The sequence below is a fragment of the Dermacentor variabilis genome, chromosome 6, assembly GCF_050947875.1.
Source record: "Dermacentor variabilis isolate Ectoservices chromosome 6, ASM5094787v1, whole genome shotgun sequence".
In the NCBI taxonomy this organism is placed as follows: domain Eukaryota; kingdom Metazoa; phylum Arthropoda; class Arachnida; order Ixodida; family Ixodidae; genus Dermacentor; species Dermacentor variabilis.
The window spans coordinates 162,398,728-162,470,816 of NC_134573.1; the positions used below are offsets into that span (position 1 = coordinate 162,398,728).

General features: G+C 45.6%; 1 protein-coding gene and 1 non-coding gene across 2 annotated transcripts; one reads left to right on the plus strand and one right to left on the minus strand.

The window, feature by feature from the left end:
- Nucleotides 1-4,738: 4,738 nt before the first annotated feature.
- LOC142585634 (lens fiber major intrinsic protein-like) lies at nucleotides 4,739-52,416 on the minus strand. Its single transcript, XM_075696553.1, has 8 exons — nucleotides 51,910-52,416; nucleotides 30,305-30,518; nucleotides 29,186-29,266; nucleotides 15,922-16,042; nucleotides 11,311-11,625; nucleotides 9,355-9,441; nucleotides 8,312-8,441; nucleotides 4,739-6,715 (listed from the first exon to the last, which is right to left on the minus strand). The coding sequence occupies exons 1-6, from the start codon at nucleotides 52,347-52,349 to the stop codon at nucleotides 9,356-9,358; spliced, it is 1,257 nt and encodes a 418-aa protein (XP_075552668.1). The 5' UTR covers nucleotides 52,350-52,416; the 3' UTR covers nucleotides 4,739-6,715; nucleotides 8,312-8,441; nucleotide 9,355.
- On the plus strand, nucleotides 31,057-31,240 carry LOC142586494 (U2 spliceosomal RNA). The gene has a single exon (XR_012829245.1). It is a non-coding gene; the product is annotated as a U2 spliceosomal RNA (small nuclear RNA).
- Nucleotides 52,417-72,089: the final 19,673 nt, after the last annotated feature.

A 72,089-nucleotide genomic window follows, 5' to 3' on the forward strand; every position in this document is an offset into this window, starting at 1 on the left:
GTATAAAGCACGTCATTACAGATCTGAAGAAGATCGTCTTGCGTAGAGGTACGTGCGCGGTAACCTGTGAGCCTATGCGGCAAGTACCTAATTTTGTCCAAGATTGCTGTGAGGCGAACAAGTATGACGCGCTCCATGAGCTTTCTAGAGCAAGAAGTAAGAGAGATGGGTTACTAGGATGTAGGCGAAAGTCTTTTGCCAGGTTTAAGAATGGATACGATTTCAGCATGCTTCCTTTCCTGGGGCATGTATCCCTCAGTCGCACATTATTGATCTGCTCGAGGAGAAAAAGGAAGTAGGTCTCAGTTCGGCTGCGGAGCTGCCTGTTGGTAATGCCATCCGAGCCCGGGATAGTGTGCGCACAGAGTTCGGCGACAGCTCGACGAAGCTCTGAAAGGGTTATTGGGGCCGACAGATGTGAATCAGGATTATCCTGCCCGTTATATAGTCTGCGTACTCGGGGGTATCGGGTGGTGCGAGATAAGTCGGAGATCCGTATAGAGAGCGTCTAGTGTCGGATAGTTGTTGATCAGTTTTTGCAAACGACGGACGCTAGCTGTTCGAATGGACTGAGGGTCGAGGAGAGCCCTTAGATGTTGCCATGCGGACCATAAATGGAGGCTGTTGTACATCTGATCACACACTGTGTGCCACGGAGGAAGTCAAGGCGCACGTTTCTGTTCAAAAATATGTGCCCGAATCAGATTTTTTTTTGTCGGTGTGCCGAACAATCAGTTCAGTCTTCAAAAGGACCTGAAAATGGGCTAGTCGGCCATGGCTAGTCTATCTTAAGAAACCGCCGTTTTATGCATTGAAGCACGAAAGTAACTAGAACACCAATGCATTTCGACGGACACATTGAAAATTAATATCTCGGAACTGGTGCCGTCCAGAGAATTCATTCTAAGTGGACACGCCGTGCGAACTCAGCGACTATAATTCGTAGATTGAAATATGTGGCATGAAGTAGTTAATTTATTTATTTATTTATTTAAGATACTTTCAGGGCCCGAAGGCATTACAGAAAGGAGTGGGTGAACATAACAAAACATTTGTGCAATAGACAAAGACAGGTTCAACGTGGCGTTTCATGAATGCTGGTTTTGAAGGTGTCGGTATCCAGGATGGCTGCAACGGTGGCGGGAAGGTGGTTCCAATCTTTGCTTGTGCTAGGGATGAATGCATTACTACAAAGTTTAGTACGTGAAGACGGCACACCAACTTTGAAACTATGGTCAGAGCGAGATGATATGTATGACGGTTGGGTGATAAGCTGTTCTTTCAACAAAGGGTTGTGGTGGTAGATTTTATGGAATAGCGAAAGGCGGAAGCATCTACGATGGAAAGAAAGTTCTGGCAAGCTAAGTGTTGTCTTCATTGAGGTAACGCTAGCATGTCGGGAGTAGTTTGATAAGATGAAACGCGCTGCACGATTTTGAATGGCTTCTATGCTGTTTATGAGTGTAATGTTAGCCGGGTCCCAAATGGCGCATGCGTATTCTAGTTTGGAGCGAACTAATGTTTTGTAGAGAAAAAGATAGTTAAAAAGATAATTAGAATAATTACATAATTATTGAATATACCCTTTTGATTTCTCGTAGAAGTGAGGGCATCAATGGTTAAAATTGTGCTATCTACCATAGGCAATCTTTAACAAATCTTGTGCAGCTAAAAAAAGCGCTGTATAGCGTTATCAATCAATACATGATTAAACAATAGTGTTATCAAAAGGACTACCGTATCATAAGGCTGACAAGCAAACAAGTAATTTGCGAACAAAGTGAAGAAAAAGAAAAAAAGTTTGTAGCCGAGACAAGCAGTCAGTAGACACAATATACTGACGCTCGCGCGGGGTTATACCTCACTTGTATTGCGCGGCTGCTATATAGGGTTTTGCTTTTGTTTCGCAAGTGCTTCGACGAGCACTGTTTATAACGAACGATGGCTCCAACATCCCTATGTTCACTTTAGCTACAAAAAGGCACAAATGTAGCCTTATATTGAACGCCTTCTCTAGAAGGTATTTCTTTTCCCTCCCAAACTTAATTCTCCAAGTGAGAACAGCTTTACGGTGTCGTAAACTCCACCTCACGACGCTTTCCGTGTTTTGGAACAGAGAAGCAACGAACAGGAAACTGGACAGATGTCCCTCTCTCCCTTCTCCTCCCATGCCCTCTATTGCAATTCCAGGAGCGCTTGTCTTGAGAATCGATATCGAATTGCGTTTGTCAGTCTGGCGCAGTTACACATTATTTTTTCGATGATCAACGTTGAATCATATACAAAAATATGTTGTTTATAAGGCGCTTTTTGTGGGCTCGTGTGCTGGCTTGAGATTATCCAGGTTGCGTCGGTACGGAAACCCCGAGTGCCTTTTTGTTAGGCTCCGTGCGGTAGAGCGACGAACAGACTCCATTCCGTAAACTCACCAAATCAATTCTTCGAAGTGCTTTAGCCTTGAAGAAATAAAACGAAGGACACCGACCAACATAGAAGTGCTAAAAAATGAAAAAAATCTGAAAGACGTTTCGGCTTCGCTACGGAAGCCTTGTTCACAATGGGATGACGGAAGGTTCATGGAAGCTTATGTATGCTTTAGAACGTGACGTAAGCAGCGCGTGCATGACGGGGGGAGGGTTCCCTCATTTCGATTAAGCGTGTGACGTGTTTTTTGTATCTCCAGTGATTCCAGATACAGACGCGATTTTTGGTTTCTTTCTTGGCCGATAATTCTCGAGCGATCCCAGTCGATATTGTGGCCCGTTGCACCCGTGTGCTCGGCAAGGGCATTCGACACTGCACGCTTCTTTTCGACATCTTTCTGATGCTGCCTCAGTCTCTGTTTGAAGTTGCCCGATTCACCGATGTATGCGTAGTCGCAATCTGCGCAGGGTATCTTATAGACCACGCCGGGAAACGATTCTCTCGGAAGCCTGTCCTTACCGCCGACGAGCGCTTGCCTCAGCTTACATTCGGGCACGTGCCCGTATGTAAGCTGAGCCTCCTCTCTTCCTCATGAAAGATACGTGCTGTTGTCCGGCGAAGGTACATCTTCGACGTATTGTTAGCATGCAACCAGAGATTAAATATACGTGGTATACAGTTCATTCTTGCTTGAGTAGTACGAACAAAACAATTGCAATTTCGCTCATAATACGAAGTCATAGTCACATTCATTCACATTTACTGGTTCCACACTCACGCTCGATCTTACTCGCATCCACTCCTACTCAGAGGGGCTCACTCAGATACATACTCATGTCCGCACACGCTCGCCGACACTCATTTCCGTTCGTACTCACACCCACTCAGTCATCGTCACTGTCTTTCGTTCGTACTCGTGTTAAAGGGTCCTCACTCCTTTTCAGACACTCGTCAACTGAAGTTCACCGGCTCTCACTTCCGTTCATACTCACGACCACTTAAGAGTCATCGTCACTGACTTTCGCTAGCCTTCGTGTTAAAGGGCCTTCACTCCTCTTCAGATAGTCGTCAACTCAAGTTTACCTGCTCTCACTCCCGTACATACTCACGCCCATTTAGAGACATAGTCCCTGACTTTCACTCGTACTAGTCTTAAAGGGCACTCGCACCTGTTCAGGCACCCGTCAAGTTAAGTTCACCGGCACTAACTTCCCGTTCATATATGAACTCTGTTTCACTTTTCTACAAGGTGAAGCACGTCCTGTCATGATTTAGCGCGTTTAAACCAGAATACATACACCGCTTACTCAGCAAGTGCGACCATAGTTACCGAGGGGCACGTTCCTCACTGAAGTCTGCAGCGTATCTCTTGCCGTAATGCGCAAGCTGTCGCTTACGAAAATGTCAACCCAGGGTTGGTTTTGCCGAGGTTACTTTGGTTTTGCAGAAGAATAAGTTTATATACTAATAAAGATCAAATTACTTTCCTCTTACTGGGATTGGAGTTTATTATAAAGATTTTTTTTTCTTTCTCTCCCTTTGAAGAAGTCAAGCTCAGGCTAATTTTTAGGTGAGCGCTACAAAACAAACATGAAGTTAGGAGTTCGGTGATACGAAGGAAAAATGTTTGTTCGCGCTCAGCGCAAACTGCGTGAACTGTAGCGCATGATATTGTGTTGCTAGTTTATGCTGTGCCACGAAGAATTCATAATAAGCGCACGTCTAGGTGTTAGGCGAGGCTTATACTCGTTTGAAATAACGCTATCTTGGTAATCTAGACTAACAAGTCAGATGAACTATGGGGCTTAAATTCGCCTTCTACTTCGCGTGTTAGATATCCTGCACGAACGAAATCCGTTTATGCACTTGTGAACGTCTCTTTGTACAATGTGTAAAGTCAGGCCTCCGAAAAAAGAAACTTGCTCTGACGTTGAATCTATTGATCGAGATAAGAACAGAAAGGTCCTGATCCCTATCACTAACAAAACGTTAAAGTGGCTGTCAGTGATAAATACTATTTGTCTCTTACTTACCTAAAGTCTGTGGTATGGTAGTACCTGCGCTGAAACGCATGTTATCGAGGCTTTTCTTTTTTTTTTTTTCGAAGGCACCACTTAACGAAGGGCATATGTTATAAAGAGTGTGTCCGCTTCCACAAGTTCTCATTGGTGCGGAGATGCGCTGAATGCTTCGTTGTTTCGCTTTGTCCAGTGCGTTGGTCACACACAATGACGAATTCCGCTAATATAAGAATAAAGAAAGTGAAGTAAAGGCGAACAAGGTGCTTTCAGAAATAAAAATTGAAGCTGTTTGGAACTAGAGCCAATTTATTCATGAAGAGTCGATTAATACTCAGTCTCTGCCGCATTGTGGTTTTCTACTATTGTATGGAGTGTTACCACTGCGAATTAAAAAAATGAAGATGAAGAAAAAAACACGGTAGCGATTCCCCACACACCTCTCCATCCATCCAGTGTTAGGCTGAAAGATGTCACCAACTGTTGTGGAGACATGTAGCAGTAAGTTACCAAACAACTTGGGCGAGGTACGTCTTGTCTACAAAAAAAGTAAACTAAATATAGAAAAAAAACTAACAAATTAAAATAAAAGAACATAAAGAATAGCCTTCAGAAGGGTAAAGATTTTGGGTTTCCTCATTGAGATTACACCGCAAATAAACAGCCCGGCTGCATGATGAAATCGTTGAACACCAAGGTTGAACGCTGCAGGTGGTTATGAACGCCTAAAGCACAGGTGAGTCCGTAGGGCAAGTCTCTGTATTGCACTGAACTGAGGTTCCCGGTGATGAGTAGAGTGCTGCGGTTCTTTTCACTGCACATCACGCAGTCTCACAAAAAAAGTTTGCGTGCGTAGTCTGGGTTGCGGTTGGGCACGGCGAGGGTTGAGCTAAGGTCCACGGGGTAGCGCATCTGAAGGGGCCGCAGCTACGCTTCACGTTCGGCGTGGAATGGCATAGTACGTGTCACGAGAACGAGAAACTCGAATCCCGATGGGTGCGAGTCAAGGAACGCTCGCTAGAGAACTCTGTAAAGTAAAAAGCAGCCGCACCTGCTTCTTTTCAAGCACATCTGAATTGTCATTAACGTAAACGGACGTAAATGGATATGCGTATCAGTGATGGTCCTGAATTTGCACTCTGAGTTCGAATTAGGTTCCAAACGAAACCTAAATCTTGAATTTGTCAAAAAGAAATGTAAAGAAAACGTGTGCACATGTCCCGGCGGGTTTTTGCGCTTCTTATGTTGCAGGATCCCAGTTGCACAATGTGCGCATGTGTCATTCACGCTTGCATAATGTGGTAGATCTATATTCGGTGACAGCCTAAGAATGTAGTGGCGGATACGCCGCTGTCCAGCTTAGAGAAATTGTGCAGATTCGCCAATCAATTACGTTCGCTCATTTCAGTTACATCACAGCGGGTAGGTGATTTCTTTCGGCATTGGCATCTCTCTCGATAACTACGCTTTGACATCGTGACCCGGGTGCTCTTTGGAACTTGCGGATGTTGCCTGCGCACCAATAAAATCCATCCTTCAATCAACTATGCTGTGGAACGCGTAGGCACATAGGTCAGCTGCCCTGCGGTTTTGTGAGCAAAGCTTGAATACCAGATTTTTATACTGTCACCGAGTATAGAGACCACGCTTGTTCGGAGCTGATGTCGCACTGGTAGTCTGGCTGACAGCCCGCAAGAAGTTCGCAAACGGAGCGTTAGCGTCGCAAGTCACGTGAGCAACTCATATTTTCGCCTCCGTCTCCGGGCGCGGTGACGAGACATCGTGTTCTTGATACAATACGTCGGTGATACACTGTACACAGCACATTGATGTCAAAGGCGAGATGCGACATCGTGTTCTTGATACAATACGTCGGTGATACACTGTACACAGCACATTGATGTCAAAGGCGAGGCGTCGAGTCACTTTCCCTGCACATTGTGCGGTGCACTCACTAGTCTTCCAGCTGTGCACGTTGTCGCAAACCGCGCACTATTCGTCGAGGGGCCGAGGAATCGGAAACGATACGACGGGGGCGTACGCCTTTTGGTCGTCTTGCAGATGACCGCAGTGAGAAGCTTGGGCTTTGCGTTGATCGCGTGCGTTCACTGGATCCTGCGGGACGATGCTCGCTTCGGCTGGAGAGCCCACTTAAACAAGAACCGCTAAAATTTGTATTGGAGCCACGTAGTGTCCTGAGTGAAGAACGATTTATTTGACTAACGAAGGCTTCCGAGGCGGCTAAATATTCCGGTGAGGTCTTCACGCCACACCTGTAATGAAAGAATGCGTCAAGATTAATTATAACAGCCCTCACTGTGCGTGTGAAACAAATTCAAAATGAGCGAGAGAGAGAGAGAGAGAGAGAGAGAGAGAGACAGAGAGAGAGAGAGAGAGAAAGCAATAGATATCACACGTTTGTTTACATATCGTAGCATTTATAACAACACACTGCCTGGATTTTGTGTTTTCGCGGAATTTTCGTATCAGAACAGGTACTCAGGACTAACTTATATTATTGATCCTTAACAGCATCCGTGAAGTGCTAGTGGCGATGTCGCTAGTGGTAGGTCTGAGGAGAACAGGTCCTTAATAAAGTGCCTTCTTATCTTCTAGCGTGCGTTTCGTTCGTCCACAATTTGTTTACATTGAGGTCCCGTAGAGGTAAGTTGTAGTCAATAGGTTCAGTATGAAAAGGAGGCTAAATGTAATGAACTGCAGGAATATGGGGAGTTGGGCGAGCTGGTTAAACTCTCACGAAAAAAAAAAAAACTGCAAAGGAGCTGAAAACAGAGCCAGCAAAGCACACAGTACAGGCGTTGAACTTTTTTTGGATACCTCTACAGTATTACCACCCGCAGATCTTGCATTGCGGCTTCCGGAACCTGTCACCTATTCGTGTGGTACAAATGTTCGGTGCATTGTAGGTAAAAATGCGAGTAAATCGCGCGGACACGTAGCGTTGCGCCCTGACTTTAGTTCTTATGCGCATGGGTAAGCGGGCTAAAGCTTGAGCCGCGCCCGCTGTACAATTTGCATAAGCCCGTAACGCTAGCATTTACGCCTCAGTTTGAAAATTCTGCGAGCGGGCGTGTTTACTCGTACTTATGGCCCAATCATACTCCATCTCACCGACTGTACATGCAGTGTAGCAAAGCCTACAGAATTCGTGTCAGCCATTCGATGACAAGAGTTGGGCGCGTGTTTCTGAAGAAGGAGGAAGGCTCGCTCATTGTACACTATTAATTCTATTCCGTGACGCTTTCATTCAGTCGGCGTCGCGAGATCAAAGGCATGCACTGAAGGAGCCCTCACTTGGGTTTTTCTTTTCTAATTGGCTGAGCGCGAGCCACAGCTTTTGCCGCACTGCCTAGAATCGGTGGGATTGGAGCATAGTGAGAATCCTCAACGATAAGGAGTTTACTGAGAAGCACTTTAATGAAAATTAAGAAAAAAGGCACTAATGCAATGACTCATGCCTATTACAACGTTAATACTTCATAGGTCCCAATTAAGAGTGCCGTCGATTAAATTCCTACAGTGGATCAGCGGATTATTATTGGTTGTTCCAATATGTATATATATATATATACTAGACAGGAAAGGGAAACCGAGAAACAGGCTGGCAATTGCCACCGGAAGGGACACACAACGCCTGCCTATTTTTCAGAAAGGAGGAGACAGTAACAAATAAATGGAAGACAGGAAGAAGGGGAGGGAAAAGGAATGTTGTTAACATGTATGAAACGCTGTTAGTAGGCACTAGTCGGACCAAATTAGCCCTGTATTAACGATGCGCAAGCACGGATGCGCCCGGTTAAATAGACGAACAGACCAACGTGAGCACAAATGCGCAGAAGCAGCCTTACCCTGTGAAATAAAAAGGTTCGTTGTACATGAGAAAGTTCGCGGATCGTGCACTTCCCTACATCTTCGTCGGAGTTTTCTTTGGAGCAATCGGCACCTTATCCGCTCCAATACATCGCCCTGGCACTTTACCTAAAGAAACAAGACAAAACAGAAAAGAATACAGAGTTATCACCGTCTTCTTTTACTTTTGTGCACAAACCTATGTTGTACGGTCTAAGCTGTTGCACATCAAGAGACAACGATTTTTCTCAATGTTTGATATTTCTTAAGAGCGTTCATAACACGTTTTCCGTTAAAGCTGCTGTTCGAGCATACGTCGAACCGCGAGAATGTCATTTATCACTGGTATACCTTGCATATATACTTGTTTTTCATGGTTCATGGCACGGAAAAAAATGGAGAGGTGGTCGAAAGAAAAATTCGGGCTTGGGTTGAGTATTTTCTCCCGCGCACGACGTAAATTTTCGGGCTCTTATTTTGTGGCCGATTGTTTTAAAATTGGCCACATCACTGGTGTTTCTTTTTTTACGTCTGTTGACTGAAAACTGGAGGAGGAGGAGACAAAGGGGAGGAAAGACAGGGAGGTTAGCCAGTGTAAGTACCGGCTGGCTACCCTGTGCTGGGGAAAGGGAATAAAAGGAGAAAAACGATGTGCACAGTATCTTGCATAAAAAAAAGAAAGCAAACGAAAGCCTACATGGAATGCCCAACTAGGATGAAGAAACAACTACTTCGTTTTATCTATTTTCCCGATAATGCCAATTGTGCGCACGAGATAGACATAGCATATCAATAAAGGCCCACTAAACCGACCTTATCTAACCTGAGGTGCGATGAATGCCTGAACGATGACTCGTTCAATCCCTATAGGTTATGACGTCCTTGGCCCTGCTGGCTTGCGGAATTTTACCTCGTGCAAAAGTAGCCAGAGCTGTCAGCTTCTAAAAATTTCAGTGACTTGGATTGCAAAGCAACGTAGGATCTACACAGGGCGCGTTGAATACGGATTACGACATGCGAAGCACCGGTCAGTGATTCTCACATTATATATACAACTTGGAGTCCTGCAGGTCGAGGTCCTTGTCCGTACTCCAGGCGCGCCGAAAGTGACCGGAAGGCATCTCCAGGTCTGCAAAAAAAAAAAAAAAAAAAAAAAGCTGAAAATGTGGCAACTCTCTGGATACAGTTGAGTCGAGTTGAGTGGTTATAGGCTACTGGTGGGATTAGCCTTGCAGTTGCTGCCGGTAATTTCGGGATACAAAAACCAGCCGAGCATTCCAAATTAAGCGTCGACCTGTTATGGCGGCAGCAACGCGGTTAGCGAAACGTAACTCGTGGTTGTAGCTACATTTTTTTTTTACCAGGAGAAACGAAGCACACCAACTATAACCGCAAGTCCCATAAGCATCGTCATTTCTTCAACAACGCCCCGAGGTGGAGGTGTCACGGACATCGAAAAGTTTCTAAACACAAGCTGAGATCCTCCGGGAAGCTCTTCATCGCGATTCTGCGGTTCGCCAGGTGCGTATGGAGACTTCTACAACTTCGTTGCGTTATACCAGAAAGTCAAATTCTGGATAAATAAGTGGTCATTAATTGCTTATCTGTTCTCGAGTTACCGCTCTCCCAAGACTATATATAAACCTTAAGCGTGTCTTCCAAGCTCGGGTGCTCGGCCTTTTTTCTTTTTTTCTTTCTCTTTTTGCTAATGTTCCGTCACGTGCCTCCGCTATTACGCGACTGCCAGTTTTTCGCGCTCTTATCGCTTGTCTGTCACACAAACACTATTGCTGCCGCGCTGTCGCAAGCAACCGCGCACGGGCCGGAAATTGGCCCCGCGCTGTTCGCTGCCTCTGGCTCGCTTGCGTGGCTGTGTCTCGTGTGGCTGTGACGACGAATGCTACAGAAATTATTGAGAATTGTCTACGAATGCGTAAGCGTTGTTTGGCTCGGCTGCTGCTTCAATTTTTTTTGCCTACTTACTTGGCTAGCTTATGCATGGCTACCGATCGCTGCCAGTCATCTACTATTACACTATTACAACGATTACACGCGTTAACATGGCCAATTATGCAGTTAGTTCACAGACGCAAGGTACGACGAGACGGGCAGATGTTGCTGGGGTACTCGCCAAAGAATGCTTACGCGTTAAAAAACTAGACATTCTATAGTCCGCGTATAGTCTGCATTCTATAGCGTCGATGGCACAAGACTGCGTTAAGGACACTCTGTGGACATTGCAGAAAAAGCGTCTATGAACGGGATACAGACTTTGTGCGGCCAAAAGGGACAAGTATGTTCACGTATGCTTCAGAAATTATAGAAAAACGTCTATAGAGTCGTTATTGTTGTGACGGTAGGCTAATGGAGTGCACGCACTGCAAACCTGCGCTGCGGTGTCTTCCGCCGCCAGTGTGCTTGGACAGGCCGCCTCGTTGGAAGACAGGATAACCGTGAAAATGAAATTTACTGACAGCCGGAGGGCCCGATTATATAGCGGATTCTCGTAAAACCGGTACCTAAAAGTGTATGAAGACTTTATATAGCCTTCATATATAGCCATAGGGCAAGTCTGTAATACAGGCGTTCTCTGGACTTAGATACAAGGAATATGGAAATCTAAGATCCATTTGCACATACGCCGTATACTCTCCTGTGCATACACCTTTCCTCACCATTCTTCCCTGGGCAAGCATCAAATGTCAGCTTCGTCACTCCGACATCGTCTGCGTTGACGTCTTTAATTTCTGTCCGCCCAAATTTGCGTTTGTGTTTTGGTATAGATTGGGAACGTTGTAGTGCATAAGCTAAACATTACATGAAGTCAAGGGCTTGTGTGGTGCATAAACTTAAACATTGCGTGAGATTACGCCTTGCATAGGACATAAGCACAGTTGCACGTAGTTTCACGTATACATAGTTTGCAACACGAGCGTTGGATCGGCGTTTTTTTTTTTTTTTCGTGTGTGCGTGAATGCTTACGCCTCAGTGCACGTACCGTAGATCTGCGCAGTGCAGTTTGCGGCTGCAAGAGTGCTCGCGTAGGCCGCCTCGGTGCATGACGGGAAGGCCAGGGACGGCGTGGGCGAGTAGGTGTTCGCAGCGGGCCGGCCGAAGCAGCCGGCCTCGTACTGCTGCTGCTGCTGCGACTGTTGCTGCTGCTGCTGCTGTTGCTGGCGGACGGCCTTCGCCGCACGAGCGTGGCGCGCTGTACTGCCAGAGGCCACCCCTCCGTTTAGGCTCTGCGAGACGGTCGCGTACTTTGCGTTCTTTGCACTGGATGGGTCCTCGTAGTCGTCCTCCAGCCGGTACTCTGCGCGCGGACGAGAAAGAGAACGAGAAAGAGTCTTAATTCGGGAAGAGAGAGTGAGAGCGACCGAACGACAAAAGGGAACGTAGGGAGGTTAATCAGGAGGGGGTAGCCGCTTTCCTGTTTTGCGTTGAGGAGGTGAAAAGGTGGACGATGGAAGGTTGAATTTGTTGGGGTAATTGAGATATGGAAAGACAGAAGAAACCATGCCTGTGCCTACAGAAAGAAAAAAGACAATGCGAAGCCAACTTATGCTCGCCTAAACAGAGCTTCTGTAAAAAAAAAATAGTTCTGCGATGAAACACAAACAAGAAACACAGATATTAACAAACAAGCAGGATACTAATAATTAAAGAAGAAAAATGTGCAAACATGTAGCCTGCATAATAGCTTTAGCTGAACATTACATTTAGTTGCGTGAAGTGCGAACAACGGTGAAAACTAAAGAGCAAAAGCTTTGCAAAGTAAGACGAGAACGGAAAGCGCAGAATTGTCTTCACTTGGCCGCATCGTGTCTTTTGGATTGCAACTTCGAGTTATGCGATTGTTCTTCAGGACGGATATGGGATTTTGGGAAGATGGGAAATCAAGCCGGACGAGATGAGAAAAAGAGTGATGCCGAGACCATGGTACGGTTTCTATATATCGAAAGCTCCGCTGAAACCTTTTAATGGAGCTCTGCAATCATTTTTCGACAAACTAAATTTACCCGTCCAGCCGCTCTATGACGCTGTCATGTGCCTTTGCCGCAAACCTTACTCGTCTGTGTCTGTTTATAGCCTGCAAGAATGCTACAATACCGCTCTTCGTACAAGTGGACTCGCTGTAATGCTGACAAAGCCGCCATTGACTTAGCTCGAGTCTTACGTCAGAGTGCCTCTTTGCTTCAAGCGCCTCTGATCTTGATGAACGCTCTTTGCAAGCGTTCATTTCAGTGGCGACCGTAGTATAAATAGATGCCTTGAGAGGGACGAGGCAAGGTGACAGTGTCAGACATGAATTCCCGCTTCGCTTTGGTTTTTTTAAAATTTGTTAGTCATATATACTGCGTTAAGGCTAATCTAGGCAAATGGATCATAGGAAAGCGAAGACAAGCCCCATTATCGGAACGTTTGGTAATGGTTGAGGCTTATTCTTCACCCATTGTTAACCAATGTTGTTAACCACTGCTCACCCACTGTTGACCCATTCTGATCACTTCGTCGCCGTCTTACCGCGACCCATTTATCTAGCAGGTTATGTTTTACCATGTATCGTTCGCCACAACGTGCAGTTGATCATGAACGCTGTCATGTTGTACCTAGTTTCAATATTAAAAGCAGAAATGTATGTGCAGTCATAGGCAGTGTTACATACAATAAAAAGTCTGCAGACCAGCGTCTGTTCAGTAAATCCTAGCTTTTGAGCCTGTTACGTTCTGTTAGAGGACAATAACTATACATGTGTACCAAACAGACCTGAACAAAATTCTATTTCGGTGAAGTTTACTGCCTGCTGAGGGCCAGACATGCGAATGCTGCGGGACATCGGACGGCCTCGGGAGGCTATTATTACGCAATCGTGAAATTCACAGCGCGGTACAGGACACAGACCAAGAGGCAACGACGGGACGACAGTTTTCGGCGTACAATTTATTAAAGTTAAGCATCAATGAAACCGTTACCAGAAATTACTCGTTACATACTTAGCCACACCACCCTGTTTTTATCAATGCTCAAAAACGGCCCCTAGATCGAGTCAGCAGTTCTTGATCACGAGAAAAAAAAAGTCATTCAAGCACCGTCAATGCACACAAGAGCAAAGCTGTTTTATGTCATTGGTGTACGCTGTATTAAAGCTAAAGGCTATTTCTTGCTTCTAAACAAATACTACTAATCCTCACAAACATTTCACGATGCATACAGGTTTAACATATTTCACTGCACGTCTGATATTTTTCGAAAAACAAAACGCTAAAATAATTATCGCCCACTCTCGCATACTTGAACGACTAATTAAACGCGAAATCAAAGTTTCCCGTCAACATACACGCATTATTCGCCAACGTCAATGCGAGTCGCAGGTCAGGATCCAGCGTGCGTTATGGAGGCAAGCGGAACGAACACATAGGGCGAGTTTCCCCATAACCGGGTGAACCGCAATGAAACGACTCCGCGAAGCTCGGAAACGTGGCCACGAACAGTTTCGTCTCGGTGGCAATGACCGAGTAAGCCTTCGCTGGCTTGCAGCGGTGGTACTGGGCGTAGGCCGTGAAGAAAACTCGACCGCGGGTCAAGCTCCAGGAGCCGTCTATGGGTTCGACTAAGCCGGGGCCTCGCGCTATCCCGACGCAGGTGTCGATGGCGAGCCAGAGAGTGGTGCCGAACAGCGGCACCACCTTATTGCTGCCGTACTTAACGCAGGAACGATAGCCTTTAATGGAAACCTCGATGGTGTTGCCCCATTGGCCGTCCAGCACCATGTCCCAGACGGCTTGCGCCAAGGCGATGCCTACCGTCGACATCGCCACCAAGGGGTCCGCCGCGTTCTCCAGTAGCGCCATAGTGTAGACAGCCACCGGAACCGTCAATGTCTTCCCGTCTAAGGAGACGTTGTTTCTCTGGACGCGCTCGATGACTTCCGGGCTGACGTTCAGCTCGTTGGCGAGGTGTTGGCGGAGACGGAACGCATACTCACTTACGCTGAGGTAGTCTTGCGCGAAGTCACTGTTGCCGAGCGCAGGTAGCCCGACACTTTTAGGGACGACGTCGGAAGGAAACAACAGGTGGATACCACTTAGCTTTCGGTTGATTTCCTCGACGTCCGAGCGTTCCATGTCGTTCTGTAGCCTCTGGATGACGGCGCCTACGATGTTGGCGTACGCGGCGCGTATGGCAGTGTTTTGCGGCTGCGTCGGATAGTATTCGATTTTGTCCAGAATCCACAGAGGTCGCAGCGCCCTAGCCTGTGCTTCGCAAAACGGGGCCGATTCATTGCCGCGGTTTTCTACGGGACTGATCTTCTCGGCCAAGTACGTCGAAGCAGCGACGAGTATCAGTGCTATGCTGCGTTGGCGGTTCTCCGGCTTCAGCAAGTCGGCAGTGTGTTCCTCCAGAAAGCTGAGCGGAACGCTGACCACCCTCGATATCCGGTCATATACGGTAAAGTCGCTGAGAAACTTTTTCCACTCGGAGGCATTGACTCTGCCTTCCGTGATCTTTGTCAGGGAGTCGATGGTGGTGTTCTCGGTGCCCAAGTTTTGTCTGGACTCCTCCAAGCGGTCGAAGTAGTCGCCCACCTCTCTGACCGAGACGTTGACTCTGAGCGTCTTCTTGATAACTTCGAGGGCGTCGCCTCTCAGCTTCGAGAATGGCCCCTCCGTGTCCGATCCGCGCAGTCTCTTGAACGACGGCACCGAGATGTTCAAGACGGTAAACGGGCTGGCGCCGTCAGCCTGTAGCACGTCAAACTCGAGCACCGAGGGAAGATCGTACCTCAGGGAAAGCTCGAGCATCATGCGGATGATGTCGGTCGCTCCCACCGAATCTGAGTTCAGGTCACGGTCCAAGTTGAGCTGGTACACAATGGCCTGGGTAGAGTTCGTTCCGTGTAGCGACGAGTGAGAAACCCATTGCAGGCAGCGCTTGTGGAAGTGGGATACGGCTCTGCCGGCCTCCGTGATGGGATAGCCGTATATGGGGTCCGCGCCGACGCTGGCGACCCAGGCGTAGGTGTTGCCGTGGTTGCCCAGGTAGTTGTAGCAGGCGTACTCGAAGAAGCGTTCGCACGCGTCCACCGTCAGGTTGCCGAGGCTGGCGAGGCGACCCAGGAACTGCGGGCAGCAGAAGAGGCGCTTGTTCGACGAGCGCTGCGCCCCGCCCAGGAAGTAGAGCAGCACGGCCATGGCGGCCACGCCGGCAACCACGACGCCGGCGACGCAGCCAACGATGGACGACGACCGCGACTGCAAGGTTCGGAAGGCTGACTGGCTCCTTGCGTCCGGTTCCTCGGCCATGAGGTGCTGCGGCCGATATTTCGTCGGTTGCGTTCTTGCTGCAGTTACGATGCGTCGTGCAGCCTTTGTGTCCTTCTTCTTCTGCTTCTTCGCAGCGCCGAATAATTCGCGTGCCCGCGCGGAAAGCATGCGCGCGCGTGTCTGGAAACATCTTAATTTTAAGGCTAAAAAAAATTGATAGCAGTTGTTTTTTTCACTGCCCGACTCGTGGCCGATTCCCCGGAGTGGAATGCGCCATTTCAATAGGGAACAAGAACAATAAGAAGAACAAGGCTACTGCAGGACGAACATGACATCGTCTTTACCTTTGTCGGCGTCCTCGACGCTTCGCCTCCCCACGTCCCGGCTTGATCTCTTGGTGTCGAAGATGTACTCGTAGATGAGGCCGGCCAACAGGCCTCCGGCCACGGGCCCGAACCAGTACACCTACAAACAGGTGCGAAACGCATGCAACACGTTAATTAATTTCATTTCTTTGTCGCTTAAGCGCTCATCATCCATGCTATGCACCACGTGACTTAAAAAGGTATCGCAAAGCATCGCGACGAAAGACACTTCTGAAAGAAGTCTTGGTGCATCGTGTGTCAGATACAGAAAGGGAGAAAGAGCGCTGTTGCGGTTCTCGAACACAACTGATATGAGTGAGGGTCCGTGATTGAATGACGAACAGTGCAATTTGTATATGTACACGTAAAGTATCGCTCATTTTTATTGATTTTCATGCATAAATTAAGCTCCCACTTCTTCATTTGCATTTTACTTAGACGGGCTCATTTGTGGCTGGCCTGTGTGCTTTTTTTTAAAGATCGCTTTCTTAAGCGTCGGACGTTTCTGACAAGCAAACCAACTTTTATGCACGTGCAGCCAGGAAAGAACAAACTAGGACAATGAAATGAAACCTTGCCAGCTTGGTAAAAAGTAGCCTGATCGGCAATCGAGCGTCGACATCACACCAGCAGAGTTGCATAACGTCGATCAAACTCACTTTCCTAAGGCCAAAGTAAAACAAAACGCGAGGGTATCGAAATCAGCATTACACCTAGACCCAGGTCCACCAGAAGAATGGGCATCGGAGAGGAAGGCACTTCAATTAATTCCGCCGAAGTGAATCTACGAAGGGAGCATGTGCGAGGACAAAAAAGAAAGTAAGAGGAAATGAATGAGAAAGAAAGGTGTCTGATCTCATTTATCCTTCAGTCACTCTCTGCGCGTCTCTGCGTGTTCGGTGGCGCGAACAGCGTGTAAGCCTGTGTGTGCGTGCGCGCGCTCTAGGCGGGGGCGGGGACGCTAGGGTTAGCTAGAACTACAACGGCCTCGGACGCAGCAGACCACTCTGGTGGCACCGGAAATACATGACAGGAGGCTGCCACAGGACGAGAAAGCAAGAGAGCCTTCTCATGTTGCCCAGGCTTTGTCGAGGAAGAAAACGAAGCTAAAAGGGCTGTCTAGAAGAAAGGGGAACTGGTAAGAGAAGAAAGTGAATGAGGACCGGCGTGGCCCCCAAGTTAGAAGACGACGGTATACGAGGACGAGATTAGGCTCACGCGCCAGGAGGAGTGTTGTTCCGGGGCAGAACCAGCCGTGGTATCCGCGACTGCTGCGCGTAACCTCGCCTTTTTATTTTTTCCCCTTGCTCACTCTGTATCTTTCTCGCGCGTGCTTTCTTTCTCCTGATGACGTTCTCCCGCCGCATTGGCCGTAACGGCAGCCGTGGCACGTTGCTTCCTGTCTCGAAGCGACACCAGGCAGCTCCGCGGACGATGAAATATCGCACCCCGGAGAGCCTTCTTCTCCCCAGCGCGCGCGTGTGGTGAGGAGAAGAAACAGCGCGCGACAGCCGACGCGGCTGCTGCTGAGGAATCGATCTTGGTTCTCGCACCGGGTCGGCCTCTTTTGCCCGGCAGTTAATGCAGAGCAAAAGCGCCTTCCACTACTGCTGCTGTTGCTGCTGCTGCTGCCAAGGACGCGGCGGCGTATGTGTGTCGCTTGCCGCTGTGTACATTTGGTATGTGTCTCTTCCGTGCCTCTCTGCGTTTGAGCACGCCTTGTTTGTGTAAGATGAGAGAGTGCAGGAAGAGAAAAAAAAAAAAGAAATTCAACATGCGTGTTTTAGAGGAAGGGTGTGCGTTGTTTGTGTGTGTGTTTATGAGAGCAAGGGGATGCGCGTTGTGTATATGCTAGACTATTGCTAGTGCGAGTGTGTGCTTGTGTGCGTGAAAGTGAGTGCGACACGCACTTTTGTGTGGGTGCCTGTCAAAAGGAGTCCGGAGCCCTCAGGTGACAGAATCGGGCCGAGAGGAAAGAATTGGCTGCCACTAAGAGGTGCCTGCGTCGCACATTTACCGAGAAGCGCGAAGTACGCGCCCTGGATCTCGGCATAGGTGCGCTAGACGGCGCACTCTCGCTAATGCAACTCCGTAGGGTTCGACTGCTACGATCGTAAAACCGTTTCTTCTTTTTTTTTCTCTCTATCGCACGCAAGGTACCCGCGGTCGCTTTCTGACAGCAACACTGATACACGAACGTGGGTGTCGGTTCTCTCGAAAAGCTGTGATTGGCCTTGCTGTGTCAGGTGTAGCTTGTATCTAAATGCTACACTGGTTGGATCTGCTGCACCGCTATTTGGCTGTTTCTTTCTCTTTCTTTTTTTGCCCGAAATTTTGATTCACACCTAACAGAGTTCTGAAACTTGTTTACCCATTTCATTTCTAGCACTATAGCATGACCTAAATAGGTGTCGCAATATAATACCGATTTTCTTTTGCTTAATGTCAAATTATGCTTAGTGTTTGCGTTGGTTCGTAAAGCGTCTTGTCTGAAGTCTCTTGTGTGTCATATGTACCTCCAAGCGCACAGCTGCTGCTTTACTTGCGATAACAAGTTATGCTTACCGTTCGTACTTGATTATTTGGTCTTGTTTTTCTCGTGTGTCATATGTCTGATTAAATAAAAACGAAGCAGAAAGATGGCACAAGACGCAAAGCTGTACCTTAAGATCTTTGAGTCAGCAGCTCGGAGGAATATCATCGTGTGTTTCGTTTCACTAAGATTTCACGAACGTGCCGAAGCTTACATTAAGGGTGCTATTCGCAGTCGGTGAAGTTGCTCGTGATAAATCAACCCCACTCACTAATGTCACTGCTATAGCTTAGAGTTTCAACTCGGTTGTACTTTCTTTACCAGTGTGGGCAGATTAGGGTGTGGGGCTTGAAGTGAAGTTGTATTGTGGTAAAGAATATTTTCCACGCCTGTCTAACTTGCTCTTGAAACGAATGAGCTAGGTATTTTGGTAGCGCACCTACAAAGTTACGTGTAATATTTCTTATATATATTGTAAGGATTTCAAAGCGATTCATTCGACTTAGCTTCAGACAAGCCATTGAAGAAAGAGACTGTGGTTCACGTTATGCAAGGGAAATGGCGAAGTTCCCATGGGGTATGGGTCATATCATTTCTCTCTCTCTGCAAGCCAGTCAGTTATAAAGCAGCTGGTGACAGAAATTTTCAGCATTTACGATGTAATCAAATAAATAAATCCATCTTACAAGAACGCTGCCAGTGCGACAACTGTATACTGAGCACTTGAATTTAAGGGTGCTTTTCCCGCATTTGGGATTAGGAGGAGAAACTATTTTTTTTACGTGGCAGATAAGAAAATGTGGGCGTCGTAGCCATCAAACGACACAGTCCTCCTGAGGAAAAAAAAAAACATTGTCTGATATACATCGGCAGTTCCAACTACTTTTACGAATGAATACGTCAGACAGACTTTCCAAGTTTTGTTACTTCTATGTCGCACCTATCGGACTGGTATACCATATGACATGACGGACGCGGGTATAGAAATTCATCCGTTCACACGCATCTCGCGAAGTTCTACAAGATTACGCGAGTGAAATGCATCAGTCCTTTTAACGTTGGCCCAACTGCACCCGATAACAAGCAACGTGGTCATAGGTAGAGACCTGCCGACTGAGTTCAGCGACAGCGAAAGTTAGCTTATATAATAATAATAATAATAATAATAATAATAATAATAATAATAATAATAATAATAATAATAATAATAATAATAATAATAATAATAATAATAATAATAATAATAATAATAATAATAATAATAATAATCGTAGCTGTTCGACCACATTCATCTGATTTATTTTCTCATTTGGTTAATTGCCAGAGATATCCGATTGACTTATTTCAAATAATTGACAATGTAAGAATGTCTTTCTTTTTTGCCCCTTTGTAACTAAGAGCGAAAAAAAAAATTCGAACACAATTTAGCTACCGCTAATCGTCACAGTATGCGATAGCATGCTTAAAGATTTAGAGCCACATATTTTTTTTATATAGGTATAGTGACTTCAGATCCAACGCGGACGCTAGAATCTCAGTGTAGCGATGCTTTAGTCATGCGGTTATTTAAACGTTACAAAACTGCTCATCTAGTGCCCCCATTGCGGCACGGCGATTATTGTGCCAAGCTTAGCGTGACAGAAGCCCAGTTTACTATTTCTCTCCAGTACCGGCCCACTTCTCCTGGCGTTCGGACAGCTTCCCGAACGTGCGTCCTTGCCCACTTTCATTTATTAACGTGACGTTTCTGTACCTCTCACAAACTTCCGCGTTATTGCACACTGCGACGCGCTCGCGTGCGCTCAACGTACTTCGGTTTTCCTGTTATACAGCTGCAAAGTGGGTGAAGCCCACCTACAGCGCTATAAAGAAGCGCGTGGCCACCGATGAACCTCTCTTAGAGCGCCGCTGCCCATTGCTCTAACCATCATTAGGCTACGATCGCGCCTAACGTTGATCGCGCCGCATGCTTCTCTCATGCCAAAGTCGCTCTTCAGACCGTCTGACGCATGCGCCCCGCGCCAGTTTTTTGCAATCTTCCCTCGAGATTTGCTAGCGGTTCGAGGCGCCGTGCTAGAACGCACTGCCTTTGGGATCGGCCCACAGTTTTGGTCAGACGGATGCCTACAAAGCCGGCAAGGTCCCCGTACAATGCTATCGCATTATGAGGGCACGTATATCTGCAGGCACGCCTGCGAGTAATGTGTAATAGGTTATTGCGAGACGATTAGTAGCCTGCCATAAAATGCTACAGTTGCTTTGTCGGTGAATAAGGAAAGCAGGACGCGGAAACACACTCTTATGCAGTGTTTCTATGCTCACGCTTGAGACAATGAGAACGGAAAGAAGGACGTAGAACGATCTGTCGCCCCCTCCTTTTTTTTTTCACCTTTGTCTGCGGGTCATAGTGTGCCAACCAAGCAGACATTTGCGACACAGGATTCGCTTTTTAGTAAGTAGAATAAACGTTAAGAAAACACATACACCACCTAGATGAAAGAGAAAAAAAATATAAGCGCGGGACTTTTTCTTTGCTTCTCCAAAGTATAAGAAAGAAAGAAAGAAAGAAAGAAAGAAAGAAAGAAAGAAAGAAAGAAAGAAAGAAAGAAAACGAGGACTGCGTGACGAAACGTTGTCTTTCTGGCTCGTACGTATAAAGACACACTTTGTTAACGGCGCAAAGAGAGAAAAGCGATGCCAGAACAAGAAGCTGGATTTTCGTAATAATAGAATCGGTGGTCGGACTGAAGGGCCCTGCAATTAAGGGCCGAGGGTCCTTTGTGCCCGTCGTCAAAGCTTGCTCATCAGTAATCGAATTGTTTCGCTCCATTGTCACGAAAAGGAGCGACCGGAGCCCCGGCTTTCAGTTATTTATATAAGACGTCCTCGGAACGAGTAGAAGCTCCTTTGTTGGGCGCTTCTCTTTTCCACACTGCAAGGTCACGACACGTTCATAAATGTTAATAAGCTCGGCAATGGTCAAGTGAAACTTCGTATACACATTCCCCGTAGTCGTCTTTCTGAAACGAAACAAAACTCTGTACTTAGGTAGTGGGGCTGAGAATGACTTATTTTTGTTGTATTTGACGCTCTTTCCATCTCTGATGCCTATCGCCTTCTCGTGTAGTTGAGGACCACGATCACACGTTAAAATAACTTGGGGTTCTAAGATATGTGCGTATTTGCCTCGGCGGTGTAGTAGTAGTCAATCGCATCAATAGCGTGTGCCCATTGCGGAGTATTTGCGAAGAATTGAGTGGCACAAGTTAAATAGGAAATTAAAGCTTGCTTTATTGTCAAGGAATTGAAACAGATGTTACCTGCAGGTTGGTTAAAGTACCATGTACCTGTCTCTATACGGCGTTAATGGAAACGACGAGCAGTACAGCGGCCTCTTTGTTGGTGGGATCACATGCGTATACCATGCTGAGTTTGTGGATCTGTACGGCCACTTGGTTGCTGGTGAAGCGGCCTCTCTGCCAAAGCGTTAACGCCTTGTCTTCTGGTGTTTCCTGCGAGCGCAGGAGGGAGAGCGTCCGTTAGATTGGACGCCTGCATGTATAGGTTAGTGACGATGCTAAGGGGCATCAAATTTCGAATCATTCGACGACACACAGTCTAACAAAACGAATAAGGAAATCTTGGCATTATATTTTTTAAAGGGTGCCGTATACTTCTTTCTAACAAGAGCGACTAGTTTCTTACGCGTTTCAGCTCCTGTTATCGCACTTGAATTGTTTTTTTTTTCATATGATAATTATCTCTAGCAGTCGTTCACTTGCCTTTCTTCGTTATAACTTCTATCTATGGGCAGTCTTCAAGAAAACCGTCTTTCACTTCTAGTTTTGCTCTCCACTATGATAACTATATTTCATTGTCGATTTTACGCTAGCAAGAAGCACCCGCCAATCATTATCGAGAAACGAGGCATAATTTAGCGAGTTGGGGGGAAAGAAGACAAAAGAACTGGATTTTTTCTCTTTTACTTTCTTGTGCACCTCGAACGCGACAGCAATTGTCGTTGCCGACAAGGGTTAACGACTTGTAGTGGCGACCCGGAATCGACAGTCATCAAGCGCAGGGTCAGTGCAACGGCAGGAAGAACAGGACTCGATACTTCGTTGTTTTTACGCCCGCTGCTGCGGTTATCGCGAACGCCTTCAATTCGGTCGTGGCATTTGCGGATGCGATTCTCTCTTCGCGTAGTAGACCGCAGTGCCCCCCCCCCCCCCAACCCCTACTCCCTTTGTTGAGCACCGGGTCACATTCTTAGCGTGCTTCTGTTCTGTCGCGGTGTCATTTTGTTCCAGCTGCGGTGAGAGCGAACGCTGAATTACTCGCAGCAGAGTCGCACGGAAACGAAGGAACATTACTGCGTCAAGTTAAATGTCATTATCGTTTCAGCGCATATGCAGTAAAGGGACGGCTGGCGATACAACGCCGTTCTCGGGTCAGTTATCACGACTCCGACTAAGTTGTTCTTAAATCGATAAGGTGCTTCATAAAATGTATCCAATCAAAAGACAATAGGATGTCATCGTATAAGAAAACTAGAGCATATTCATGGGTATTTTTTACTGTCGCACAAAAATGCGACATCATTATAAAGTGCGTTCTTTTTATATGGCAAGTCCGCAAAATTGCGTGACCTCGCCGGTGAAAGTATTTATTTATTTATTTATTTATTTATTTCAACATGCTGCAGGCCCGAAGGGCTATCGCAGGTGTGGGGAAATACAATACATGGAAAAGCATAAGAAGAGCACTGAAGATCAATGATTAGTAATGTACAATAGAAACTCATCGAGCGGTGAAGATCTTGCGTAACCAGGCAGGGAATTCCGAAATTCTATGGAACGGACAAAAAGAAAATTATATTTAAACGCATCAGTATGGCTATGTAAGGTGGAGACATTCAACTCATAATGATGTCTGGTGGTTGTGGGTCTAGCGGGTGCGATGTATTTGCTAGGTAGGGAAGATCGTGGGGAGTTAATTGAGTATAAAGAAACTTCAAAGATTCAATGTGACAACGAGAAGAGAAACCGGTAAGTTGAAGACTAAGGTGATGGGAACTTGGTGAAAAATACCGGTCAAAGCGACAATAAATGAAACGTGCAGCTCTCTTCTGAACCGATTCAATTTTGTTGATGTCAGATATTTCGTGTGGGTTCCATACGACAGAGCCATACTCCAGTATTGCACGAACCAGTCTTTTATGCGTGAGGAGTCGCATGCTAAGTGGAGCTGAACGTAATTTGCGTTGTAAGTGGCTTAACCTTCTAAGCGCACGGTTCGATGTGATGCGACCAAGATAAATCTTGAGTGAATTGACGACCTAGACATTTATACTGTGAAACATCTCTACAGAGGGCAGCCATTATACGAGCAGGTAAACGGAGAAGGGAAAGAACATTTGGTAAATGACATAGATACAGTTTTCCGGAAGTTGATTTGCGTCTGCCATGTCTTACACTATGATTGAAATGATGCAAATGAATCATCAAGGATAATGTGATCATGAGGAGCTTTAATCCTATGGTACCAAACGCAATCATTCGTGTACATGCGGATTTTAACAGGAATATTGCATGATAGATAACTTATGAAAGTCAGTATATATATATATATATATATATATATATATATATATATATATATATATATATATATATATATATATATATATATATATATATATATGGTAACGGGCTCGAATGCATCGCTGCAACTTTTTGGACAATAATCGTGCCAAGGATACCATTAAGCAATGGAGACATGTTCAGATATGTTGTGCGAAAATGTTGCATGTAACTTTGTGTTTGTATAGTTGCTGAAGTCTTATCCTTTCGTTGTTAACGCGCGCATAAATTAAAGCACATTCAATCAGCTAGCCCACTGTAGATTTTTTTATTTCACTTTGAAGGGCATTTGTTCTGCGATTTTGCGTGGGTCGACCGTTTCATTCTGGAATATTAAGAGCTGGTGTCTACGTAAGTGAACCAATAGTGTAATGACGATAAAGCAAAAAAAAAAAAAAGACGATTCTATTCGAGTGCCACGTTTGGCTGGCACAGGCGAAATATATAGATCTGTCAGAAAGGAAAAGCAGACATTAGCCAGACACAATCCAGAACTAGCAAAAAAAAAAAAAAGAGCTCGTGTTCTTGCATGAACGGGGTGTTTCGGTTGACAGCATGATCCATCCGGCAGACTTGCATTCGCTTTCTGTCTCTATACAGATACATTTTGTGGGGGTCTCGTTTGATCAAGGCGCATAGTTATGTCGCTCCTCGCCAAGCGAAAAGAGTTCGTTGTTGCTTTACAGACTTGGGGAAATTGCACTTCTTTACGAAGACTTAAGTGTTGACGTGACTTGTTTACCGAGCTTCGTCGTATTTTCTTTTTTTGCGATCGTGGCTGTGGCCATCGTTGTTGTTATGGTCAGGAGGAATGCTCGTAACGTGCTTAATTTGTATACCTTTCCCAGACATACCCATTAGGGCGATACCGACATGCGGACGCAGGAACTCAATTAAAAAATTCAATAACGGAGTTGAATTTGGTGGTTCACAAGGCACGTCGTAATGGAGGGGAGGGGAGGGAGGAGAGGAAGGGGGGGGTCTCTGGGCAAGTTTTGACCACCCGGGGTTCACTTTAACGCTCACCTAAATCTATGTACACGAGCGTGTACCATTTACTTGTATTTTACTTGCTTGCGATCGTTAACTTATGGTACAGAGATTGCTACACGCACGGGTCAGAAGTCGTGATGATATGATGGGAAGCCCTATACTTATGTATGTTTCGAAAAAAAAGAACACAGTAACCGAAAGTTCTCGAGAGGCTCGGATGGCGGGAGAAAGAAACCCTTGGTATTCACTGATAACAGTGAATTCACACTGCCATGAACACTCGCAGCGTTAAGATAGAAAATTTCAAAGACGCACACTGGATCTGGCGTCCGAGCTCGCGTTCTTGCATGAACATGGTGTTTCGGTTGACAGCTGATCCATCTTTGTGAAGCAATGGGAAAAAAAGAAAACGAAATACACAAGTAGAGTTTTGTTCTAACTCCCTCCCTCCCCCCCCCCCCCCCCGTAGAAGAAAGGCCGCACCAACCGTTTATTATTTTATTTTTCTATTCGCGAAAGCTTGCATTGATAAAAAGAACAAAATAAAAGGGGGGGGGGAAGCAGCAACTTTTCTCAGTTCATATAGTGTACTCTGGTGGCGCTTAAGAGAACATAAAATTGAGGGGTTTGGCTGTAAGGCGTGGGGCTAAATGACACTACTTCTGAGCAAAAAGTTTAGAGTGTGAACAATTTTCTACGCGTCGTTGTGCAAATTCTTTTTGTTCAGTGAATAGAGAGAAAAAAAGAACAAAATGAAACATAATAAAAGTACAAGGCGTAAAAACGTGATAGACGCTCTTGCGGGCATTACCACCGGGACATTTTCAACCGGGCAGTCTATCTTTTGCAGGGCGTGCGTCAGGAAGAATCATGGAGCTGTCCACGGGGAAGCCCGAAACCCTAACGATGTCACATTTCAGGTGGGCAAAAGGTTTCACTCATGAAAGGCTCATAAAACCGCGTATCAACGGCTCGCTGTTTGACTTTGCGGTTATTTTTCGTCTGCGTATAAACCGTCCGCACTGAAAGTAACCTGCTGCCGCAATTTTCCTTGTCTTTCACGGGCGATTCTGTTCTTGTTTTCACGCGGTGAAACGGCGCCGCACCCCAAAACTTGTTTTAGTTTCTGATGAAGCAGAATAAATTTATCTTTATTTTTATGTTAGTGAGAAGAGCGGTGTGAGCCAGCCTGGTTGGAGATAATTTGCTGTCACGCCGAAATCTGTTGAGCTGGCAGCTGACCTCACATGCTTTACTACTCCTCAGTCTCGTGAGCTTGTATATAGTTGATGACACTCTCATTTTCTTTCACGTTTTGCTTTTTCAGTGAGGGCCTTCGACCTCGAAACCTCATAGAAAACGTTCTAATTGCCAGGCCTCGGAGTGCACTAAGCAAACTTTACGAAAGTAGCTTTTATACGAAACCCAAATTTAGATTTTGTTTTCCGGGAAGAGTATATGTCACGACGAGGAAAGTCACGTGGGAACAGAACATGGCGGCATTTCGGCACTCGCTCTGGCTCGCTTGGTCGTCTGCAATACTGCTTCTCGTTGTAGCAGCATTGCAGACGACTCTCTGAGCTGATTTCTTCTCTTAATATATATTTACCGAAATTTTTACTGTAACGTGAAAATGAGGGCGCTTATAATATTTCCTTTTTACATTTTAGCTTTAACAACAAAAATAGAAATAAAAACACATTTGCTGCGTACTTTTAGCTATATGGCACGTTTTATTACGAGCTATTTTTAGCGAACAACTGACGATAAGCTGCCACAGGAAACAGGAGACAAAGCGGCAAACCTTGAGTAAATATTTATCTGCTTTCAATGTAGCTTCGATTTTTGTAACCAACCATAAACAGCTGAAAAAAAAGAAAAACAAACAAAGCGCTGTAAACGCTTCCTTGAAGTTAGTTTGGGGACAAAGGCAAACCAAGAAATGCTCATGGCAACACGGTGAGACGAACAAATAGAACGAGAAAAAAGAAGTCACATAAGTGCGTGAGGGAACCGTATTAGAAAACTGGTGGCGCCATCTGTTTTTTCTTGCACTCGTTCAACTACCCACGTAGTTACTGGGGTTCTTGCGTGCTAGAAAAAATAAAGGACCTAGAGAAAAAAGAAAAGAAAAAGAAAGCACCGCACCAATCAGACGAACGAGCAAGAGCAAGCGTGAAGTTCTAATCTCGCTGCTACTCGTTACGGCCTTTTCCGGGAGTGTCTTCTGCTGTTGTCTCTAAAAACAAAGCAGGCCCTGTCCTTCTTATTAGTATCGATCGCTTCTCGCGGGCCGGACTTCGCGTAGCACAGTCGGTTTGCGAAATACCCGAGGAGGCGACTCTGTTCCGCTGCGCTGCTGTGCACACGACGTCGAGGGTTCGAATCCATGTCGTGGTAGCAGCAGTACGATGTGGAAGGAATGCAAAGAAAAACGCATGTTTGCTGAAGTAGGGGTGTTATGTTGAGGAACTTGAAGAGTCAAAGGAAACTCCCACTTTGTAGCTCCGTCGTAGTTGCACCTTTCTTTCTTTCTTTCTTTCTTTCTTTCTTTCTTTCTTTCTTTCTTTCTTTCTTTCTTTCTTTCTTTCTTTCTTTCTTTCTTTCTTTCTTTCTTTTTTTCTTTCTTTCTTCCAGACATGACGGCCGATCAATTGGTGAGTTTTGAGTGAATTAACTGATAACCCCCGAGCCAATAATTAACATTAATTCCCTGCTCTGCTTCCGGCGTGTTCACGCGATGTTGCTGCCGTGCCTGGTTGCGCAATCTTTCTCTTAATGCGAATCATTCCTGTCGGGTGTAGACTGCATTTTTCCTGCCGGGTATCTGACCGTTTTTCGTGGGCCAATCTCGAAGGCAGTGCACTCAAACACGGCGTCTCAAACAGAGACCTAGGATTGCATTTGTAGCGCACAGCTGTTATCGAACGCTCAGATAACGCTCAATATGACCTTCAGAACTGGAATGCTGCCACAGGAAACAGGAGACAAAGCGGCAAACCTTAAGTAAATATCTATCTGCTTTCAATGTAGCTTTGGTTTTTGTAACCATCCATAAACAGCTGGACAAAAAAAGAAAAACAAACAAAGCGCTGTAAACGTTGCCTTGAAGTTAGTATGGGAACAAAGGCAAACCAAGAAATGCTGACGGCGTCACGGTGAGACGAACAAATAGAAAGAGAAAAAAGAAGTTACATGCGTCTGTGAATGTGTGACCGGTCAAGACACGGTCTAAACCACAATGGTGGACCAAATGAAATTTGAGGGATATGCAAAGTGACGTAAATATGTATAGCCGTACATATTCTAAGAATATGAAATTGTGAAATTGTACATCATGATCATCTTTAACAATGTAATGCCACCTAAAAAATTCATCTTGACAACCCGCGGTATACGTTTCGCTCCAGAAAATTACCACGGTTCGTACGTGAGTATCAAACAATGATTTTTATCGCAATTAATTGGAATATATCTCAAGTCAGATGGAATATATCCCAAAACATCAGGAATATCTTGCAAGTTACACACCACGACCAGGTAAGACAAATACAATATAAAATGTGATTACGATAAGTTTTGAACGCAAGTAGTGTGAAAACAGGGAGATACAGATTAAAATGTCACAAATGTTATAATGAAGACAACGGACATGTGGCTTCAGTCTGGTGGTAACTAACAAAAACTGACCCTCACAGCTTTTTTTGTTCTTGTTCACAAACATTACAATACACTACAAATACACAAAATGTCAGACGAAAACAAAAATATATATAATGTCGCGAATATTTGCATTGCATATACATAAAATGTCATTTTCTAAGGTCAGCAATGCACATTGACTTATTATCCTAGTATTTATCGACAATATCAGTTACCTTTAAGAACTATTTAGGCAAAGCAAGCGCGAGTTCCTGAAGAACAGCTGTGGGCCCTTCCTCGTTGAAACCTTTCAGACTGGTCTCTGATACGCGGGCTTTAACTTAAGGTTTATTTAACAGTGATACACAGTAAGAACGCATGCAGTCTAATGTATTTGGTAGCTCATTGTGTAAGATAAGTTGAATCGACTCACCCAGTGATTTTTCCACTTGTTCATGACAAAGGCAGGACCGAGAGAACGCGCTGGGTTCAGTGAAGCTCCTGAAGCCGGTAGCTAAAAGCAGCAGAGACGAGGATCGCTCATTGATACGCGTCAATACACAGGCATACTATGTCTTCGTACATACTATGTCTTCTGAGCGCACCAACAGCGCTAAGCTGTATAAGCTGTATACAGCGATGATTAGAGCTTAAGCCAACAGGAAATAGCAGACTCGGATGAGGTACATACGTTAATATTGAATATGGCGGCGCTGACTAGAGCAGCTGAGCTATCGCTACCAAGGGACGTCTAACATATTTACTCGAGTGGGAGCCCGAAGCGACAGAGGCTCGCATCACATTGAATGTGTGTGTGTAGGGAGATGTTGGCATCCGGAGTAATGCTAAAAAGCGCTTCTAGCTTAGCCAAACAATGTAAATCAGAGATAGGCCCAATTCGAGAAAACAAACTCTACAGTATGCTAAAATAATTTGAAGCAAAGTCTAGAACGCACTTACGCATAGTCCACGGAAAGTTTAGAATTAGCACGCTTTGCATCACAGCACATAGGGCAATTTGTATATCAAGTAATGGCACCGTGTAGAAAAAAAAAAGAAAGATAAAAATAGAAGTGATGTACTAAAAAGCAGCGCTCTCACACATGGCATCGACGTACAGTCGGCCAGAAAAGTTTACGGGACTGGGGATTTGCTAAACAGCTGCATTCTCGCGAAGTTTGTGCTCACGACCGAACTTGGAAAGATTCACGAATTTTTAGAGCCACGAAAGGCAAATACGAAAAAAAAAATACTTTGACGTCCGTGACGTCAAACTGACATGCCGGTGTTCAAATATCGAGGCCAAAAATAACAACAAGAAACTGAAGTTTAGCTTTCACTTTCTCTTCTTGTAATGAACCTCCTTTTACCTCTAAATTAATGAATAAATAGCTTTCGAAGAACGAATAATTCGTCTAAACCATTAGGTGTTTCCATATGGTGTTCCTTTAACATAGTATAGAAATTAACTTTTGTCTTTGAACCCGTGTCCCTTGAACTTTTGCGGCGGAATGCGTTAATAAACATTTGAGCTGTGAGTGAAAGCACGCACCCCGGCCAGGGTGCAGGTGAGGTAGGCGAACCCGACGACCAGGGCGTCCGCGCCTCCCGTGGACAGATGGCATCGGTGAGGGTCCCGCGTAGCAAACACCGTGGACGCGAGGAGGAAGCTGAGCACGAACTCAACGCCGAACGCCTGCCAGGCTCCCAGTGCCTCGTGGGGACGGCTGCTTCCCAGGGAACTCCGGTGGCCCGGAAGTGTGACGCTGCGGCCGAAGAGAGGGAGAGCGAAGGAAATTAAACCCAAAGCGCCGAGGGAAACGCCGCAAGAAACACTCTGCAACCATCTCACAGTAAAACATTTGAGGAGAGAACCAAGGATCTACTATAACGAACACCTCACTATAAGTGCAGTGGCTCTAGAATCGCATGCTTCAGTGAAGAGAATAGCGGTATTATAGAAAGAACGACTGCTCGAAAGATCCTTCCCATGTACGCCTTTACACCAGTCCCTATATGGACTGTGCAGATTTCTTTCTCCGCTATTCATTTCGCCTTTCTTTCCAACCTTACCATTTCCTCTGGTTAGGGAGTAAACCCGAAGCTTCTATTCTGGTTGACCCCCAGGCCTTTCCCATTGCAATTGTCTCTCTATCTCTCTAGCAATAATTTGCCTCTTCAGTGCCTTACTCGACTGGACGCGCGTGAAGTTTCGACAGGACCGCCACCACGGGACAGCGGAAGGAAAGGAAAGTAGACACGCAAGCGCTTGAAACGCCGACAGAGAGAGAGCGGTGCGAACGTAGACATGGACGAAACAGGTCAATGTGTAGTATTCATTCTTATAAGCTTAACATCTGATACGGATTCTATTTGAACGCAAGATATTGAACTTATTTTTGCAAGTTGGTGGAATGCTTGAAGCCTGCTTCATCTCCGCCGCAGGCCAGCCCAGTATTGCACTATCTCCGGGATCGGCCCATGGTTTTTGCACACGCGGCAACAGAAATGCGCGGAACCCTAGCCATAAACAGCTTTGCTGCAAAAGAAAAGAATTAGACTCTTTTGCCTGAAGGGCGCAAGTATCGAAAGCGAGAGCGATGCTTAGCGTTGCGCTGAAGCTTCTTAGTGTTCGAAGAATGTGCGGGGGCGAAATATGGGCGCGACACAGCACGTGATTCAAATTGTGCTGTGCAGCAGAAGCAGCGCGCTGAAGCTATCAGGCGTCTCACAACGTTGGCGGGACGAGGAGCGTCGTTTTTAGCGTTGCAGGCGTTGCAACTCAACGGTGTGGGAGATGAGACCGAAGGAAAACTGCCTGCGCTTGTAGCTCCAAGTGTACTGTCCGTTCTGCTCAGGCCACTAACGGTGTGGCATCCACACAGCTTCTCAGATGGAATGCTAGTGTTCGTGTCAGCGCACATCTGCGTGGATACCGGGGCAGCGTGACGGCGCCGATGGAACGAATGCGCGTAGCGCGTCCGTAAAATTTCAAGAAAAAATGGTTACCTTATATACGAACAACATCCATGAACATTTCAATGCTGTCTGCGCTAGTGACATCGACATCAAGTGGAGTCCGCCTGGCGGACACACACTAAACCATAATAGCGTTGATGGCGCGTCTCGTCGTCTGCTAGCCGTTACTTTTTTACGTGTGCCCGTACGGCGCACATATTCTTTAAAGTCTGTTTGTTCCGTGATTGTAGCACAGTCATAAATGGCAGTACTTTTTCCCACAGTTTAGATACTCATTTGGCTTTGCTCTGTTGTCCTTGCGCTGCAATAATATCAGCGACCGCGCGTGTCGAGCGCGCGACGTGGGATCGTTGTTCCCTCCGTTCGCCACAATCTTAAAAATTTTACGTTTGCATTGTGATTTAAGCACTTCACAAAGGACATTCGGCGTTGTTTTAAACAAGTGAAGTGGTCGCTGCGATACCTGAGCGCAGCGCCCAGCGATACCTTATAGCGACGCGTTGGTAATTCCGCAATCTTTGTGATGGCACGATATGTCAACGGGATGGCGTGAGATCACTGAGCAGTAGGAAAGAAAATCTCAAGTGCTCGTATGATGTCGCAAGATACAATTTATCTTGGGCGTATAATTTTGCAGGACTGTGATTGTGACTGCGTTTAGCGGTTATGCAACCATTCTTAGTTGCTTCTGAGGCGCCATTTTATTGTGTGGATATGCCACTACGCAGAAATAATTTTACCTCGCAAGTCAATTTTCGCGCTTCGGAACTTTTAGTATCCACTACAGAAGGGAAGCGGAAATAAAGCGTTGTGACAGCTCCATCCTAATGCTCCATCCTAGTTTTTTTTCTTCATCCATGGTAGAAGATGCGCGCGCTCCCTTTTCTTAAATTGTTGCTATGCAACGAGGCTAACGCGCTAAGCGTCTCAAAGCACTGGCTTGCATGTGCGGAATTATTCGGGGTGTTCTCTACTCCGCCTTTTCAGGCATGCGTCTAAAACGCATGCCACGACTTTTATCATTAGCCAAGCGTTGCGTTCCTGTATGTGATGACAAGTAGGCAATGAAAAAAAAAGCGTCATTGGCCTAATGGTTTGAGTTCTGTGCGGGGCGTACCGGTTTGTATTTATATTTATGGTATTTACGCTATTTATTTACACATCTATATATAGGCACGTTTCAAGGTCGCCCCAAGGTCACATAAACGGCCAGGAGCTGCATACAAACCGCAAATCGGGGGTGGGGGGATCCAAAGAAAGGTTTCGCTTTAAAATGCAGTTAGCGATGCTATGGCAGATGGGTTATGTTATGTTGCCACGAGCTTGATATATTGTCATACCTTAATTGCATGACGTCTGAAGCGGATGCATCAAAGCTGTCACTTCTCTTCGAAGTCATTCTGGATCAGTAACTTTCGGAGCACTTTAGGCTTCGTGGGACGTAAGACCTAGCGCCTCGCCCTACTGGAGGGACGGGTCTCTACGTTGCGTTCAGCTCAGCCAATGATCGCGCATTGAAAGTGGCATCATCAAAAGGTATACGTTGAGAATACGTGCACCGACGTTCGAAAAAACATCGACTGCGGTGTTTTTTTTTTTTTCGAGGGAGAGTTGGGGATACCTCGAGCGGCATCCAAAATGCCCCAGAACGGTTTGGGCAAGGGGCATTCCACTTATAACTTTTAGGCTGAACTTGGCGTTACCACAGGCCCTATCAAGAGCTGGCAAAAAAACGACCACCATTTCTTCTGAAAAATCCCTGCTTCGTCTGTTACTAGAGTCAATATTCATGCGGCCCACGCCACACACTCAGTCGGACAACCGACAATCTGCCTGGAATGTACACGAGGTCATTGCGCCCCCTATACCTATATAAGCCCTGAACATTGCAAAGGGTCGAGTACTATAGTTCTGAAACATAATTCTTTTTCCTTATGTGAAAGATTGAGAACACACTTCCTGCGTAACGGAGGGTTACCTCTGGACACAAATTTCAGTAAACGAAAAAAAAAAGAACGGCGGCAGGCACTGCGCCATTAAATGTGGCGTTTCAGCTTTTAACGCGATAGCGTTAAGGAGCTCGTGTCGCAGAAAAGCCGGTGTCGTCGGCGTCGGTGTCGGTGTCGGCGTCGGCGTCCGCGGCGTTGGCCGTGAGCGATAAATCACGGCAGGCACTTCATAAATAAAAAGCAACTTCCAAGATGGGCTGGGTGGGAATCGAACCAGGGTCTCCGGAGTGTGAGACGGAGACGTTACCAATGAGCCACGAGTTTTTTTTTTTCTTTATTGCCTCGCTTTTCACGAGTTCGATGCTTCAAAGCGGTACAAAAGCGCCTCTAGTGAACGCGGTGTTGCCTTAGAAACGAGCTGTTTCTAAGGCTCAGGCGTGCGTCGCTTGCTCAGACGCACATTTCGTTGTCGCGCCGAACGCTGCGTTGCTCGACGCTCACCGCGTCCGATACGGGGCGCGTAGTAGCTGCGCCGTAGCCCATTGTCTTACACCCCTTGGCGGGTCGACGGGAACGCTGTCGCGTTCCACTCTTGAAGGCGAAGCTTAAGCGTCCTCCAATTTTTCTCCTCCGCATCTGGGCAAATAATCAGCGTCGCCCGTCCAAGCAACGCTGATTCATATCTGCTTTTCTCCCGACTGCCGATTAGCATTGTGAATATTCGGATGATTTGCTTTTGCATTGCATTCAGTGTGCCTCCTTGTTCTTATTATTTAGTTCTGTGTTCTCAAACGAATCCACATGCTGAGTATTGCAGGAAACTGCAACCATGTATTTGTTCCTATTCTTACTTTCTACAACCCCCTACCCTCGCCGCCTCTTATGTAATATACCCACAGGGGTCCCTAAGAAAAAAACAAACGATGATGAGAAACTGAGCGTGCTGTCAAACGCTGCCGGATTGGCGCAGGGACACACGTGCCCAAGTTACGCCCCTGTACATAACTTTCCTTTAATTGCTACAAAGATATATGTGCTTGTATTTTATTTCGAATTATTTATCAATACCGATAGAATACCTATCATTTTTCGCTCCAGCATTGCGGAACTTATGATTGATCGGCTTTTGAAGTGCGCGCGTTTCTTGTGTTTATAACCTTGCATCCTAAGAGACAAGTGCCTACATATCTGTAGGCTAACGTCGCTGGTGCTTATTAGGCTCGAACAAAAGTAAAGGCCAATGAGAGACCTAGAATAAAGCAGAAAAAAATGAAATAACCTTAGGACATTGCTGTCCGGCTATATGAGAGAGAAATGTGAATAATTCATGAACTATGGAAGTAGTGGTGTGTGCTTATTCGGCGTAGTTTAGCCTGAAGCTAATCTTTAATCATCGTTGTCCTATACTTAGAGATAATAGAATTATGCTTTTAGCGCAAGTAAAGCGACGCTTCATCCCACGAAGTCCGCATTAGTACGAAAAGAAAGCCTATATCATTCTGAAAGCCAGCGCCATGCCCAAGTTAGTCTGAGCGAGTCGCCGCGAAGTTCTTGTTCGTAGTTAACCATTTTCCTCTTGTGCTTATATAGTTGTTTCCTTCTTATCTAGTTCTTACGTATATTTCCTTTTCATTCGACATGGTGTGCTTATATTACACCTCCCGTTCGTTTATACAAAGCGAAAAACCCCAATTTGGCACTGCAGAATCCTTAATCAATGTGACGAGGAACTCACCGTCTAATGCAACGTACAATACGTCGGCCCTCCAGTGAAATTGCTATAGCGCATCACGATGGCTTAAATGACGGAACAGACGTCGTTTCAAGTTAATCTATCACGTGGTAGGATTTTGCAACTTTTGCAAACGAGTAAGCTTGTCATTAAGGCTTCAATTGTGGACTGCTAAAATGTAGCTTTTTTTTTTCTGGCAATACGTCGATAGCTGTACTACGCGTCTCGGACTTCTGGACTGTCCAGTTGACTTAATAAGTTATCCCGAATCCCAATTTAGAACTAGACGTTCCCTGGAAAGCTTTGTGCACGGACGATGCCGTTGCGGCACTCGTAGTCGCATAATTATCAATTGCTTTCAAGGCAGAGCTGCCGAGTTGCAGTACTTGTAGGAACGAATATTCAAACTTAGACTAGGACAATTAGAATTGCAGGTTATCTTGCTTTTATGTTAAGCCCGTATGGTTCGCTCTTCCTGGAGGTGACCTTTTCTTCTTTTTGTTTGTAACGGTGTAATAAGTTTTGCATATAATGGAAAGAATGAAAAAATATGGTTGTAGTTTTTAATAAACTCTGAGATTTCTCCTTTTTTGTGTGTGGGAATGCTTTCAGAAAAGGGACGATATAATTCTAGCCATGGAAGCTGTGCCTATATACTGGCTGGGCCCCACTGAACTGAATGGCCACCGCGTGGGTTTGATTGCGACTCTGTCAGTAGCGATTACTACTTTTTTAGAGAAGGAGGTAGCCGTAGCTTCATTCGTAACGTACATTGCACATTGTCTGGTTAGTAACTGCAGCTAATATTAACGTAGGCAGTAACTGTAGCTAATGCGACCTTTAGAACAACGGTTACTATCAAGATACTAAATATGCTTAGAGCAGCCACTAAAGTCTTCCCTACAAATACTCCGAGCTTTTCTCAAAGAACGTACATCAATGAAAAGCGACACTCGCCGTCCATTCTCTGACGATGCGCTCAATGTTGTTGTTCCTTACCGTATAAAAACAAATATTTATTATAACGATCAGTATTCTTGATGGTAACACTGATGATATGATCAATTATATTTTTGCAGAAAAAGTGGGAAAATGGCCCTCTTTAGCCCAGAATATCTCAATACCTCAAATACGCTACTCAGGCAAGAATAAAGAGGAGGAAAGCAAGCAGAAAATATCAACAAGCGAGGAACTATAGTATCACTCGGCCGCCATCACCGAAATCACGGTCCACTACTTGGGAAAGCTACTCACCGCGCAGGAAGGGAAATCAATCAATCAATCAATCAATCAATCAATCAATCAATCAATCAATCAATCAATCAATCAATCGATCAATCAATCAATCAATCAATCAATCAATCAATCAATCAATCAATCAATCAATCAATCAATCAATCAATCAATCAATCAATCAATCAATCAATCAATCAATCAATCAATCAATCAATCAATCAATCAATCAATCAATCAATCAATCAATCAATCAATCAATCAATCAATCAATCAATGTTTATTTTCCACCACCATCATCTTTATCATCTTCGCCACAACCACCGTCATTATCATCCTCAGCATCAACATCAATTACAACAACGACGCCGAGGACAACAACAAAAGCGTGAAAAGCGACAGCCGTGAGCAAATTAATGGCCACGTTTAAAGGAAATCAACAACATCAATATCAACAAATCAAGCGTGGCGTGCGGAGGGAAAAAAGGAGCAGTGTCGTAGAGGAAATCACGAAAACGCGAACAATCAATTTCCACTTAATTCATGCGGTCGCCACTGAGCGAGCTTGTAATTTCACGCCGTCAGAGCGATGCGACGTGCCGGGAATAACACCGAAGCGCCGCCGCTGCGCGCTTACTCACATTAGTGCAGTGGGCGCACTATTCTTCCGACATCGATCGCCGATCGAGAGGCAAATAAAAATAATACGAATACTTACTTGCCCGCGCACCGCTCTGCACAAGCGTTTGAAACTTTTCCTCGCCGAAGAGTGAGTATACCTTCTACGTTAACTCGCTTCGACCTTCGAGTCGATACCGCACAGTGTGTAAAGCCTCGCGCATATCGGGCGCCATGGCCCAACAGAAGCGTGGGCCTCGCGCCCCTCCCCGCTGAAACGGAAACTTTCCCGAAAGCTGCGCGTTCCTTTAGGGCGGCATTGTTTTGAAGTGAGTTAAAACCTATCGAGCAAGAAGCGGTGTCTGGAACGCCGTAATTAAATTAAATGAAGCGCCGGCCCACGTTCGGCAGCTTGTGGACGGTCGTTCGGCAGTTTAATCTCTCTCTCTCTCTCTCCCTCTCTGTCGCGTTCTCCTTGCCAGAAAATTAACAAAGAATGCCCAACGCGGCCGGAAAGGAATGGAGCTGGAATTTCCGTAATTAGAGGCCGCTTTCACCACCGACACACGCCCCCCGGCATCTCTGAGGCTGCGCGCGGCTATACAGAGTGCGTATGCGATGAACATTCTTGGCGAGATGACGATGCCGAATTTGGTTTCGATTAAGGGCTCGAACCTGTATTATGTGCTCGCAAGAACATCAGGGATTCGCTATACCTCATCCTTATGGCGCCGTAGTGGAGCTGAGAGCTGCTCGTTAACTTGTTTTCTTTCTCGAAAAAAAATAATGATAAAGGAACGTTGATGAGTTCCGCTATAGCGCTGCGTGAACTTCGCCCAGGCGTAACGTCTGGTAACGAGCTAGGCGCGCTAGGATAGTGCCGAAAATATAGGCACTCGCAAGAAAATATGAGGCGCTGAAATTGCGGAGCTTTTCCGTACGCCTACGAACGAGGTAGTGCAGGCTCCTTGAAAGCCCTTAAGAGTGGCTTTTGTGCGTGGTGAAAAAAATGGTGCGTCTGCAAGTACTATAAATTCTTGCTGATGCACTTCAGGCTATGCTAGAAAATAACTCAGGACTAGGAACATAAAAACAGCGCGACATCATGTAAACACACCCACGCACACGCACGCACACGCACAAAAAAGAAAAAGCAACCATATGTTTTTATTGCGTGTAGCACTTTAAAACATTAAAAAAATGTCGCTATGTACGTACAGTTGGAAAATAAGCTATTTCGGTAGACTGATGCAGCCACTTATGCGCTACAGACTTCTTCAGCCTCACCGAATATCAATAAATAAATTAGTCAATAAATGAATAAATGAAGGAAACGAGCAGCAACATAAATACTGCTGTGTTGAGCAGCTTGACGGGTAGCTGCCCCCTGGTTTGACAGCAACGGCAGTAATATAACGTTCGGAACAAATTGTTTTAAGAGGTAGAGGTAGAGAGAGAGAATGAAGAGGAAAGGCAGGGAGGTTAACCAGATATGAGTCTCCGGTTTGCTACCGTACACTGGGGATGGGGGATAGTGGTTAGAAAGATGACAGAGAGGAAAACGCAAAAAAAAAGAACGAACGCGCACACATGGAGACACACACACAAAAGGCGTTCCAGTTAAAGTCGTTCACACAGGCCGGTAGATCGCAAGAAGCGCAAAAGCGCTTGTACGGCCTTCTTCTGTGACGGTAGGTCATTTCGATGTTGCAGAATTCTTTTTTCGGATAGCGGTTGGTCGTCCAGTTGGTCAAGTTCGTGGCTAAGGCATGCCCTCTGTGGACTGTACTGCGGGCAGGTGCACAAAATATGGCCAATTGATTCTTCATGGCCGCAGTGGTCACAGGTTGGGGTGTCGGTCATCCCTATGCGGAAGGCATAGGCTTTAGTAAAGGCAACGCCCAACCAAAGTCGATATAAAAGCGTGGCGTCTCTACGGCGAAGCTGTGATGGCGCTCGAAGACTTAATGTTGGATCAAGTGAGTACAGTCGCGGATTTCTTAAATGTGGCTCATTCCATTGCGACGCGGTGCACTGCCGAGCAAGTAGGCGGAGCTTCCGTGCCGCGTCAGTTCTAGAAAGAGGAATTGGGACGTGGTGCTCCTCAGTATGGGCTGAGCGGGCAGCGTGATCCGCCCGTTCATTGCCGATAATCCCGCAGTGACTTGGAAGCCACTGAAAGGTTATTTCGTGGCCTGCATCACTTATATGGTGTAATGTCTCTGTAATATGGAATATTAGTTGTTCGTGCGGTCCGCGTCGTAAAGGTGACAGTAGAGACTGCACTGGTTGGATGAAAGAAAAGGGAGCACTAGACAATTAACAGTAAATTTGAAGCACCATAGCTGAAAACTCAATAGAAAAAAAATGAATAAGCATATAGCATACATATACCTAAACATATGCGGGGCATCACGGCGACGCCGACGGCGTAAATTCGCATGGAATGTCCATATATTTACTATGGGAATAATAATGCGTTCATTAATGGAATCAAGACAACCAGTGAATACACATGAAGAATGCTGCTAAGCATTTGGCCTGGTGATTTTCTAGAAGACAGTTGCAAACGTCCACATCGATAAACCTGTTCATCCTGTTGACTGTGCTGTAAAGCGTTGCTTGAAACCGCCTTTTACTTTTGAACCAAGTATGTCATCAGTATGATTGCCGTTGCCCAAATATTCGCGCAATTCCATGCGTTTTTCGAGTTATTCTGTATAGGTCTGCCCACAAGCTTTATAGTGTTCTTTGACTGTCGTGTCTTCCTCCAATGCTTGCCATCAGCAATATTTATCACATGAGAAATATGGCGTTTGTGTTTTTGGTGTACATCGGCATAACAGCGGCTGTGGTCATTGAGCGGCAAAAGAATTGATAAAGTAAGCTCGGTTCATAGACACTATAGGCTTTTACTGATTGCAAATAGGTCAGTCTAGTGATACGACTTCATATGCCAGAAATTAAGAAAAAAGTAAAGCGATGTCGCCTTGAAATTCTTCGACTCTAAGGAGTCACAGGCTTTGGCAGAAACTGCAGTGACAAGTCGCGATTGTTTATCAAGGAAGCAATAATTTTTCATTTGAGATTTGTCAAAGGCTGTTACCAGGCAAGTTCTGTGAATTCTTCTTGCACAAAAATTACTCAAACAGCTGAAATTATACCGTAGGATACGTGGCGACATCATGACGTCATGGACGCCATCGTTATGGAGTGAAATCCACAAAGGGAATTTCGGTCTTCAGTTTCCCCACTAACAGTTGAACTTTTTTTTCGCTGAAGATATGCGCACAGTGTTTTGAAAGAGCAATCCACAAACGCGGAGGGATTTGTGGGCGCTTCCGATGGGCGCACAGGAGCGCTCAAAACTCCTTCTCTTCTTAACAAGAATGGTGTCATTGTTTGTTGGCTCCTTATGATATGACTAATAGAAAATTGGACCACTCGGTTTCTTTTCTTCTCGCTCGTTACATAGCGAGGGTTTCGAATGCAGCAGCTCTGATGCCTTCAGGTAGCATGTGTGGATTTATCGACCCGTTGCCATCACCCAAAAAAGCTCACGTAGACGACGCCTGTGGCAGAAAGGACGTTCCACGTCCGCAGCCAAGGCCGTGAGGGGTGGCGCTGGCGAACACTCCCAGGGTTAGTAGTATACTATATAGTAGATAAGAACACAAATACCCCAGAAAGTGGACGGGAAGGTGGCGCCGTGGTAGCTCAATTGTTAAGAGCATCGCACGCGTAACGCGAAGACGTGATTTCGCATCCCACCTGCGGCCAGTTGCTTTTTTCATCCACTTTCGTTTCCATTTATTTATCGTATTGAATTAAGAACTGCAGATGATTTCCCCTGTGCTGTCCTTGGTGTCATTGTTTGTTGGCTTCCTATGATATGACTAATAGAAATCGGGCCCCTTGGTTTCCTTTATTCTAGTTCATATATATAAGTAAATATCTATTCGAAGAAAGCGCCCTTTCTATGCTTTACCTCCTCGTGTGAATGTGAATTTCTCCGCCGGTTAGCTAACGTGGATCCACTGTAGTGTTTCGTTAAACGGATCCGCCAACGTTTGTAGCGCCAGATAGCAGTTTCCATGTTTCCTGGGTTTTCTAGCTACTCCAAAAGTCCCTGGTAGGCTTTAAGCAGCAGTTCCTAGGTATCGATGGCCCTATGCTTTCTGACTGAGACATCATCTATGGAAGCCAACGCGCTCACTGAATACCGGGTTTTAGAAAAAGGCTGGGTCAGCCGTGCGAACATATCGGCTATCGTCCTTTCCGTGCCAAGCAACAACTCAAAGTACGCAGGCCATATGTTATGTATAGGAAGCGTTGGTTCGATACAATGTATATAGGCTCGATGCTGAAAAAAGAAATGGCCAGTATTATGCACTCACAACCGATTGGTTCGTCACCTTACTTTTCCTCGATAATGGATTCTTGAACAGGCTGTGGCCTGTCTTAAAAAAAATGCTGATATATCCATAGTCTGTGAGTTTCGCACGCGCAGCGATTATGTGCGTGATAACAGCTGAATTCCAGCCTGGTTTTTACTTCCCTGTCGCACCCATATTGTTCGAACGCTCTTAAAAGGGAGGCGAAACTTCACATTCGACTACCTTATGTTGTCCCAAGAGTTAAATCAGTTATACCGTAGAAACACGACGTGAACAGGACTCAGCGTCGCTCATGCACTTGGAGAGTTCGTTACTTTTGACAAAGGCGATACATTACTAGCTCCTTGGTGCCCACACACGCGCACACGAGGAAATGGTCATAAACTTGTCACAACTGCGCCGAGAGCCGCGGACTTGTTTATGTAGGAGGGATATAATAAGGAAATCATATTACAGGTAAAAAATGCGCAGGAACAAGTAAGAACACCCTTTGAAGTACAAGACATCTTTGTCTGGCGCTGGTTATATACCCGAACTGCCCAGAGCAGAGAAGGTTCGAGATGAGAAATGACCATGCGCGGCAATATAGAAGCCGCCATGGGCAAGGAAGAGGAATCCAATTTCGACGTGAAGAGGCTTTTGCTGCCGAACTCGACTGATTTCCTTGCTCCCTTGCAGTACATTGCTTTCTCCTCCTTTCGAAAGCGCACAAAAGTAATCTTCCGCGAATTGATGTTCTTTAATCTTCTTGTGAGTGAGATTACGGGGGCCGCCGTGGGGAGGAACCATCTTGAGAATCTTATAGTGGGCAGCTAAGGTTCAAGCACACACACAAAAAAAAGTCAATTGGAAAATGATGCGATTTATATTACGAAGGTTGGAAGACCACGTAAAACAAAGTTTCTGTCGACTCAATATAGCTAATGCCACAGATTTAGTGCGTAGAAGAAATTTGAAATAAGGCGTGCTATAGGCGCCAGGACTTTATTACATACGTAAGGAAATGTTCTTTTACCATTTCATTCACTAAGAGCAAACGGATGGCTGCATTTTGAGGCTGAATGCGAAATATTATTGTGGCACAACAAATTTGCATTGAGAGCTTGCTTCAAAGGGGATAGTAAGAGATCTACAAATATAGATAGTGCATAATATATTATCGATCACTTATCGTGCTAATCAGTAGCTTGTACACCTTCTGAGGGAGATTCGACTTTTCGTGAAATAATGAAGTTTAAGTGCTCGTTCAATATACGCAACCCAACACCTCTTCACATTGGCCACAAATGGAATCAAGCATCTCACACATTTTGTGACGCAAGGAATTAACCAGAGTGCTGGCTGGGCAAACAGACACTCGTGGCATATCTCCATTTTGTAATCCTAGCATGGATTCTGCTTCCAGTGCCCCTTTCGTTTGATATATGAGCGTGCTCTAAAGCAGAGGTGCTCCCACCATTCAGATGCAGGGGCAAACTGTGCAAGTTGGTGGTTATGTAGTTTCGCGCGCAAGCGGTAATTTGTGAAAATCGGGATTTGAAAAAAAAAAAAAACATATCGAATCGCACATGAATAGAATAGTGCCAGAAGCGAAAGGAATCGAATTTTGAACGCTCCTGGAATACTTTTCTAATACTGAGTAGCCATTTTCACAATTAATATAAAACGACCTTCACAAGCTAAGTATTCGTAACGTGAGCAAGTTTCTATCATGAGAAAGCAAGCGATTAAGCATTGTTCATTAAAAGCACAAATGAAGCACTAGGAAGAAGCAAGCAGTTCCTTGGAATGCACAGAACATTTCAGATTGCGCGAATTATCGCTGCGTAGCCGATAAAGTATGCTGCTCCCAAAGGGGCATGGCTTGCTCCACTACGTAAGCTCTCATGTGTTGTGTTCGTACTATGTCCACGGTGATAAAATTTGCCTACTTTTGCACCAATTTTATGTTTACGTTGGTACAGTTGATGTTCATAAGTATTAAAAACTTTTCAAAACTTATAAGCATTTACGAATAGTCATGGTGAAGCCATCGGCTCATCCCTGGTCCCCCCAGACGTGAGCTCTTCAGGACCTCAATAAAGTTCTTGTCATGTCATTTACGAATAGTGACAACTCAGTTCGAAAACCGAGTCGAATAGGACACTACTCGATTTGTTATTTGAAAGTTTCTAATATTCTCACACACCTGGAAAAGATCCTGCAGAACCAATCTCACGATGACTCCCGATGTTAATTTATTAGCATTGAGGCAATGTAGAGACAGACCGTAAATTACAATCTGCTATGTGGGGTGGTATCGTAGGCTAAGAATGTTAAACGCATCAATACACGCACATGCCACAGCGCCGCTCCCGACCACGAAGTGTGCACCTTCGGCAGCCACAAAGAAAGCATCACTAAACCCGCCTCCCAACCGCAGCCAGTTTTTCTCCCACTGACACTGCAGAATTAGGGCTCGGCATATCTGACTTTGAATGAACTACGGCGCGCGACTGCTTATGCGCACATTTCAGGCGTAACACTTTTATTCGTTGTCAGCTACAAGAGTGGGCGTTCCCAGTCTTACCATACAGATAGGCACCTGCGGAGTGCGCTTGAAAGCAAGTCGATAGCGGTTGCAAAGAAAGCTTCCAAGAATTTCTCCATCCCCATGGGCAGCGCGCTAAAGGCAAGAGTTGCTGTGATCGAGAAACCCGTGTGATGCGGGTTCCATTCCGCCCAGCACTGGATAAATTGAAACGCAATTTCTCGTTCATGGAACGTCGGGGAAAATGTTTAGACAGACACGAACACACAGATCGCAAAGTTGGCGAAGTACCCTAAGAATTCTAATAGCGTTATACTTCATTTTGAAAGTTGAGAGCGTGAAGTGCACCAGGACGAATGACACAGTGCTCGTATCATGTGGTCTCATTCCGATTCTCATACACTGTTCAACTGAAATTTCAGTATGAGCAACTACCGTTTGTCGTAAACATATACTTCAGCGCGAAACAAGCACTTCATAGCGGCCTGCTTCAGGAGCGCGCTCCCCTGCTTTCTGTGACGTAATCGTTCACCAGCTCACAACCACATAATGAAGCACAAACGCACTCAAATTGTCTCGATCGCAAGCTCACGTGCGTGGTTGTGCTTCCATGTACGCCTGAACCACAAGCGCATGGAACTTAATGCAAGCACGCTTTGCATTCCTTTGTTCTAGTGCGCTGGGGGACCACAAGATCGGTCACGCCTCGAGAACGCAGACATCGATACACCGAAACGTCCGACAGAAGCAGTCGCTCATCACTACTGGCTGTGAAATGGGCAGAAAAATGAGTCTGCCGTAGCACTGCAGCACTGCGCACAATGTTACTGGGAGAGGCCGACACCATTTTTGTTTGAAGGTGTTTGAAGGTGAAGGTTCATTCTCTTGCAAGTTTGAATTAGGTAGCAGAAAATACTCGCAATGTTTGTAAGGCGTTAAGACCGTCCTTTGAACTGATTTTCTACGACAAAGGCGACACGGGCGCACGTGCCGTGTATTTTCTTTTTTTTCGTCTGCGTGTCGTCTGCGTGTCGTCTGCACTGTAGAAAGCTAATCAAAAGGCTTCAGATGCACCCTCCTAAATGCGCGCAGCTAGATCATTGTACTTGCGTCTCTGAACGACACCAGTGTAGCGGAGGGATGAGAATTGGTATTTCGCAAGAAGCGGTATACGGAGGACCAGCGTGTGTGGTCGCGCGCGAGGCGAATGCGTTAAACGCGCACAACGCAGTAGGAAATAGCCAAGCACCACGAATGAAAGCAAGAAGGACGAAGGGACGACAGACGGCAGCACTGTGGCTTGTTCTGTGCGGCGTGCAACACGAAAGCCCAGGAGCCGCAACAGCGCACCAGCAAACCGGAATGTCGCGCTCTCGACATCGTTGCTTGCTTTTTGCTGTCTTTCACTTGGCTTCGGCTTCTTTTTTTTTTTTTTGGTCGTCAGTAACCGTCGCGAGAGTTGCGAACGACGCCCCACGAGTGAACAAACGATGCAAGGCGCGGAAACCACCGAGGCGCCTCTGATGAACGAGCTGCTCTTTCGACGTTGTGTGCCGCCGGGCGAGAAAGACCCTTTTGAGAATCGTTGAAGCAGAAATTTTCTGCAGAAACGCCTTTGATAAACAGCTCACTTAAGGGCGCGTGGGTCGCCGCACGCGCCATTTTTTTTTCTTTTGTGTCTTTCTTTCTCTGCGCAATTCTGGTTGTTTCGTGTCTCCCGTTGCCCATATTTATGGAGAAAGATAGAAGAACGCGTTTTGTGATCCGTCGCAATAACGCAGTAAGAAGAAGAATAAAATAATAAACGTGTAAATTGTATCCACGGGAATGACATATACTCCGTCAAAATCTAGGTCATGCTCGAGTACCGGAATAAATTTCTTTTTTGTGCGGCGTCAGAATTTTCCCACTATGTCTTGCTTTGGTCACCGACATTGCATTCCGCGCGAGCTATCGTTTGTCATTATTGGCGCTAGAGTTGGGCTTCTTAACACTGAAAGATGACTCTGCTAACAACCTGCGGTGGTAAAAAAAATTACAGGCTTTTCGAGTAAAAATAGACAGAGTGCAAACTTCGCGCGTTACAGCCCACAAGGAAGAAAAAAGAAAGAATTCTCCTACGGATCTACGCCGCATAGGCGCTGTGAAATTTGATACTTTTGTGTGAGCTCTTCATTCTTGATTCAGGATTAGATAGACGAAACTTTTTCGTGGTGAACGTCAACGGCGACACAAACTTATGTTTGTGTGCTGAAAGCATGCCTTGGCGATGTACGGTAAGCTAGTGGAAGCCGGAATGAACATGACGTCGAAAGAAGATGCGTTGGAATTTACTGAATACTACAAATACATATTTCGGACTAGTGTCGCGCTGCTGTAGTCAGCGTAGCAATGAAAAAGTACGTGGGTGTCATTCTTGTTGGAAGGCCCCCATAGAACTGATGCCATTGACATCGCGCATGGCACGACTATAGCATGAGCAGTCTGGTAACTACTACATGAAATGCGACACTGAAAAAAAAATCTGTGCAGAAGCCTATTTCAGTCGAATTATTTACCCTTTGCGAACAACTTCAGCGTACAGGTTAACCTGGTTATCCAAATATGAAGATGCTTCGTGCGCCGTCATAGCTGCAGATTTCGTTCGAAGTGTTTAGTTAACTTCGGAGAGATAGCGTAAGATTACCAGGTGGTATCTCTCTAGTGCAAGAAAGAAAAAGAAAGGCTTCGAAAAAAGACATATTGTTTGAAAACGAAAGCAACCAACACAATCTTCCATGGTGTCTACCTTGGCATATGGAGACTCAATCACCTGTTTCCACTAAAGGTCGCGTGTATGAACGCTCTTCTTTAAAAGAAACTGTGAATTACTCGGCCAGTCATATACGCCATCAGACAACAGCAGTCTGTGATGCCTCTTTCTTAGATAACACACCTTGAAACTGCGTGATGGAATTATGCGAACGATCGTGCAAAAGTGGCCGCCGGTCACTGAGCGTCGGAGACGTGATTTAACTCTCAGTGGCACCTTAAGAATGAATGAATGAATGAATGAATGAATGAATGAATGAATGAATGAAGTTTTATTATTAATAGGCAAGGTACACTACAAGGAAATATCGTGCGATTATTTTTATAGCTTCTCTGTGAGTTCTTGTGGCGTTGAGCAAAAAAAAAAAAAAGAAAATAATTTAAACCAAGTAGCGCATACTGAATCAACTGCTTGAACTAATCCGAGCTGTCCTCGAGAACAATATAATCGTATTGCAGTTTTCTCTGCAGTTCGTGGAAGCTCTACGTAAGCGCCGACGAAAACTTACCGACAACGTTAATTTTGGTGTAGTAATAGGGTGGGGGGACGAAAGAATTTTCCACCTTTGTTCAGCAATATTAAGTTGAATCCACCAACATTACAAGAAATTCAAAATTGACAAGAACTTTCCGGACCCCGTTCAGTGTACGTATTATAAGACATTACAGTAAGGAACTTAGCTTCACTTCTTGCAAAACGGCTCCGGAGTTGTAGCCTCCCTGTGGCTTCGAATTCGTCTGTGCCTGTTCATAATCTTTTGTAACTTCATTTCATTAAATTTTATTTTTTGCACATTAAGGGACCAAGTGCATTACATAAACGAGAGCTGGGGGGAGGGGCATACGTCGAAATTTTTAAGTCAAAGTACGAAAAAGAAAGAGCCGGAGCGATGGAAACTAGCACGAAAGTCGAACACACAATAAATGACAATCAGCAATATGAAGATCATGGTACGGCTACAATCTGCGGTTACAGAAGTTTTAACAATGTAAAAAAAAAACACACACAAATGGGAACGAGTGCTGTGTTCGGGGTGTATTTTGAGATACCAGATGGCTCCTTTATTTTTTCGTTAAACTTTGATCCGAGCATCAAGCTAAGTTATCTGAATATGCGTTCTGCAGGTTTACACTTCGACGCTCTCTCATAGCTACAAACACCACCACTGCAACAATTGCAATACAACAGCTTTTTATAGATATTAAGCGCCCGTTCCTGCGTTGAACGTTGGCGTGCCTCGGCGTCGTAACCAAGCGAGCAAGCAGAGCGAAGGATGAAAGAGCGAAAGAGCGGAGTGCAGCGGGACATGAAAGCGAACAGAGCGCGAGGAGGAAAGCGAGAAAGGAGGCTACACTGAAAGCATGAGGCGGAAAGTGGAAGAGGAGGGTATGGCGAAAGGGCGAGAAGAAAAGCGTAATACCACTCTACGCCGACGATGGCTACGAGATGGCGCCAGATTAGCGCGCGTCGTCTGGTCACCGATGGCATGCGGCGAGCACGTCCAACGCTCCCACATATGAAAACAAAGCGCTGCATTAGCGGAGGTCTGTTTGCAGTGGCTGCTGTGAATGGCGCCCCCGCGTCATCCACGACGCACCGTCTCTCGCGATCTCCCGAATAGAGAGGCAGTTGCGCCACATTCCGCTTCGTTTGCAACGTGCCACACGAGACAGATTGTCCACGCCAGCCAATATATCGCGAAATGAAAACACGCATAGAGCTGCGCTCAAATTTCGCATTAGCGAGTATCGTATCGTCGGTGAACTTTTTATTTGCTCGATAAGATGCGTGCCGCGGCTTTGCGCAAATAACATTTCTTTAATTTAGCACGCTATCTAGTTGAGATGAGTGTTTTAATTTCTATTTTGTGGGAAGTCGTAGCACAGAGACTTCACATTGCTGCTCACGACGGCCTTCAAGAGAAATGTTACACATTACCATTCTTGCAACGAGCGTTCGACGAAAGGTTCGATTTCTTTGTTCCAGAAGGTGAATTAGTAGAAAATGACAGCCGTGTCCTGCGTCCCACAGTGTGCATGGCGGTCCCTGTTGCATTACGAACGGTGTTTTAAAATATATTTTGATACCTTTAATCAGAAGAAACCCACTCATCGTGCATGTTTCGCCATCGTTCTTACAAAAGAACTATAAGTATAAAGAAATAGGCCGCGCTGAAATTCCGATAGCCTTGACTGCGGCGTCCGACAGTGATTAAATGTAGCATTAAATCGGAGAGAATTCATTCGCTTAGTCAGATCTGGCGGCATTGTTCCACCGCTATCCTAACTTCAAAGATGTTTGCTATTCTTCATTAACCACAATCTTGACGGAGTGGCTGGGCAACAGTGGCCTGAATGACGCTATAAGGCTAATGTTGACGTATATTGTGCGTAAATTCCTATCAATGCACCAACCTATATGAGAATGTTGTCGAAGAGCTGGCGGTACCAGCACTGTCTGTAATAAGCCAACAGAGTCAAAGGAGGGATGAACTTCATCAAGTAAGTTAAGAAAATAGCACACGAAGGTAACACAGATTAAACTTCGCAAGAAGAAACTATTTGCAGAAGCTATTGGCGATAGTTGTCAATGTAAGCGAATAGCCGAACGCTTCTAGAAAGCTATTTGCTTTATTGAAAGAATGGTGCGCCACAGGGCGTATGCGTGTTGTAGTGATTATAATTAGGTAGCCTCTGTAGCTCAAAGAACTATGATGGCATAATATGGCCGCGAATCAGTAGCGCGAAAGCGCGCACCCTTCGCATCGGTGGAAAAAGTCCGACTGCAAATGACCACCGACCACCAACTACCGACCACCGACCACCAACCACCAACCACCGACCACCGACCAACAACAACCGAAAATCCTAAAACAGGCGAAAGAGCCAAAGAAAGCTATGCTCTTTAATAACACAGCGCAAGTCAACGAACTGTGCAGAATAAGCCGCCCCCGTACAAGCTGCTTAGGGAGATTCAACTGGCCACCAGGTTGCAAACTTATAAAACAGACAATGATGCTATATCCATTTGTTTATTGATGATCAGTTGTCTAACCCACCATTTCATTTCTTACATGAGCAGTACCTCCATAGTTTCGTTTAAGTACCCATGTATACGACACGGTAAGCTACCCTAATGAAAAAGGAAGCATTTGTGCAGTCGACGGCATCGCTACGTACGATGACTGCAACTCAAAAAACGTAACAGGAGTTTGCAAGTACAACTGCGCACCAGTGTACATTAAATGTTTTCAACATTAAAGGTTGAAGATACCGCAAGTGAAAAACGCATTAAAACAAAAAGGGCAGTGTGCTCTGTACGAGAGTAGCAGATATAAACATCTTCAGACGCACTGTGTCCGCTTGAAATGACATTGTTGGGCCTTCAAGCAATGCCCCACCAAACAAGAAATAACAAAAACGGTTGTAATACATCGATTGATCAGACTGTCGACGTGGGCAAGATATCTATCACACAATTCGCGGAAAGGGGTGTGTGCTGATTACCACGTGATTTGGGTCAATGTAGGCTTGTTGGGAGAGGGCTTGGCCCTACATTAGACCTAACGAGGCTTTGATGAAGCTTTGTGACATTTCCACGCGGCTGTGTCATTAGCAGCAGTAGGGTGGATATCAGCAGAAGTGCGTATAGCCGAATCATTTCAGTGCTATAGTGCGTCCTACCCATGATGATAGCACCGCAGGTAGGTGCTCATACTGCAGCATTTCATATCATGTTCCGCGCCTTGATAACCACACTTTTGCTCCTGGTGGTGCACGCCTATCTTTCACAAGAGCACCGACAAAGCAATGAGTACAGATTTAATGTGAATGAATAACCCATGAAGTGAAGTGAAAACAAAGTTACTTAAGCCTGCATTGAGTGCGAAAGTAGTGTGTCTCTTCCGCACGATACTTTTAACCTGGTCATGTGCTCGAACTGCATGGGCAAGGTCAATTCGAGGGTGGGTTATCCAGATTTTGGGGCTGGGCCAAGTCAATTTTGGGAGTGGGCCAGGTCGGTTTTAAACGCGTGTCAACCCAGTTTTTGAATTGGGCAAAGTCAATGTTGGAGATGGGTCACCTAAATTTTTGGGGTGGGCCAAGCCAATTTTGGGAGTGGGCCAGGTCGGTTTTAAATGTGGGTCAACTCAATTTTCGAATCGGGCAAAGTCATTTTTTTGGGTGAGGGCCACGACGTACATCTGACGCGTGGCTGTTCACCGTGAGATTTTGCAGTGCGAACCGCAGCAGGTCCAGCGCCGAGAACGTGGCGTCGTCACTTGGTCACGTGGGTTTTGGTGCCACCGGATTTTAACGTCGCACGCACGCCGGATTTGGCGCTTCATGGGGCATATAATGCTTTCGCATTAATAAGTATTCCACGGCGTTGTTTTCTGCGTACTACTAAAAAAATATCTTCAAGACCCTGCATTAAAAAAACAATAATAACGAAGTGCCCACCTGTGTGTCCGTGGGCAGTTCCTCTACAACACTTGCCGCGCATGGATGAAAGCCAAAAAAATAAATTGGAAAGGATAAAGAAAGATGGCTTTCAATGAATCGCCAGCATCTTCATTGCTGCCCAACAGCGGCTTGCTTGAACAAGGAAGCTACCCCCGAGAGCTGCATGAAATTAAGATTTCAATTGCGTGTTTTTCGCTAATATTGTGCAGGTCTATACAGCCGATTAATTGGATAAAACGATAGCCCATTAAAAAGGAGATGCTGTCGCCTTACGGCGACAAAGAAAAAGAAATCTGCACTACATCATTTCAACAAAAGAAGATATATAAAGAAGAACGAAAACAACTGCGACTAAAACACTACATGACGAGAAACTGAATCGTCTGCACAGCCGAATACACGCGCACACCAACAGACATGCACGCACGCTGTCTTTCTCACCCGTAGAGGAGCGCCGCTCCGGCGATGCCCCCGCCGCACTGGGCCGTCACGTAGAGCAGGGCGCGCAGCGGGCTCACTTTGCGCGTCGCGAACGCGGCGAGCGTCACGGCCGGGTTCATGTGGGCGCCGGAGACGCGCGCGTAGCACTGCACCACCGCCGCCGCGGCGGCTCCGGTCGCGAGCGAGATGGCCAGCACCGAGGGCTCGGCGTATCCGGGCCACGACACGTGCGCGCCGCACACGAGGAACACGTAGAAGAACGTGGCCAGGCACTCGCCCACCACGGCGCGCCACAGGTCCAGCGTCCGGATCTCGGCGCGCAGCGAGCAGCGGCCGCCGCCGCGCTGGCGGGCTCGGTGGCGTCCGCCGGCCGGCGACGGCGAGTCCAGCCGGTCCAGCATCTGCAGGAGCAGGGACTCCAGGCTGGCCGCGGTCAGCATGGCTGGACCCTCCTCTCTCTTCTCCCTCTACCCTTGTTCGTCGAGGCTTCTGTGCTGGCTGATCGGCCTCTGCGGGTGTGAAAAGAACGAGCGACTTGGAATGAGAGCAAGCCTTCTCGCGTTATGGTCGGTCCACTGGTTGGGAACACGTGCGGGTCGAGAGCTGAGTCGTGGGCTATTGATTGGAACAGCCTAAAAGAACGCGCTGCTGGGCTAGTTTGTTCATACTTGCGGGTACATAAACGCACACCTTAGAGGGAACAAAAGAAGGCGGATATGGGCACTTGGTCGTGTGCCTGCTTTTTGTTGTCCTGTCGAAGGTTTGCGCTTGCTATACCTGCAAGCTCGAACAGCGTAGGCAAGTGACACGAACGGAAGGGATGCGCTGCTGCTTTTTTCTTTGTCCTGCTCTTTTTCCGCGTCCTGTATGCTATTTGTGCAGTCGTCTGCGCCATGTTGAATGCTCGGTATTTGTCGTCAACCTAGACACCACCCTATTTTCCTCTTTCCGACCGGCCGCTCTGTCCCTGTTGCCCTAAAGAAGGTTTTCTGCGGTAGGACACGCGTAACCTTAGTCCCCATGCGCCCCGATTGTCTTCTTCCTTTCCCCTCACTTTTCATGGGCGGAGGGATACTGTTCCCGAAAACCTCAATTCACCATAGAAAGACCATGCCCTATATCGGAAGTGTTCTGTTCCAGCGGCTGCAGCGAATGCGGATCACCTGCTTGTAGAAAGGAAGCTAGTTGGTATATGATGCATAGTTTACAAAAAGAGCGACACCTACACGACATAGAGTACGAAGAACAGGCAGGACGAGCTCTGTCTACAGAAAGGTTATTAAAAAAAAGAACAGCAACATGAATTGGATGTGCTCCGGCGCAGAAGTATTCCTGAAAAGGCAGGAAGTGCGGCATGCTAGGTTGAAAATTGACCAGCCTGATGTTCGTTAGTGATGTTGATAGAAAATACATTTCAGAAGCCGCTCCACCAATATCTCCGAATGCGGGTCGGCACGCTTTTAGTTATTTTCACTTCACGATTGTGCCATCTGGTACTAACCCCGCGATGCAAGAAAGAAGAAATATACCCCCCACCGCGGTAGCGTACCAGCTATGGTGTTGCGCTGCTAAGTACGAAGTCGCGGGATCAAATCGCAGCCGCGGCAGCCGCATTTAGTTGGGGGCGAAATGCAAAAAACGCCCGTGTCCCGTACATTGGGGGCACGTTAAAGATCCCCAGGTGGTCAAAAGTGATCCAAGACCCCTCCCCCCCCCCCCCCCCCCCCCGCTATGACGTGCCACATTATCGAATCGTGATTTTGGCATGTAAAACCGCAGAATTGAGTTCAATTCAGTTACAAAAAATAGCTAAATAGAGATCAAGGAAGTGAAAGAGATGGCACGTAACAGATCGTTGTTTACGCAGTAATTATACAATTCTGTTCAGGCAGGGCACGCTGCTTGGATAACCCTAGATTGAATTTGTCTGTACTATGCCTCCGATTGCTTGTACGATTAATTTTATTAGTTATATCAAATGAAAAGCACGAAATTTTGAAGGACGCGAAGAGACACCTTCAGGGAGAGAAAAAAAAAAGAAGTAAACTGTGCATGTTGAATGAGTTAGTCTTGATGCATTTATAGTGAATACGCACGAGTAAGCAAATTCTCGTAAACAAATCGACGCAGGCGGTAAACAACCTACATTTCCCGTTCGCAGAAAATGACCACTACTCAGTGCAGCTGTGCTGCTGATCGAGAGGCTTCAAAGCGAGAGGCTTCTAAGGAGAGATGTCAAGAAGATACAACCGTAGAAACGCGAACCGCTGTACGAATAAACAAGATAAGTGAGGCCGTGCGCGTCGAGAAACAGGGCAAAAGGATTTCAAAACACCCAGAAGGACGTGATAACCACCGATGATGTCCGGTTTCAAGTCACGGCACGTACTTGCGGCAAACGCGACAACGAGGTACTCGAGCTGTTGAGGCTCTGAAGTTCAGTGGAGCTATGAAGGTGGTGGTGGTGGTTGTGACTTCAGGCCGGTTTAGCCTGATGATTATGGCCTGCAATGGCTCCACCTGAGCGTCTCATTTAGTACTATGAAAGCGCGTGATCAGATATTTAGTTCTTTCCTTGTACAGTACCTGAGTGGCGCGCATATACCAACATATTTGCATTAAAACGCCTCTAGCCTTTACTCCTTCATTTTGCAAAATTAGAAGAATAGGACCAAAACAGTTGGAAAACCTTCGAAGAACAGAAGATTTCCGTAGCAAGGTGACAGGGGATCTCGTAACGGACTGTTTTGTTTGGTTAATTTTTCCGTGCTTATTCTTCTAGGGTTGGAATTTTAGGGAGATGCCTGACGAAATGTTTGACCCCGGCTAATGTATGTGTTGTGATCTATCGAATAGAGATGTATGTAATCTAGCTAAGGATTCTGGAGCACTCACTCGCATATTTCACAGAAAGGTGACTCAACAAGGAATTATTATAATCTACATGGCTTTATAGTGCAGCTAGCACTTAAAAGGGGCATCATGCGGAGGTAAACGTTGTTTCGAAGAGACATACGGTCCATAATGTAAGTGGTCTTAGACGCAGCAGCAACGTAACCACACGTAAACTGATTTGTGAAAAGCACTTTGTGTACTTACGTCTACACAAATGCAGGGTTTTCATAATATTAGGAACAATTTTATTTCCTTCTGGTGTTCCATATCTGCTCCTGTAACTTAGTACCCGTGGTGTTGCGCTGTTGCTACACTCGAGGTTGTGGGTTTAATGCCTGGCATTAGCGGGCCACGTTCCAATTGGCGCCAAAAAAAAAAACAGGAAAAAAACAGCCGTGCGTGTGATTTTTGACGTACGTTGCCGACACCCAAGTGGTCAAAATTAATCGATATCTGTTACTTAAGGCGTGCCCCATAGCGAATTGCAAAGCATCGGCTCGCACCGTTTGACCAAACAAATATTTTATGTTTCTTCAAAGCTCTAACATATGCCACTGAACGGGCATTGATTACCGAAATTACTTCTGTGGCAAGGTACAAAAGGTGGAGGAAATAAAGCCGATACGGACTCTTCAGCAAAGAAGTCCCGTTGCATAGTGCTGCTCTTAGGTGGCCACCAACTTCTTTTTTGATCGCGAATCGGAAGAAAAAAAAAAGATATCAACCGCGCGCGCTTACCTGCGACTCGCTACATCCTCAACCCGACGCGTTTCCTGTTGCGAACTTTCACACCGATCGCATCGGAGCAGCTCTCCTCCGCCCTGCCGCCGAAGTCAGCTACGGGCGTTGGCGGCGGCGGCGACGGTGGTGGTGGTGCCGGGGTGCTGCTGCTGCTCACGCCTTCGACCGGGCGGAGAGCGCGTGGCGGGTGCCGGGGCGGTCGACATTCGGCGCTGCGGGAGCGCGGTTCGGCACCGACGGTGCCGGAGTCGTCGAGTACGCGGCGCGCCTGGTGCGTTCTGGGCTCTCGCCGGCCGCTCCACGCGAGGGAGAAGGGGAAGTCGGGAGAGGAGGAAGAAAGGAGCATCACGTGTTCTGACGTCACTTCGGGAGTTTGGGGAGGGGTTGCGGGGAATTTCCTGGGCCCGTTCCCTTTTCGGAAGGTGTTTCCCCTTTGTGTTTTCAAACCTCCTCCTCTTCTTGGCGCTGCTCTAAAGAAAGAGAAGAAACAAGAAACGAGTGAAGGTCGTGCGTCTAGCGTGTCTGCGAGTCGTCGCTTAACAGTGAGGGCAAGGTTGTAGGATTTATGGATTCGGGTTTGTTTGGATTGCTGCCGTGTTTCAACAAGTAGGTAGGCAATGGCGCGCGAGCTGAGATTTTTGGAGTTTGGTTCAAAGTCGTTAACACGTGTTCATGGTTATTTTCAACTAGAGTCCGAATGCGGGCTTGTTGGTATGGCATGTTGGAGTCCTACTGTAGCGCATACAGACGGTGAAGGCGCAAGACGGCGCGTGAAAGATACAGACACGGCGCTATTTGCTATTGTTATTTTCCATACCCGCTGGAGTATTTTCATGATTTAGCTACAAATCGCTGTTCTTTTCCGTAGTTTGTATTCCTAATGGGGTGCGATCAGGTGCGGTACATTCAATGGTGGTATCCTGCGATAAGATGAGAAATCTCTTGCCACCGGCTACTTAATGTTCGGAAGGATTAATAACATACACCCAACATGTAATTTTATGTTGGCAACATAGAGCCAATTAATTTAAAACCTGACGCCTCTCGAACCTCGCACGTCATAAGCACCAGACGCGCATCTGTGTCCGCCTCTTTTTGCATCTGCGAGCTACATTGTTATGTCAAAGATCAAGTCGCCGCAAAAGCGCTTGGTTTGCCCGCGAACAGCCTTCACGATGTACTACATTTCGAATTTGCCTGAGTTAAAATTCCTAGCGAAGTCACCGCAGCCGAGTATTTCTAACCAAGTAGCAATAAATAAATCGGAGGAGTAGTTTAACAGCTCCAGGTCTTCGGCGTGATGCCCGTGATGAAACTACTTGTTTGCTCGAAAGGTGTGGTACAGTGTGTGCAATGTTCTTTTATATTACAATCTAGTTTTCTCCCTTAGTATATTTTACTTTCCTGTGTAGTGTTTAGGGAATTTGGCATAGCCCACACTAGCGAGATCTACTTCCCCGTATTTCTTTAGTCATTCAAAAAGGAAATTCTTCATCAAAACAGACAGTCAGGAGAGCTGCCTAACGTTAAGAAGCCAAGCACACATGACAGGGTCCTGTCTGCTTCTCGTTGTTTTTCGTCCCATCTCGCTGTTTAAAAAATGAACATCCTTTCACGCACATAGGTGAAGCATGCTTCGAGGGTGACTATAGACTGTCACTTTCGGTAGACGGCAGCAGGCGGAGAGGTGTGATACATGGCTTGCCATTCAATTTGGAAGCGAACATACTAGGCGATCCGTATTGTTTGAGCCATGTATATGGCAAGATTGTGTCTTCTGCTCATATGGTAGACTGCAGGAGGATTCCTTTGCCGGGAGCAAAAAAAGGGCGCTGAACATATTTTCTTCTAAACGTACATTTGCAAAGTTTTTAGATGTTGTTTATGAAAGTAAGTTTGTGGTAGGGCCGACTTAAACTAAGTACGAGTTCACAACTGACTTGGAGAATTCAATTCTATCAAACCCTTTTCAAGGAGACCAGATGAGCTCCATTAAGAGCGCAATAATCTTCCTTTAAAGTGTTGTTCCCGCAGTAACATTCGTGCCCTCCTTCCAACGCAGATTTGGCTTCTCCACATAAAAGGTGTGTGAGAGGCAAAGACAGCTTTACGTGTGCCCTTAAAATGAAATGTACGGAAAATGGAGAACGACAAAAACGAGAAAAGAAAATACTAATAAAATATCGTTTTGCAGGGATGACGACCGACACTGCGCAAAATATTTTTACCAAAAACAGCAGAGGCTGCAAGAGGCGCAAAGCACGTTCCAGTTAATGTGTTAGGAAGAAATTGTCGCTACTCAAGACATTAAAACTTACAGCAAGGAGCCAAGAAAAAAAACAAAAAAGCGCCGGGGACTTTGATCAAATGTAATGTTCTCACTGCCAACACTGTGATTTCCCATGGCATTCACGTGTCGACGCCATTTCCTGAATACTGTTGAGACACATAAACACAAAGTACGACACTGACAGGCGCAAGCCCGAGCTCGCTTTCGACACATTACTTGTAACAAAATTGCCGAGCAAAGATGAAAAATGCGAATCGCACTTGACTACTCAGAGCCCCATACACACACATCGTAGCCAGCGTGTCCCATAAAGGTTTCATAAAGGTTCACTTAGCTGAAAGCCCGAGGAAAAGCAAGAGAAGAAAAGGAGTTTCCCATAGAAATAGCGAGACACGCCTCGAATTTCGGGTTCAGTGTGAGTAATGCACTTTGTCGTTTTTCTTGTCGCTGCGAAGCAGGCTACCTTCCAAAGATACCGGTAAGGAAAGGACTCCGCGGAAAATTATTAAACAACTAACAAAACTAAAAAAAAGAAAAGAATAAAGGAGGGATAAGAGGAATTTATCACGCGACAAAAGCGAACAAAACGCCCGCTATTTTGTACTCGTCCCACATCCTAGAGAACGCGGCAGTCGCTTAGCAGCGCAGTTGTTTCTGTGAATGTTCCTTTTTTTTTCTTTTTCGTTCCCTTAGCAAGCGTACACCGCGGTCTTGTTCTCTTCTTTCTAGCCCGAGCACGTAGGACGTGTATTTTCTCACAGACGGACGGTATAATACGTGACCGGAAGTTTCAATGGCGCCATCGGAGAATGAGAAGAAGTAAAAAGGCCAACCAGTTCCTGGCTTGATAGTATCGTGGCATTAAGTTTTTTTTTTTTTTTTTGCTCGACGGATGGAGTGAGTGGATGCATCCGGGGCCTCTAGGGAAATCCTTCCTCCGCATTTTTCCCCCATTTTATCTAGATTTACTCTAAAAGAAAAAAAAAAAAACCTCCGTTGGGGTATTTCGCGTTCACACAAAGTGCTGAGAATGGAATGCTTGGAACGGAGAGCAAATTAAGAATAAAGAAACGCTCGTATAACAATTGAGCAAAAAGAAGAGATATAACTAACGCTAAGCAGCATGGTTCCTCTGGAAAGCTTTTTTCTTTCTGTTTATTCCCCAAAGAACGCTTCTTGACTGAGTGTTGTTAAGGTTAGGTGCACATTACAGTGGGCGATGCCATTTGTTCGTCGGACGTGTTTTGCAAAGTTGGTTAGTAAAACAAAAATGAACAAGAATTGGTGCAAAATACGATGACAGCCTTTGTTTGAGGGCATACAGATGGTTTTAAAATGGTAAGCAACGGTGTCTAAAAGTCAGTGAAAATTGGGATTGCCCAGATAACGTTTGCATAATTAAAAAAGAAAGAAAAATGAAACAAAATTGTCGAGATTGCATTTATATAGACCTTAATTACGCCTAAGAACAACTGCGATTGTGTTCACGGCTCCATACCTATTCGCTCAAGGAATAGCCATATAACTTTGTAGTGCGAATTAATAGTTGATAATGGTGATGATGATAGCTATGGGCAGATGGGGGTAAACGCCCATGGGGATAAAACTTCATAACAGTATACAGAGGTACAATGCTACCACTCGACCAAGTTCACCTCGTATCCAACAAGATTATCTACACCATCAAACGATTGTTGACGTTTAGCATTACTTGTTAAATGCTTGAGGTCTTGAAATGTTATCGCGGATTTGTTAATGTGGAAGGATGAAATATGTAGCTCATTCTGGGGCGGGGGGGGGGGGGGCAGCTGCTTAGGTACGTACTTGTCCCCCGGTTAATAGAATTTTGTAATAGTAGCTTCCATTTTACGAAAGAAACTATTACGAGAAGGTTTCAGTCGGTACTCTAACAAAATTGACTACGCAAGACCTAAATTTGTTTTTCGAATTTTTAATAATCATTGTTAGCGAAGAGTACAAAAGCATGAGTATTCGAAACTCGTTGTTCATGTAAAATATTTTTATCTTATCGTTATTATTTCCGCATCTATTGGTTCCTATTAGCTTATATAAAAATAAATCAAACTATTTTTTTTTGTATCGAGGTTATTGCTCCATAAGATAACTTCGAAGTTATCTTATGGAGCAATAACCTCGATACAAAAAAAAATAGTTTGATTTATTTGAGGTTATTGCTCCATAAGATAACTTCGAAGTTATCTTATGGAGCAATAACCTCGATACCAAAAAAAAAATAGTTTGATTTATTTTTATATAAGCTAATAAGAACCAATAGATGCGGTAATAATAACGATAAGATAAAAATATTTTACATGAACAACGAGTTTCGAATACTCATGCTTTTGTATACCGAGCTGAACCATGACCGCTTCGAATGAAACGGTTACCCGCAGGAGCGGCAGAGCCTGGCGGTCGGTGATTAGCGCCACCGCGGACTCCATGCCAATTCTCGCTTGTCTTCACACCAGACCACATGCCATAAGCGAGAATTGGCATGGAGTCCGCGGTGGCGCTAATCACCGACAGCCAGGCTCTGCCGCTCCTGCGGGTAACCGTTTCATTCGAAGCGGCCATGGTTCAGCTCGGTATACAAAAGCATGAGTATTCGAAACTCGTTGTACATGTAAAATATTTTTACCTTATCGTTATTATTTCTGCATCTATTGGTTCCTATTAGCTTATATAAAAATAAATCAAACTATTTTTTTTTGTATCGAGGTTATTGCTCCATAAGATAACTTCGAAGTTGCGTGGCATTGTTTGCGAACAGGACATAGGTGTAGCCGGACGCTTGCCTGTGCTGATGAGTAAACGTATGACGCGTTCTACATTCCTGAACCAGGTGACTTCTCGAAAGCCCGGCGTGACGTTTATTAGCTTACTACCTTGTGGGGGGGGGGGGGGGGAGGTAATCGTAATAACGAGCTGCGAATAAAGACATTTCGCGTATGCTGTGTGAAGAAATATTAAAGGTAGGTCTGTCTGACAGTTCGGTATCGCGTCGCCTTTTCAGTGCGCTAGCGCTAGGGCTTCCAATCCGCTGAAAAGCCGTTCTGGGTCGGTCCGTGCACTGCGCGACCACGAACACCTGCAGCCAATTAAGCGTTGCCGCCTCACACGGCGTGGCCAATCAGAGCGTGCGCGTCACGACAGCTGCGGCCAATACGAAGCAGCACTCGGCCGCAGTTGCGACCGGTGGAGGAAGCGCCACACGCGGTTCTCCACGTCTATCAGATAGGTTAGCACCGCGTCAGAACAAGTGGAGTCGCAGTTCATCTGAAATGCGCCATGCATGAATGAGGGTCTATCGGGGTTGGTCGACGCGGAACGCCGGGCTTGACGGAACGCACAACTGCGGTTGAAACGACAACGTGAAAGTGCGTCAACTGATCCTGACATTCTAGCTAAACGAGAGAAGAAGTTGGAAGCAGGCAGTTTGAGAAAATGTCGTGAACGTGCAAATGAAACTCCTGCACCGACTGACGCCGTCTCGACGCTGATGCCGAGGTTACGAGAAAGGCACGGGCTAACGGAACTTCCGAACAGCGACAACGCCGCGTAGATGCGAACGTTCAAGCTATGAGGACTCGACGGGCGAAGGAGGCTGCCGAAGAGTACGCCGCACGCTTGGACGAATGCGTTCATTGAAGAACGGCACACACTCACTGGCACGTACCCAATAACCCAAGTTGGCATCAAAGGAGGTTCATTGGAGACTAGCAAAGAACGAATGGCAGATACTCATGATAAGCCAAGGCTAACTGTGCAAAACTAGGCTTAACGGGGCTAGCGCACAATAGTTCGTGCTTAGCCAGAACTAAACCGTCAGCCAAATTTTTCTTTCTTGACATTATTACCCGTAAAATTTGAGAACAGTAGCGTTTATTACGTGATTATGTGAAATTATGTACATGTATGGCAATGTAATCAGTCTCGAACGGACGCTGATTTAGCGTAACCGCCGTATATATCACTAGACCCACTAGACCCACTATCACTAGGGCGCCATCGTCTATCGGAACAAAAAATTGCTCGACCAGTACATTCAAAAAAGAAAAAAAGGAGAAACAAACTCCACGCAGACAGTCATATCATTTTGATGATGTTCCTAAGGTCCACGGGCCTACGGAGTAGACTTTGAGAACGCTTTGCTGCCGCTGGTTTGTGTAAGCGGTCTGCTTCGTTAGTGCTCCTCTCTTTTTCTATCCCAATTATCACTTGTTCTGATTGGATAACCACCGTGCTGGGTATAGCCAACCAGATGACTACCTCTGGTTAACGGCCCTTGCGTCTCCATACATTACTTCTCACCCTCAATCGAGGGAGGTCAACATGGGCCACGAGTGCCACTGGTGGTGCAGAACTCGCCGCCTACCAATCCAGCGAGCAGATTCCAGCAGTGGAAGGCTACGTCGCTTTTGCAGCCATGGTCTTAGTGGCCGCTTGTTGGCTCAGCGTGCACCTTCAAATGAGCGAGACACTGTGCTCTCTTTCGCTCTCTCTCTCTTTTCAACCCTACATACCCTCTCCCCCCAGTGCAGGGCAGCAAGCCGAACGCGCCTCTGGCTAACCTCCATGCCTTTCCTCTCTTCTGTTTCTCTTTCTCACTCTCTTGTGGTTGTGTTTACCTCTATATTTGCGCTAGATGATTTACGTCACAACCTGCTGATAACGGAAGACCTAGTTTAGGATGAGATAATTTGTGCGCGGAAGTTCAGCAATACGAAGCGCGATCTTGACGTACGCCTGACTTCCTTCCGTTGAAATGCGGCTCTTTTCTCAGAAAATCGTGCTCTCAGAAAAGAAAATACATATAGACGACAGTGCGAAAGGCGTTTTTCCTTCTAGTTTTTCTGACTCGCTTATTTATTATTTTCTGAAATCTATTTTAAAGATTTAATTTAGTAATTCCCCTGAAGGAGTAATTACGGAACCGCCTAAGTCCACTCAGGTTCCTGAACTATCTGTAACTTTGTAATATGTTGCTCCCAACCTGCTTTCTGTATTTGTGGAGCAAATAAGACCAAAGCATAAAATTCATATTCACTTTTGTGAAAACATTTTCGGTAATCAGAAACGCGCTAAAGAATATGAATGCACCACAGCAGAACAAGTATGGCGCATAAGTGCCATAGTGCGCAAAAACTTGATATAATGTTAGACTACGAAAATTCACGCTCAACACTGACAAATAGCTTAGAGAGTAAAGAGCCCGAGCGCCCTGTTGCACTGTTTTTTATCTTTGTTTTACTGGAAGAGAATCCAATACGAGCTCACAAAAAGAAAAATGCGGTGAGGAGGGCGGGGGGGGAGTGGAGACATGTCCCTTGGGCATTCATTTGTAATGCTTGCAACAACAACAACAACAACAACAACAACAACAACAACAACAACAACAACAACAACAACAACAACAACAACAACAACAACAACAACAACAACAACGACAACGACAACGACAACGACGACGACGACGACGACGACGACGACGACGACGACAAAAAAATCAACAGAGAGAACCCAGTGCCATTCTTCATTGGTAAATAAGCAATTTTTTGTGCTCTCTGCGAAGAGAACTGATCGCAGAAAGTATTCAATACTGGGACGTCGTTGTAGCGTACATGGAGTGCACGCCAAAATCCGCCGCCTCTCGATGTCCACCCTCTCGATCGGCAAGAGGAAATGAAGATGGCTCAACACTCTGCTTTCGAGCGTTGCACTTCGTCTGTGATCATGGCGCTGTTGGTGGAGCATACTTCGTTTCACATTTTTTTCTTTGCTTCCAGGTTTCTCGGTTTAGTTTACACGCGTAAAACCACATCGAATTTAACAAGGCCGATGATATGGAGAAAATAAGAAAGAATCAAGATCTCAAGGTTTTCCTAGAAGGCTGTCCTGCGCGAGCTGACTACACAAGGCGAGAAAGAAAATTGAAGAGAAAGGAGATTCTGAAGAGTAAGACAGCCAACAAATGGACTGACCTTCTTTCCATGTCTTCTGTGACGCCATTGAAACCTCTGGTCACGTAAGAAACTGCCCGTCTCTGAGAAAAATACAGATCCCACGTTGCCCGAAAAAAGAAAATAAAAAGAAAAGAAAAATGAAAGGAGTGAAACCATCCAGCCAGATTGAAAGCGCGGAAGTAAGTGTGAATCGAAGTTACTGGGAAGCCCTGTCAAAATTCTTTTTTTCTTTATCAGTGATGGATCCCCCTTCTGACCTCTATTTTAGAGGGAATAGCTATTTTGCAACCCGTTATCCGATTGTTTTCGCTCGAATGTAGGAGCATAGCTGCGCGCAGGATGTAGAAGTCGCTGAAAAAGATATCCTGCTAGCACTCAAAGTTTGGTCTGCAACGTAGGAGACGTGAAGATCCGCATAACCTAGTGTAGCTGGCTAAAAAATCGCCTCCAAAACCAGCGGCCCGACGGATATCTTGGAGACCCCCTGCGCGTGCTAATGAGTCGTGCCGTGTTAGATGTCACCGGGAAGCTACATGTCAGGTGGGCGAGCAGAAAGGAGCTCAAGCCACAGTTCGCCGTCGTCGCTGCGAGTTTACTGATACCGTTTAGAAAAATGAACGATTGGAACAAAAGGCAAGGCACAACGGCACAAATGCGAACAAGAGGGGATTTTAAATGTCTAAGACGTGGAGTTTGGCAAAAGATTTCGCAAAGCGATAGAAAACCATTTCGTTAAAGTTCTCGTGAATGTCTTCCTGTCCGTTAGAAACGTCTCTCCTCTTCGTTGAATGAAGCATGATGCACTCTAAAAACTAAAAACAGTTTACATTCTTTGGGGCACATCTTTGTCCGACAACACTGATCGTCATCTGTCTTGCTTTCTTGAAAACTGAGCTCTTTGTTTGCCTGCCAAGAGTGAGATGTCACGCTGATTACGCTCACGCCGTTATTGACCTAGAAGTATCGGACACGTACTGTTGAAGAAAGGAAATGCATGCAAGACAGATGACGTTTATCGTTGCGCCCCAAGGGGTGTGTGTGTGTGTGTGTGTGTGTGTGTGTGTGTGTGTGTGTGTGTGTGTGTGTGTGTGTGTGAAAACCTTTATTATAATGAGTGCAAACTGTTTTTATACCGTATACAAACTACTCACACCTCAGGGTATGATAAGCTTGTGTTACTGCTGCGTGGGATCGTTACCTTGCCTACGTGTTTCTTGGGCTTTCAACATGGCGACCTTATACGTGTACGAACGCTTAAGATTAAGCCGCTTGACCGGCGTTTCCTTCGTATCATGCCAACTTGACTGACTTCCAGAAGCTGCACAGTGGTTCTTACGACGGAGTACCTAGTGTAGGGTTGCCGATTGATTTTGCCCACCTCGGATTCTTTAACCTGCACCTAAGTGAAATGAGCGAGCGTTCTTGCATTTCCGCCGGTTTTCGCGGACCTGATTCGCACACGTCAGCTTGTGTAACCGACAAGACACGCTTCACGCGACCGATAGCAGGCCGACACAGGTACTCGTTTCATCTTTGTGGAAAGGGAGCCAAGGGAGCCTCCTTTGACACGAGTATATGACGCGAGAAGGCTCGGTTATAAGTCCCGGCCCGCCCTCTGTCCCCACAAGCTGCGCACCGGCAAGACGCAGACACAGTGGCGTAGTAACGCAATTAAGTCTCAATGCCATTGTGGCTGGGCGCGCACCGTTTACAGAGGAGGGCGTAATTTTATTTGCTCCTCGTAGTCGTATGTAGCGCGGCGGTGTCCCATCCTGCGGTCGGCAGCTGTTTCCAGACAAGAAGCGACTGGGCGACTGCTTCTGTTTGCCGTTCTGATTTTACGGTCCTCCTCTGAGGCGACGAGATGGTTGGTCGCGTAATTTTCTTTGCGCGCTCGCGTGAGCTTGCTCGGGCTGACTCCCCTTTCCCACAAGTGCCGGCTTAATGCGCGATGAGCTCTTGGTTGCCGCTAAGTTCTTGAAACAATTTGCTATCGTGCCAGTTCCTCAACTAAATAAGTATTTTGTACTCATCTTGCTATACGAAGTGAGACCTTTTAAATGAGTAGAATCTCCGTCACCAGGAACACGTTATTATCGTAAACTAAAAAAAATTAAAAAAGATTTCGCGCACACTGCTTTCGTCTTGTAGCATATTACGCTATATACTCACTACCTTCGTTCTCATCTTTCTATTCCCGCTTTGCCGTCCCCCATTGTAGGGTAGCCAACCAGACGCATTCCTGGTTAACATCCCTGCCTTCTCTCTTTTTTTCGTCCTCCTCTTTCTTTACGTATTTCCAGCTTTGACTTCGCTTGGAGACACGAGAAACATGCTTACCCGTTTCAATTGGCCAGAGTTGAGATGTATTGCCTCGGTAGTGAATGAAAGTGGTAAAGTTTATCAACTTTTTTTTTGTCCTCCATTATGCCAACTCCTTACCTTGAATACCTTGAAAAGCTTCTACCTTGAAAATACCTTGAAAAGCTTCTAAATTATGTTAATTCGAAAAACTCGAAACTAATTCTTGGCGGAGACCTAAATATTGATATCTTAAAATCTTGTCGCATTAAAGAAACACTCTTTTCAGCAGTAGAGTCATCTGGTCACGCTATCATGACAGATACGGCAACGCGTGTTACATCCCACACAGAAACACTCATCGACCTCTTTATTACAAACGTGCATACCGAAAGTTTGACAACTAGTGTCCTGAATTGTGATATCAGCGACCACTTACCGATTTATTTGTTTATCAGTGCTGAAGATAAGCTTACATATGCGCAAATGAACGATGTAAAGACGGTACAAAATATCGTTCCTACAACTTTAAACGCCTTCTACACGTGCCTTCAAAGGGAAACTTGGACTGACGTTTACCATTATTTAACGGCCGATGCTGCATACGAGGCTTTCATTTCTGCTTTCAAACGTATTTATTTCGAGCATTTTAAGGAAAAAATATTGCGAAAATGTAACAAAAACCGGAAACCGTGGATCAACCGCGAGTGCCTGCGCAGAATAAGACAGATGGCAAGATTGTTCCAAAAGTTTCTTAAGACCGGATCACCAGAGGATCTCGATATTTATAAAAAATATCGTAATAAGGCTTAACACCTTTCTCAAAAATAAAAAGCGTTCTTTTCTGCACGATCAGTTTAGTAAAGAGCAATGTAGGGACAGTGCGCAGATGTGGAATAAGCTCAACAGTCTGCTAAATCGCACACCAGTCTCGGCAACAGTCACGGAGCTAAAACATCATGGGCGTCGTATTGAGGGTTTCGAGCTTGCTGAACAATTTGATACGTTTCTCAGAGATGTTGTGTCAGGTCCGCAAAGGTCAAGTAGGTCTAAACATGCCATAAATAGCAACTTTTTTAGCATGTATATCGAACCAATTAATGAGGTCGAAATATGTGCCATATTTAACTCATTTAAAAACAGCAAAGCACATGATATTGATGGTATAGAGATAGCTCCAGTTAAACACGTGGTTGAAATAATAGCCCCAATATTGGCTTATGTATATAACTTATCAATATCTTCAGGTTGCTTTCCAAAACTGGTGCAAATAGCTAAAGTCCGTATGCTTTTTAAAAGTGGTGACAGAAATGACATGGCTAACTATAGGCCAATTTCGATTCTACCCATTTTTTCCAAGGGCTTGGAGAAGATAATTTATAAACGACTAATGAAGTTTTGCGTGAAATTTAACTTGATTACTTCATCGCAGTATGGCTTCCTACCTAACAGGTCCACAGAAACAGCTCTTCTAAAGCAAAAAAGAATTAATTCTTGAGTCCATTGAAAACAAAAAATTGTGCATCGGTGAACTTATAGACTACTCGAAGGCGTTCGATCGGATCAACCATGAAATACTTTTGGAAAAGCTGGAATTATATGGTATTCGTGGAATCGCAGCGCTCCTCCTAAAATCTTACCTACAATATCGATGCCAGGGCGTGGCGATAGGAAACCACGTGTCTACTTACCAGAATATCACCACAGGAGTCCCTCAGGGAAGTATCCTGGGCCCATTATTGTTTTTGCTATATATTAATGACATAACAACTATTAGCAACGACCCAAGTTATATTTTGTATGCAGATGACACAAGCCTCCTATTTCAAAGCAGTGACATGCAGCACCTGATCTTGGTTATTAACGAAACTATGGAAAAGCTTAGTACATGGAGCGCTGCAAATTGCCTGTTAGTAAATTCCCCCCCCCCCCCAAAAAAAAAAAGAGAAAGCTGTGTTGTTCCATGCGCGTCAAAGTTCGCTTATTGTAAAACCAGTGATAAAGTTCAACAACTGCAACATTGAAATAGTTGATACTGTAAAAACACTGGGAATACTTTTCAATAAAAAACATGAGCTGGGATCCTCATGTTAGCTCAGTTATGTCTCGCCTAAGTAGGTGTGTTGGTGTCCTAACAAAATTTCGCTCATACCTTCCCGCATCCGTAAAATTGTTAATTTATAACACACTCTTCTTATCACATCTTAACTATTGTTTCCTGGTTTGGGGAAATACCATGTCGTCTAACACTAGCAAACTGGATGTGCTACAAAAGAAGGCCTTACGTCATATCGCTAGTGCTGATTACAACTCACACACTGCTGAACTGTTTCGTCAGTTTAAAATTGTTCCCGTGCCCAACTTTACGAGTATTTTCTATGCATAAGATACAAAAATTCTGTATATAGCAGCGAGCATGCATTTCTTATCCAATCATCGCTCAAAACGAACACCATTGTATATCCATTCCGTAGTAAAGAATATTGGCACGTGCCATTGTGTCGTACTGAGCATGGGCGGCAAATGTTACGTCATGCACTTGCAGCTCTGTTGAACAGACTAATTTTCCAAGACATTCATGTGGAAATGTGCAGCATACGTAACATACGAGAGTTCTTCATTTCATGATGTCAGTACTCTTTTTCCACTGCTGTTAGTATTTTTATGTATTTATAATTACTGTCCAGCTGTTCGTATTATATTAGATTGTATAACATTAGAGGTTGACCTACAATGGTAAATAGTTAAAATGCCTTGTTAATGTATAGTGTCGCCCTTTTTGTATGCCTTGTATATTGGGGGCTCGAGCGCTTCTCAAGTGAATTGATTTTCACTATTTGCTCGAGCATTCCCGCATTGTGATGATGTAAATAAATTTCAACTTCAACTTCAACTCTGTTCTTCTATATACCATACCTGTTCTGTAATCAAACCAAGTATAGAGTGAAATGCGCGGAAACGTGCTTACTGATTTTCAGTACAATTGCGTTGCGCAAGAAATAATCAAGCATGCCTCTCGCATATTTCTACATATTTATCATTAAACCAACGTTAGCTCTCATGCACAACGCTGATTTACTCGGTTTCATTGCTGTATGAAGCACATTAGAAATGACGTTTTCTAAGTTTCTTTTTAGAATTTTCATTTGCGTGGTTTCAAGTTTCAGACACCCACCGCCGTAGTTCAGTTTCTATGGCGTCGTGCTGCTGACGTCGAGGTCGCGGGTTCGACCCCACTCACAGCGACCTGTTCATTAAAGGGGGTGGGATACCAAAGAATAGCTCGCATACTTAGATTGACATGAACGGCTGAAATCCCCAGATGGTCAAAATTAACCCGGTATTAACGCCAATATGACGTGTTTTACAACGAGATCGTGGTTTTGGCAAGTAACAGCCCAGATTTATTTTTAGACTCCAAAGCTCCACAGGTGATTATGAGGTATACGCCGTAGTCTGGATGACCGTGGAATAACATTGATCCTGGCCCGCTGTACTGCTCTAAGTGCAGCGCTTCTTAGCACCTCATTAAAGTTCTTTGTCTGTCTGTCTTCCTGTGGGCACTTTAAGAAACACGAAAAATGTGAGTGAATCAAACTTTTCTTTTTCATTCCGACCCATCTAAATATGGCCCTCGGGAACTAGGATTGAACCAGCGCCGGAGAATTTTGTAGCCCAGCGCCTCCACAGAGCGTCGTTTCGAATGTGCGCAGCTAGCGCCAATCGTTCGCCTCTGCACCGTTCATATATTGTCTCACGTCGCCACTTACCTTCTAATTCACTGCTTATAAAGCAATGTGTGCCCAGGAAACCCGAACGCTAAAGCGAAAGCAAACTTTTCGAAATCCGCAACGTAATCGTTCGAGCTCAGCCATGATATCGCGCGTTAGCACATCTTACGACGTACGCTTATCTTCGAAGAACTGACTTCTTCAGACTGCCACCTACTCTATAGCCACATCTCTCTATGCACTCTCTCTACTGCCACCTCTTGCGTGGCTGCAACCCTTTTTCATCCTCTCTGTAAGCGAGGCTCAACGCGAGCCTCGAAGTCTGCTGCTGCTGCGCAGCCCATACGTCGCGAAGCCGCAAGTACGCGGTACATGTTGCCACGACGCCGCGGCACAACGCGAATCCACAATCGAGAGCCCGCTTCACTTTTTTTTTTTTTTGCCGCGTTTGCACGCTTCGCGTCGAAAAGACGGATCGTGCGTTCAGCTCCAGCTGCTCCAACGCCAGCGTTGTTTCCCAAAAGCCATCGGCGCGGTGTTTGCAAGCACGCTACCCGCGCTTTCTGTGAGCGCGAACGCATTGTCATGCACGCGCGGTTATTGCAGGAAATTGCCGCAACTGTGCGCTTCGAGGGGAGGGATGGGTGGGAGGGCAGGAGGGAGGGAGGACTACGCTGGGAACGCGGCCGAAGTCCTGTAGTTATTGCCTCCGTCGCCAAATTCCGTTGCGAGTACTCGCTTGCATTGTGCTATACGGCGTCCGCGCGCCTAGCCGCTGGCGCGATATGAAAGAAGACAGTGCGGTTGGAACGTTATCGGGCAACATCAGGGACGTGTGGTTTTATACGGGAGTGTTTTGGCTGGTGTTGCACGCTAGCCGCAACGGGCAGCTGCTTCGCTCATCTGTTGCACTGGTCTCACTTATACTGACAAATAGCTGTTTATTCTGAACAGAGCGAAACCTTGTAATCTTTATTTGACTGCTCCTTGCGAGGAAAATTGTAATAACCCGGGAAAGCAACAGTAAGATAAAGCATACGCAGAAGATTGATCTTCGAGATTGGTGCTCGAATATTGCCTACCTAAAGACGGTGTTTTCCTGTAGCTTCGAGTCCTTTGAGCACGGTTGCGCCAACAAGAATACAATAAATGTAAGACGGAGGCAAAACATAGTAAAACATTTACACTTTGTTTTTCCTTTACTTTGCATGCGAAGTTCTTTTTAACACGCTTTCCCTTTTTTTTGCGAGCCAACAGCATGGTTGATGGAGCCGGTCGACCGTCAACTTGGACCTACTTACTGTAACAATGGCGTCACTGATATGCCGCTGTGATAGCTTCTTCACCACGTTAAATAAGATATTAAGCGCTTAAACCTGCACTGCACTTGATTAAATAATCGCGAGTAGAATAAGCAGACGGATCGATAAACTACTAATGAGTCTATAGTTGGTTCAGGTTGATTAAGGCCAAGTAAAAGCACAGACTGAATAAACAAGTTCAACACAAAGCGCGCAAGAACTGTGCATCTCTTCAGGCGTTCTGAAGTTCATTAGAAATTATGCGAAAAAAAAAAGCGGCACACAAAGTAAGAAAAGACAACGACGCAGGGGCTTTCCTTAAATCGTGTCCTACTTTTGTTTTTCTTTTAGAGTCGTTTAAAGGGACACTAAAGGCTACCAGAAAGTCAAGTTAAAGTGATAAAGCAATGCTCTAGAACGTCTAAGGGGTCAATATAATCGCAAGCAGAGCTTTAGTAACCGAGAAATTGAGGTAAATGCATGACACGATTTGAGACCCCCCAGCGACATTCCGGTACTAGCCCGATGACGAAAGCACTCCTCATCATAATTTATGTCACTAGTACTCAACTACTCGTATTAAAAAGATAATTTCATTAGATTATAAGACGAAAGAAAATGCTACTTGTCTACTTCTATTCGATTCTAAGAAAAAATAACATTTTGACGTTACCCTTAAATAGTATGGGTGACCGAAAGGTTTCGTTTTCGCTCGACTCTGCGCGCTCGACTTTGCGCCGCGCGCGCTTTGGAGTTTCAGTTGTTTCTTTATCGCGTCGTGCTGCGGTGGTCCTGCTGGCTCGCGAAACTTGCATTTGGAACAAGCAGCGAGAATGCCACGTCCATGTGGTGTCCTGGGATGCGCGAACGGTCCGCGGAACTTGGCCAAGGGCAGTTGCAGCGGCGAATCCAATGTTAGTTATCACTGTGTGCCAAC

Excerpts from the sequence above, each read along its gene's own strand:
- LOC142585634 (XM_075696553.1), bottom strand. The coding sequence starts at position 52,349 with ATGCTGACCGCGGCCAGCCTGGAGTCCCTGCTCCTGCAGATGCTGGAC. Across the intron at positions 30,519-51,909 it reads GGAGCGGCGCTCCTCTACGG|CGTCACACTTCCGGGCCACC; the intron begins GTGAGAAAGACA and ends CTTCGGCCGCAG. Across the intron at positions 29,267-30,304 it reads TCACCTGCACCCTGGCCGGG|CTACCGGCTTCAGGAGCTTC; the intron begins GTGCGTGCTTTC and ends TGCTGCTTTTAG.